Source organism: Salmo trutta, chromosome 16, assembly GCF_901001165.1.
Source record: "Salmo trutta chromosome 16, fSalTru1.1, whole genome shotgun sequence".
In the NCBI taxonomy this organism is placed as follows: Eukaryota; Metazoa; Chordata; class Actinopteri; order Salmoniformes; family Salmonidae; genus Salmo; species Salmo trutta.
In genome coordinates, this window is record NC_042972.1 from 15,434,621 (window position 1) to 15,506,709 (window position 72,089).

General features: G+C 42.0%; 2 protein-coding genes across 3 annotated transcripts; both read left to right on the forward strand.

Annotated features, from left to right (window-relative positions):
- The first annotated feature begins 547 nt into the window (after positions 1–547).
- Positions 548–12,149, forward strand: LOC115150166 (keratin, type II cytoskeletal 8). Of its 2 annotated transcripts, XM_029693157.1 has the most exons (9): positions 548–1,110; positions 2,255–2,463; positions 3,395–3,455; positions 3,683–3,778; positions 3,938–4,102; positions 4,738–4,863; positions 5,024–5,244; positions 11,222–11,268; positions 11,419–12,149. In XM_029693157.1, the coding sequence occupies exons 1-9, from the start codon at positions 610–612 to the stop codon at positions 11,691–11,693; spliced, it is 1,701 nt and encodes a 566-aa protein (XP_029549017.1). In that variant the 5' UTR covers positions 548–609; the 3' UTR covers positions 11,694–12,149. The 2 variants fall into 2 exon arrangements, with proteins under 2 accessions (XP_029549017.1, XP_029549018.1); XM_029693158.1 differs by lacking the exons at positions 11,222–11,268; positions 11,419–12,149 and adding an exon at positions 5,486–5,677.
- Positions 12,150–52,221: 40,072 nt separating this feature from the next.
- On the forward strand, positions 52,222–57,886 carry LOC115150167 (keratin, type II cytoskeletal 8). Its single transcript, XM_029693159.1, has 9 exons — positions 52,222–52,786; positions 54,497–54,705; positions 54,850–54,910; positions 54,993–55,088; positions 55,262–55,426; positions 55,583–55,708; positions 55,893–56,113; positions 56,232–56,287; positions 56,480–57,886. The coding sequence occupies exons 1-9, from the start codon at positions 52,364–52,366 to the stop codon at positions 56,614–56,616; spliced, it is 1,494 nt and encodes a 497-aa protein (XP_029549019.1). The 5' UTR covers positions 52,222–52,363; the 3' UTR covers positions 56,617–57,886.
- Positions 57,887–72,089: the final 14,203 nt, after the last annotated feature.

Below are 72,089 nucleotides of genomic sequence, written 5' to 3' on the forward strand. Positions count from 1 at the left end.
AACTTGCACCTTTTTTCAAGGCTGAATTGAATGTCATTGAGAAAACAGAAAGGTGTCATAATTCGTTTTTTTTTTTTACCAACATAATTTCTCAATTTTAGAGTAATACAAGAAGTACTCTGTTATCGAATTACAATATGTTTGCTGGTAACGTAACTGATTACAGTTGCAGTTGTTTTGTAATCAGATACTCCCCAACCCTGATATAATGCATTCTGCACTGGTCAACTGCATTGACACTTCAACATAAATAAATCATCATAAGAATAGTCAGAATAGCATTATGATAGTACCTTATGCTGCAAACAAGGAAAAGCAGCTACAAATCCATCTAAAGCTTCAATGAGATGGGCAATCCCTGTTATGTAAGTTTTGTACTCTCTCAAATTCAATCTGTGTGCTGTAAATATGTAACATGACTCTATTACTTTCCTCCAGCATTCCTCTATTCTGCGCTCATCCCCAATACATGCTAGCCAATCATAACTCCAATCGGACCCTCCCCTTTCCAGATAAAAAGAGTGCCAGGGAACAGTGAGCTCCATCTACAGTGAGTCTCTCAGTCTCCACAGACCACCTCCTGTAACACTGGCTAAAACGTAAGTCGTCATGTCCACCAGAGCTGTGAAGAGCAGCAGCTACTCTGTGAGGCCCTCTTCTGCAGGCATGGGCTCCTCTCAGAAATTCAGCAGCAGCTCCTACTCCGGTGGGTATGGCGGTGCCAGACAGAGCTACAGTGTCCGCAGCTCCTACGGGGGCGTTGGCAGCAGCGCCGGGGGCGTTGCAGCAGGTGGTTACAGGGTAGTTGTGGCTGGGGGGTCCGTGCAAAGACGGGGTGTGATGGAGTTTGGGTATGCGGGCATGGGTGTTGGCGGTGGTATGGGTGTTGGCGGTGGTATGGGTATGGGGGGTGGTATGGGTATGGGTGGTGGTATGGGGGGTGGGAAGATGACCTGTACGGGACCCCCTCAAATCACAGCTGTTCAGGTCAACCAGAGCCTGCTGGCACCACTGAACCTGGCGATCGACCCCAACATCCAGGTGGTCCGCACCCATGAGAAGGAGCAGATCAAGACCCTCAACAACCGCTTTGCCTCCTTCATTGATAAGGTCAGTTCCTCATGTGTTCCTATCACAACAGGGTCAAATGCATAGTGCATGCCAAATACTTTCATACACTTGAGCTGAGCTTGATTTAGCTCGTCTTGTACAATGGGGCTGATGAGTGTTCCCAAAAGTGCAATGTCCACCCCTGGTTTGTATAGTATTTGGCCTTTGTATAGTATTTGGCCTTTGAAGGGTGAGTTCAGTCATCTGTTTCAGATTATCAATGTTACCTATAACCATTCCCTTTACCTTCATTGAATAAGCTCCCTGCTTTGGTCAATCATAACTGAATGTACATTGTGTACAAAACATTGTGTACAAAACTGAACGTACATTATGTACAAAACTATGGAAATAGATTATACTGTACATTTATGACTTATTGCATACTATTTAGGCAAGTATATAAAAGACAAACTTGGTTATTAACAGAATAAATTGGGATCACCAAACTCCCTCTTACTAAAAAAGGGAGACGGGGTGTAGACAGAAATATGGCCAGAGAGAGACCACAAGACGAGGTTGGTTGTATGAATAAAGGGTTTGTTGTTCAGAAAACCCTTCTAGACATTAGTTACTGACTCTTAAGTCCACAAAACAATCTTTCTTCTCAGTAGAAGTTGTAGGCAAATAGGGATTTGTTGTTGGGCAGAAATCCATCTTGTCACAGGATCCTCTCTTGCTCAATGTACCATTGTCCCATAGGCCTATACACTCAAACAGGAAATGTCAGGTTCACTGTCAGATATCAGCCCATTCATGCACAGGGCTTATCAACAGTCAATTATCTCTACAATGATTACATGCTTCAACCATCCCTTATTGTTTTACCTACCTTAATGGGGCCCATTATTTCTAAAGAACCAAAGAAGTCAAGGATCAATGTACAGGTTAAGCCATAAATCGGTTATGTTTACCACCAGGTTAACCTTATCTATGTGTGGCATTCTACCCCTCTCCACACCTTAGCGATGCCCTTCCTTCCTTCCTTCCTTCCTTCCTTCCTTCCTTCCTTCCTTCCTTCCTTCCTTCCTTCCTTCCTTCCTTCCTTCCTTCCTTCCTTCCTTCCTTCCTTCCTTCCTTCCTTCCTTCCTTAATTTAAAAGTTTCAGTCAATGGCACTGACCATTTCCCTTTTGTCCCTGCAGGTGCGTTTCTTGGAGCAGCAGAACAAGATGCTGGAGACCAAGTGGAGCCTCCTGCAGGACCAGACCACCACCCGCTCCAACATCGACGCCATGTTCAAGGACTACATCTCCAACCTGCGCAGACAGCTGGACAGCCTGGGCAATGAGAAGATGAGGTTGGAGTCGGACCTGCACAACATGAAGGGTCTGGTGGAGAACTTCAAAACCAAGTGAGTACTTTCTTCATATTAGACATTTTTGACTAGGAGGGTTCATTTGCCCTGAAAAGGTCATTAGCATTAATCAAATCAAATCAAATGTATTTGTAAAGCCCTTCTTACATCAGCTGATGTCACAAAGTGCTGTACAGAAACCCAGCCTAAAACCCCAAACAGCAAGCAATGCAGGTGTAGAAGCACGGTGGCTAGGAAAAACTCCCTAGAAAGGCCAGAACCTAGGAAGAAACCTAGAGAGGAACCAGGCTATGAAGGGTGGCCAGTCCTCTTCTGGCTGTGCCGGGTGGAGATTATAACAGAACATGGCCAAGATGTTCAAATGTTCACAGATGACTTTTCATAGCCGATGGGTTCCATAGCCGCAGGCAGAACAGTTGAAACTGGAGCAGCAGCACGGCCAGGTGGACTGGGGACAGCAAGGAGTCATCAAGCCAGGTAATCCTGAGGCATGGTCCTAGGGCTCAGGTCCTCCGAGAGAGAGAAAGAAAGAAAGAGAGAATGAAAGCGAGAAAGAAAGAGAGTAAAAGAGAGAATGAGAGAATTAGAGAGAGCATACTTAAATTCACACAGAACACCGGATAAGACAGGAGAAATACTCCAGATATAACAGACTGACCCTAGCCCCCCGACACATAAACTACTGCAGCATAAATACTGGAGGCTGAGACAGGAGGGGTCGGGAGACACTGTGGCACCATCCAACGATACCCCCGGACAGGGCCAAACAGGTAGGATATTAGCATGCTAATTTGGGAAAGTGGCACTACTTTACAAATCTGGGTCTCAAATACAGTATTATGATTTCAAGAAGCTTTATTTTTGATTGAATACATTAACATCTTTAATCCTAAACATCATTTGATTTTAAGCTTGTCAGAAATGTTTCTTGTTTGATTAAAAGGCTTGCTCTATTCTCCTCTCTCAGGTATGAGGATGAGATCAACAAGCGTAACGAGTCTGAAAACAATTTTGTTCTCCTAAAGAAGGTCAGTAGACTGAATCATTCTAGAAGCCCCCCTACATGCATAACTTGCAGTGCATTGTTGCTTTACCACAACATCAACAAATTGGCTGAAGTAGAAAAGCACATTTACATTTTAGTAGGCTTTCTTATCCAGAGCGACTTGCAGGAGCAGTTAGGATTAAGTGTCTTGCTCGGTTAATGGCCCAACCTGCCGCCCTACATGAAACTAGATATGTCCTGCTTTCTCAGGATACAGATTCTGCATACATGACCAGGATGGAGCTGGAGGCCAAGCTGGACTCTCTCACTGATGAGATTGAGTTCCTCAGGAGTATCTATGATATGGTAATGTACCATGTCCATACTGCAATGGGAGAGACTGACAGAAAACATTTGAAGGATTAGCCTATGCTGTAGATTCCATTGGATTTGGAATCAATTGAGTGAAGAGTAGATGCTGGATGAAATCTAAAGGTTTCTCTTCATCCTCTCTTGGTTCTTCAGGAGCTGCGTGAGCTGCAGGGCCAGATTAAGGACACCTCTGTGGTGGTAGAGATGGACAACAGCCGTAACCTGGACATGGACTCCATTGTCGCTGAAGTGCGTGCCCAGTACGAGGACATCGCCAACCGCAGCAGAGCTGAGGCCGAGACCTGGTTCACACAGAAAGTAAGCCCTTTCCTCCGTGAGGCCCCCAGAACACCTCACGCCTTCGTAACCTTTCCGAGATTCAATATTGGCTGTGCTCCTATATCCATACTTGCATATCACTGAGAATGGATGTCCATTAGAGGATGCTGGTGGGAGGAGTTATAGGGGGATGGGCTCATTGTAATGGCTGGAATGGAATAATTGGAACGGTATCAAACACATCAAACATATGGAAACCACTCTGTTCCATTAATTCCATTCCAGCATTGCAATGAGCCCGTCCTACTATAGCTCCTCCCACCAGCATCCTCTGATGTGGAATGCCTAAGTGGTATCCTAATGTGGATACTAGAACAGAACCAGAACCAGAGCATTTTGCTTTAAGGCAACCACTGTAACCATAAAATCTCAAGTTCTATAGTTTGGGGTGACAGTTACCCCAGGGAGGATCTCTGAGGGAGGATAATGTCACTGTGTGAAGTCATGACTAGCTCACCTTCACTACTTCATTGTAACTATACATTGTGAAACCTCTCTCGATTACCATAGCAATTGTGGTAACAAAGGCTATTTCTACCGTCTCAGGTATCTACTAGCTAAATTACATGGACTTCACTGTTATGTTATGTCTCTATGTGTTGTCTCTGTAACAGTATGAACAGATGCAGGTGTCAGCCAGAAAGTATGGGGACGACCTGAAAAACACCAAGGCAGAGATCGCAGATATGAACCGTAAAATAATGAGGTATCAGTCTGAAATTGACATGATGAAGGTTCAGGTGAGTGTCTCATACTGCATGCCTCTCAGTCAATATATAACAGAAGTTCCATTTTATCTAACACCCCTAGCGTGGATAGACTGTCTCTCCTATTCAGTGGTAGGATCAACAACATTTACAAATAGGAACACAACTAAAAATAGGATTTATCTGACAATAGCGCACCCACCTGGAGAACCAGATTGCAAATGCAGAGGAGCGCGGTGAGCTGGCGGTGAAGGACGCCAGGCTTCGCATCAACGATCTCGAGGTGGCCCTGCACAGAGCCAAACAGGATGTGACCATGCAAGTCCGCCAGTACCAGGAGCTGATGAACGTCAAGCTGGCCCTGGACATTGAGATTGCCACCTACAGGAAGCTGCTGGAGGGAGAGGAGAGCAGGTAGGAGCTGTGAGCCCAGCCCAAATGAAGTGGCTGCCTTCCCTCTTTCCCTCAGATCTGATCTGAGTTAGGCTTTCATGTAACGTTCTTTTAGATTAGTGAGTAGTCACAGGAAGTAAGGAGGATAGCATTCACACATGAGAGCATTAAAACATGGTGTTGAATGACTTGACTATAGGATTAGGAGAATTTGATGATGACCAACGAGTTCATTTGCTCACTGATCATATCCCTTCCACAGAAAGGAATGAATAGAATGGGCATCCCCATTCAAGTCAATGGTGTCAATGATGGCATAATGGGTGGACTGGCAGCCATTTTGAGTGTACCCAGGCCAGGAAGTAAAAGCAAGAAGTTTACCCTTCAATACGTGCTGTGATTTGTTGAGTCAGCTCAACTGACATTACAAAAAATCCACAGTAGCGGTGCATGGGTAAAATCACTGGGGAATCAAAGCCAGGTAAAAAACTATATTAAAACCTATGTGTTGTGATAATTGCTTTGTTTGCTCTATAACCTGTTAGTTCCTATGCCTTGCAACCGTGATATATAGGCCTAAGGCCGAGACAATAAGAAGACAGTGGCAGAATAAATTAAACCACACATTTGTTTCATTACAAAACCGGAGAGCAAGATCTGTCTGGTGAAGTCCACAAAACATATTGCATGAGCTGGACAGGAGGGGGAGCCAACGTGAAGGCTGGTGTGACAGTAACAAACAGTTACATGACCTACAGCATGGTCAAGCAAGGTAATGTTTCCGACATTTTTGGACTACTAAACAACTATTGATTTAGAACCACGGAGAGATACCGCAAGTCATAAAGAAAACATGCGCTGCCTCCACTATTCCAGCACAATTTCAATATTTCAACATCATATACAGCGCCTTGCAAAAGTATTCATCCTCCTTGGTGTTTTTCCCATTTTGTTGCATTACAACCTGTAATTTAAATGGATTTTTATTTGGATTTCATGTAATGGACATACACAAAATAGTCCAAATTGGTGAAGTGAAATGAAAAAAACAAGTTGTTTAAAAAATACAAATCTGAAAAGTGGTGCGTGTGTATGTATTCATTTGTTATGAAGCCCCTAAATAAGACCTGGTGCAACCAATTACCTTCAGAAGTGACAACATTAGTTAAATAAAGTCCACCTGTGTGCAATCTAAGTGTCACATGATCTGTCACATGATCTGTTCTGAAAGGCCCCAGAGTCTGCAACACCACTAAGCAAGGGGCACCAGCAAGCAAGCGGCACCATGAAGACCAAGGAGCTCTCCAAACAGGTCAGGGAAAACGTTGTGGAGAAGTACAGATCACTGTTGGGTTATAAAGAAATATCAGAAACTTTGAACATCCCACAGAGACCCCAAAATCTATTATTAAAACATTGAAAGAATATGGCACCACAACAAACCTGCCAAGAGAGGGCCGCCCACCTAAACTGACAGACCAGGCAAGGAGGGCATTAATCAGAGAGGCAACAAAGAGACCAAATATAACTCTGAAGGAGCTGCAAAGCTCCACAGTGGAGATTGGAGTATCTGTCCATAGGACTACTTTAAGCCGTACACTCCACAGAGCTGGGCTTTACGGAAGAGTGGCCAGAAAAAAGCCATTGCTTAAAGAAAAAAATAAACAAGCACGTTTGGTGTTCACCAAAAGGCATGTGGGAGACTCCCCAAACATATGGAAGAAGGTACTTTGGTCAGATGAGACTAAAATGGAGCTTTTTTGCCATCGAGGAAAATACTGTCTGGCGCAAACCAAACACCTCTCATCACATCGAGAACACCATCCCCACAGTGTAGCATGGTGGTGGCAGCATCATGCTGTGGGGATGTTTTCATCGGCAAGGACTGGGAAACTGGTCAGAATTGAATGAATGATGGATAGCGCTAAATACAGGGAAATTCCTGATGGAAACCTGTTTCAGTCTTCCAGAGATTTGAGACTGGGATGGAATTTCACTTTCCAGTAGGACAATGACCCTAAGCACACTGCCAAAGGAACACTCGAGTGGTTTAAGGGGAAACATTTAAATGCCTTGGAATGGCCTAGTCAAAGCCCAGACCTCAATCCAATTGAGAATCTGTGGTATGACTTTAAGATTGCTGTACATCAGTGGAACCCATCCAACTTGAAGGAGCTGGAGCAGTTTTGCCTTGAAGAATGGGCAAAAATCCCAGTGGCTAGATGTTGCCAAGCTTATAGAGACATACCCCAAGAGACTTGCAGCTTTAATTGCTGCAAAAGGTAGCTCTACAAAGTATTGACTTTGGGTGGGTGGGTGGGTTGGGGGTGAATAGTTATGCACGCTCAAGCAAAACATTTTTTTGTCTTATGTCTTTTTTGTTTCACAAGCAAAAATATTTTGCATCTTCAAAGTGGTAGGCATGTTGTATAAATCAAATGATACAAACCCCCCAAAAATCTATTTTAATTCCAGGTTGCAAGGCTACAAAATAGTAAAAATGCCAAGAGGGGTAAATACTTTCACAAGCCACTGTAATCCCCTATGCTTAGTCTAATACAGTGACACCTAAAAGACACCCAAAATGATTTATTCCAACGTGAGCTAAACATGGTGGCTGTCCATGCTACTGATTTCTCTCTCTCTCTCTCTCTCTCTCTCTCTTTGTGTGTGTGTGTGTGTGTGTGTGTGTGTGTGCAAATAGAAAAAACTTTTGACTCACCAAACTTGTAGAGAAACACCAATGCCATCCTGTTCTTTCATCTTGCCTAAACGATCTCTGACTCTGTCATAAACCTTTAGTTTTTGTTGTCCGAGGCTACCTGGCTAAGATGCTTGCTGGCTAGCATAACTTCCATTCATGGGCAACGATGCGCCAGGCCAACTAGTAAACATTAGCATACTACATCAAGCTACATGTTGAACTTCCATCCTCTCAGGCCAGAGGCACAATGTATTAATTTATGGTTGGATCAGAAACGCCTTTATAATAATTTGCCAGTGCAGAGAATTTAAGTAAAACCACAACTCCAAATCCCTAACTCCATCCATAGCTAATTTAGGAAAGAGACGATTTTAACTAGCCACCGGATGACAAGGACACAACGAGATGATGCAATAATTAAAACAATTTCTGTCAATGATGTTTGGCTTCGAAGCCAAATTCAAACTGGCTTCCCTTGACACTTTTTTTGTGCGTCAGGACCATTGGCTATTATTTAATATACACTGCTCAAAAAAATACAGGGAACAGTAAAATAACACATCCTAGATCTGAATGAGTGAAATAATCTTATTAAATACTTTTTTCTTTACATAGTTGAATGTGCTGACAACAAAATCACACAAAAATAATCAATGGAAATCCAATTTATCAACCCATGGAGGTCTGGATTTGGAGTCACACTCAAAATTAAAGTGGAAAACCACACTACAGGCTGATCCAACTTTGATGTAATGTCCTTAAAACAAGTCAAAATGAGGCTCAGTAGTGTGTGTGGCCTCTATGTGCCTGTATGACCTTCCTACAATGCCTGGGCATGCTCCTGACGAGGCGGCGGATGGTCTCCCGAGGGATCTCCTCCCAGACCTGGACTAAAGCATCCGCCAACTCCTGGACAGTCTGTGGTGCAACGTGGCGTTGGTGGATGGAGCGAGACAGGATGTCCCAGATGTGCTCAATTGGATGTAGGTCTGGGAAACGGGCGGGCCAGTCCATAGCATCAATGCCTTCCTCTTACAGGAACTGCTGACACACTGCAGCCACATGAGGTCTAGCATTGTCTTGCATTAGGAGGAACCCAGGGCCAACCGCACCAGCATATGGTCTCACAAGGGGTCTGAGGATCTCATCTTGGTACCTAATGGCAGTCAGGCTACCTCTGGCGAGCACATGGAGGGCTGTGCGGCGCCCCAAAGAAATGCCACCCCACACCATGACTGACCCACCGCCAAACCGGTCATGCTGGAGGATGTTGCAGGCAGCAGAACGTTCTCCACTGCGTCTCCAGACTCTGTCACGTCTGTCACATGTGCTCAGTGTGAACCTGCTTTCATCTGTGAAGAGCACAGGGCGCCAGTGGCGAATTTGCCAATCTTGGTGTTCTCTGGCAAATGCCAAACGTCCTGCACGGTGTTGGGCTGTAAGCACAACCCCCACTTGTGGACGTCGGGCCCTCATACCACCCTCATGGAGTCTGTTTCTGACCGTTTGAGCAGACACATGCACATTTGTGGCCTGCTGGAGGTAATTTTGCAGGGCTCTGGCAGTGCTCCTCCTGCTCCTCCTTGCACAAAGGCGGAGGTAGCGGTCCCGCTGCTGGGTTGTTGCCCTCCTACGGCCTCCTCCACGTCTCCTGATGTACTGGCCTGTCTCCTGGTAGCGCCTCCGTGCTCTGGACACTACGCTGACAGACACAGCAAACCTTCTTGCCATAGCTCGCATTGATGTGCCATCCTGGATGAGCTGCACTACCTGAGCCACTTGTGTGGGTTGTAGACTCTGTCTCATGCTACCACTAGAGTGAAAGCACCGCCAGCATTCAAAAGTGACCAAAACATCAGCCAGGAAGCATAGGAACTGAGAAGTGGTCTATGGTCACCACCTGCAGAACCACTCCTTTATTGGGGGTGTCTTGCTAATTGCCTATAATTTCCACCTGTTGTCTATTCCATTTGCACAACAGCATGTGAAATTTATTGTCAATCAGTGTTGCTTCCTAAGTGGACAGTTTGATTTCACAGAAGTGTGATTTACTTGGAGTTACATTGTGTTGTTTAAGTGTTCCCTTTATTTTTTTGAGCAGTATATTTTATTTATCAAGGGAGGCCAAACGCTCACTGGCTTCCCTTACATTCAATCAAAGAGTGATTCAATGCTATGGGCGGGAACAATGTCATACTCTTTTTGACCAGACAGCATCATATAGATGGGCTACAAATACTTAGACAGAGGGGCGCTGTTTCATTCGCTCGGATGAAACGAAATATAAATTATTTGGTTTGTTTTTTTGTTTTTTTCTTTGTGCATTTTTGGGGGAAACTTGGCTTCCCTTGGCATCCACGAATACACACCCCTGAAAATAAGTTTAATTGCATGAGCCACATCAGTTAGCATCATTTAAGGAGCAGGTCTTCACTACCCAATTCTATATCTAATTAAGGTGTTTTGTTGATTGAAATTTGAAATTTAAAAATTAGCTAGTGTTAGCTAGCTAGTGTTTGCTTGCAAAATTAATTCATATGAAACAAAAGGCCTTGATGCTAACAACGCTGAAATGCTTACTGTGAAATGCTTGCGTACGAGCCCTCCCAACAATGCAGAGTTTAAAAATAAAATAGTAACACAACTTGCCTAGTTAAATAAAGGTTACATAAAAATAAATAAAATAAAAAGAGGAATAAAATAAATACACAAGAATGGAGCTATATACAGGGAGTGCCAGTACCAGATCAAATGTGCAGAGGGAAGAGGTACTTGAGCTAGATACAGTGAGGGAAAAAAGTATTTGTCCCCTGCTGATTTTGTACGTTTGCCCACTGACAAAGAAATTATTAGTCTATAATTTTAATGGTAGGTTTATTTGAACAGTGAGAGACAGAATAACAACAACAAAAATCCTGAAAAACTCATGTCAAAAATGTTATAAAATGATTTGCATTTTAGAGCTTCTGGGTTAGAGCTTCAGGTTTAGAGCTTCAGGGTTAGAGCTTCAGGTTAGAGCTTCAGGTTAGAGCTTCAGGGTTAGAGCTTCAGGGTTAGAGCTTCAGGGTTAGAGCTTCAGGGTTAGAGCTTCAGGGTTAGAGCTTCAGGGTTAGAGCTTCAGGGTTAGAGCTTCAGGTTAGAGCTTCAGGGTTAGAGCTTCAGGGTTAGAGCTTCAGGGTTAGAGCTTCAGGGTTAGAGCTTCAGGGTTAGAGCTTCAGGGTTAGAGCTTCCAAGCCTGTTCTATTCCTTCTATTTCTTTGATCCCTTCTCTTTACTCTCCACCTCTTTACCCAGGCTGGTGACTGGAATCAAGTCGGTCAGCATCTCCAAACAGTCTTCTTGTAAGTGAATGTCCTCTCACTCCACAGCTATTCTGTTTCACTTAATGCTTAGAACTTATTGTACTTCGTACTGGTCAAATAACTGAGATAAATAAATAACACGAGTCCATGTTCACTTCAATGACCCGAAATGTTCATTTCCACTTCCAGCAATGAACTACAACTCTTACCCCCTGGAGAGCAGTCACACCACTAGCTACGTCCGGAGCTCAATGGGCGGATACAAGAGCAGCAGCACTTACATCAGTGGCCATGAGAACAGCCATGTAGGCCACAGTTTTGACCTGCCTGGCAGTATCATCCTGGGAGCCACCAACGGTATCCAGCTCTCTACCAGCAGAGACGTAGATGCCAGCATCAGCCTGGGAGGTAGCAAAGGCACCAGCAGAGATATGGATTCCACTGTCACCCGAGGAGATGAATGAGGAGACTTCGTCATTACAGGCGACCATGGAATTTGTTTATTCTATCTGTGACAGATTTGTGCTTCCACAACCTACTTTTCAGCCTTTCTCTCACATTCATTTGACCTTTCTAGCCAGGTTAGTACATCATTTACCTGCCAAACAGTGACCTATCAAACAGGCTAATTAGATCCACCTGGAATTACAGGCAGTCTAACTGTAACTTAATTTTCCTAGCCACAAATGGTCTGGTTTAAAGTGGTAAATATGAAGGGTTATGTATTCCTGAAAGGCCCCTGAAAGTCGACCCCTTATGTCTATTTGGCCTACTTGTGTGGTCTCGTTCACTGTCGATGGATGCTATCCATCTCATTTGTCTGTCCACACCTGAGTCACCAGCAGGTGTCATTGTAGCAGATGTTTTTCTCTCTGCTTGCTCAGAGACCCATTAAAGCACTAGGAGAACAAACAACCTCTTAATGTGTATGTGATGTGTGACATATTTCTTCCATTGAGTCATTTGATGAGAGGATGCCTTATGCCAAACCCCACAAAAAGGGAAATGTATGAAATGTGTACATGCAGGGCCGGCTCCAGGCATAACCGACATAAGCGGTGACTTAGGGGGCCCCTGTCCCCCCAAAAAAGGAACTCACTATTGAGAGTAAAAGTAGTACACCAGATGTGATTTTGAAATTTGGTTGTGCATCAACAGCTGTTCTCTTGTCCCTCCCTCAGTTAGCTGACAATTTGCCATGTACATTTTTGGATTGGTAGTTAGTCTAGCCAACTATACTTGTAATCATGGCCAAATACCGAACGGGCACGCAGTATTAGTCATTCTCACTCAGATATCATATTAACATGGCATAAGTAATGGCAAAATGTGTAGAATTGTAGGAAATTTGCTTTAAAACTGAAAAACGTATCTCCCCGCTCCATGGCAAAATGAGTAGAATTGAAATACATTTGTTATATAATTGCTAAATGTTCTCCCCCCTGCCCCATGGCAAAATATGTATAATTGCAGTAAATGAACATTAAAACGTAGATTTTTCTCTCTGCCACCAAGAGGGGGGGCCACTAAAATGTTTTGCCACGAGGTGGGGGGCCCTTGGACACAGGCCCGGCTAGAGCCGTTGTTGCTCCTTTATGTTTCCACGTCACAATAACAGCACTTACAGTTGACATGGGCAGCTCTGCCAGGGCAGAAATTTGACAAACTGACTTGTTGGAAAGTTGGAATCCTATAATGAAGATATATTAGCGTTTTATTTTTCATACATTTTTCATAAATGTTGACCAAAAAATACAATTAAATCCATTTTAATCTCACTTTGTAACACAACAAAATGTAGAAAAAGTAATGGGTTGTGAAGGCACTGCACATAACATGACTAGGCATCAGAATAGATAATAATACAAGTAAGAAGAATGTATCCATGCAGATACTTCGATTGTGCACAATGCTTTGCAGGTTTTTTATAAGACGAATTTATACATGCATCTATGTTACAATGAGAATAGAGCCTACACACACTTGATTGGCAATTGCTTAACAAGCTATGGGTTTCTATCCAAACAAACATTTACTATCCCCTTAAAAGGTGTTTGGATCGTCAGACCATCAGTCATAATACACAGGTGCTGGACTGAAGCATATTCACTCTCTTCTATACTTTGTTCAATCATTCAAAACTCTTCGAAACCACATTCCAACCACACCCTCCACATTCCAAACAGACATGCACACATGCAGACACGCACACATGCACACCAATGAAGACACATACACACACACACACACACACACACACACACACACACACACACACACACACACACACACACACACACACACACACACACACACACACACACACGTATGCACACACAAACTGCAACACACAAATGTACTGTACGTGTGTATGAACCCCACACGATCACACCCTCTTTTTTTCTCTCTCTCATTTGTCAACATGGAACATTTCTCTTTATGTGGTGTCAGGGACAATTACAGCGTTTTTCTATCACTTTGGCACATTTTTCAGATGTAAGTGGTATTTTTTCAAAACTCAGGACAACTGTGATAATAACACTTGTAATGCCTTCTGTCTGTTCAGTCTTATGTTCAGAACCTTTGAACCTACAGGAGCAATTAGGGTTAAGTGCCTTGCTCAAGGGCACATTTTTCACCAAGTCACCTCGGGGATTCAAACCAGCATCCTTCAATTACTGGCCCAATGCTCTGAACCACTAAGCTACCTGCCGCTGCCGGTAACTAGCAACAAGCCATTTCAGGGAGCCAAGGGCTACAGTACCTGCCATTTCTGCCTCATGTAACATTGCACAAGATCAACTTTTCTATGTGACTTGTTACTGTAACTGCTATCGTATCAAGCTAAAATCATCAACTTACAGTCTATCAATGAAATTCAAATTCATGAGTGGAATATACTCTAATTCACAGCCCAAATATTTCAGCAGTGCGTTGTATATTACACCATAATTTCAAACGGTAGCACATGGAGTGACTCTTTTCACTTTGCCCTGGCCTATTGAAGCACACTGGCTGATGGAGGATGATGATGTAGTATTTACATTCACATCCATATTAGATTTGGTTTTACCTTCAAACCTACATTTTTGGGTTCAACACACAGTGCATTCGGAAAGTATTCAGACCTCTTGACTTATTCCACATTGTGTTACGTTAAAGCCTTATTCTAAAATGTTTTAAATGATTTGTTTTCCTCATCAATCTACACACAATACCACATAATGACAAAGTGAAAACAGGTTTTTAGACATTTTTGCAAATTTATTCCAAATAAATTCAGACCCTCGAAATTGAGCTCAGGTGCATCCTGTTTCCATTGATAATCCTTGAGATGTTTCTACAACTTGGAGTCCACCTGTGGTAAATTCAATTGATTGGACATGATTTGGAAAGGCACAAACTGTCTATATAAGATCCCACAGTTGACAGTGCATGTCAAAGCATAAACCAAGCCTTGAGTTGGAAGGAATTGTCTGCAGAGCGCCAAGACAGGATTGTGTCGAGGCACAGATCTGGGGAAGGGTACCAAAACATTTCTGCAGCATTGAAGGTCCCCAAGAACACAGTGGCCTCCATCATTCTTAAATGGAAGAAGTTTGGAACCCCCAAGACTCTTCCTAGAGCTGGCCGCCCGGCCAAACAGCAATCGGGGGATAAGGGTCTTGGTCAGGCAGGTGACCAAGAAATCGATGGTCACTTTGACAGAGCTCCAGAGTTCCTCTGTGGAGATGGGAGAACCTTCCAGAAGGACAACCATCTCTGCAAAACTCCACCAATCAGGCCTTTATGGTAGAGTGGCCAGACGAAAGCCCCTCCACAGTAAAAGGCACATGACAGCCGCTTGCAGTTTGCTAAAAGGCACCTAAAGGACTATCAGACCATGAGAAACAAGATTCTCTGGTCTGATGAAACCAAGATTGAACTCTTTGGCCTGAATGCCAAGCTTCACATCTGGAGAAAACCTGGCACCATCCCTACGGTGAAGCATGGTGGGGACAGCATCATGCTGTGGAGATGTTTTTCAGCGACAGGTATCCTAGTCAGGATCGAGGGAAAGACGAACGGAGCAAAGTACAGAGAGATCCTTGATGAAAACCTGCTCCAGGTTGCTCAGGACCTTAGACTGGGGCAAAGGCTCACCTTCCAACAGGACAACGACCCTAAGCACATAGCCAAGACAATGCAGGAGTGGTCTCTGAATGTCCAAGCCAGAGCCCGGACTTGAACCCGATCGAACATCTCTGGAGAGACCTGAAAATAGCTGCTCAGTGACGTTCCCCATCTAACCCGACAGAGCTTGAGAGGATCTGCAGAGAAGAATGGGAGAAACTCCCCAAGATAAACTCACATTGATAGAAATTCCTACATACAAAACACACCCCTTCATTTACAATAATTCATAACGTACAGTGTCTTTTTTCAGGACTGTTTTTATGGCCAATCAGAGACAACGCTTTCTTAAATTTACCCCGTGGTTCTCAGGTTAACGTGGGGCATCAATAACCATGTGATCTCCCTCAAAGTAGCTTGGTCCTTTTGGCTCCAGCATAACCCATGGATGGCTCTGTTCAGAGTAAGGTGGTCTTGTTGGCACTAACTGTTCCGTGGGAGTGTATCACAAAAGTCAAAAGAGGCTTCAGGTCTCCTTTACTCCACTGCACTAACGTGAAGTATCTGGACAGGTGGAAGCATATCCAGGTAAGTATGCAGGTTCACACATAGAGCCCTGGAGGTTCTGGAACACATGGGCTTTTTACAAATACAAGTTTATTGTACTTTTAGTCTCGTTTCTCTTTTGTAACTTTAAATGTAACAAATTGCCCTTCAAACCAGAACATTTCTCATAAACGGATGACTCCCCTCCCCGCCCTTCTGCCACAGCGTGTGTGGCATTGTGCTGCTGCACTTGTCCTGCATGCTCTAGCTATACCTACCAGTGCCAGGCGATGAGTTTGGGATGAATACCGCCAGTAGGCTAATCAAGGTTACTTTGGAGTTGCTCAAAACACGGTCTCACGGTCAGGGACAGGGAAGGGGGCAACTGTAGTTCGACTGCCAGTAATTACAATCAAGTAAAGACTAGTTTGTTCTGACAGCATAATGTAGCAGCTAGTCTCTAACTAACTAACTTATCATCTACATTTGTGATAATCAGCGGATACTGCCCACCCCAGTATGGTTCTGTTTTTGCAGAAAATCAAGGCCCATGTTAAAAAATTATGGAGAATTTGGCTGCAGGAGCAGGAGGGGGGAGGGGGGCGTTTTAAAAATATATTTTTTTACTTTTAGCACCTGCCCCAGAAAGCGACCCGTCTCTACGTATTTTACTGGTTTGTGACTCACTGACACCGGCCCCGGTTAGATGGGAATAAAGCAGTCCAAGAGTTAACACACAGGAAATGTATTTAAACACACTGAGGAAGATGAACATGGAAATCAAAAGTGGGAGATGTAGTGGAATGCTACTGGTTCTGAAACTAGCAACCTATCAGGGCACAGGTCACACAGGTCAGGGAGAGTTTGAAAGGCAGGTTTATGGTACCCCCTAGACTCTCAGGCTCTGGTCGTGGGGGATGGGGAGTGGAGTGTACAGGTTGTGAGTTGCTGATAACAGTCACCGGCAGGGAATTCGTAACACCCACCAAAGGTCTGTGGCCCTGCAGTTAAGCATCCACTCAGTCACTTTCACCTGTCTTTTGTTTTCAGATCAGCACAGATGAAGGGGAGGAGACAAGAGGAAGCCATTTTATACTATTGGGATGCACCCTGTGAATAGCTTCCAATTTGGGCCTTAAAAGACAAACCAGACTGCAGAAACCAGAAGGCAGCTAAGCTACACAGCTAAGCAGAAAAACTAAGAACACCATGCTCTCATCCAGGACCCTTGCCTTTTGTGGGCCCCCTAAGCGAGATATGGTTAGGGCCCCCCTACCTCGTGGGCAAAACACTTTAGTGGCCCCCCTAAGAGAACACTTACAGTATGTCGCTTATTGCTCTCATACCATTTATTGCACAACAATAATTCTCTTATCTTCCTTTAATCCAAAGTCAAGGGGAGAATGGCCTGAAATGAATAGATGAATGAAGAGATAGCGAGAGCTATTCCGAAAAGAAACAAAGGACAATACAAGCGCAACTCAAGCTAATGAAAAGTCTTGGCTCGCATCATTGTGATTGTTGCTTCATCGTCTAATTCTACATGGCAGATGAAAGACATTTGTTATGTAAATATTTTCGGTAGGCAGAGAGTACACCTCATTGCCAAGTTAAATAAAGAAAATAAAAATGAAAAACTCCAGAACAGCATGAACCCCCAGGGCTCTCTTCTACACAAACAACCTACTTATACTGTAGTTCTCCAGGACCAGTCACCACTAGTCAAAAGGGGGAAAGAGGAAAAGCCCAAGTGCACTGTCGTTCATTTCAGTGTCCCTTAGTGCACTTCAAGTTTGTGATTTAATGTGGCCTTTAGTTCTTACAGAGCATAAAACTGCAGTGAAAGTTGAAAGTATGGTGGTTCTATAGCCTTTGTATTGCGATTCAATAGTGCACATTTTTTGCGATTCGATGTTTCAATCATATTACATGTTGGCTCACCATTTAAAAAGTTTTGGCGCAGGTACAGCCGACTAGCTAACATTAACTACATTTTGAGAATCAATACTTGGAGTCATAGAGCCGGTATAATATCATCAGAAATAATATTGCAATACTCTACTGTATACATTTGTCCTCACATGCCTAGTAGAGATGAGGAGTATCATCAAACATGCCTGCATGTACTAACTCAATTTAAGCCTCCATTCAAACCTCAATTTCCTTGTTTTAGTCTTGTAGCTAACTAACTAATTCATGCATTCCCCTTGACTCGACTTGTGCACCGATTATTTAGTATTATCATTTGACTCATAATGTGTGGCATTCTACATAAATAATTGAGTTATACAACGAATAAGACATATGTACAAGGTCATTAAATGTTTGATCTCATTGAATGATTATTGCACTAAGTCCTGTAAAACATGTCAGATTTAACAGCTTCAATTTAACACATATGATATACCACCGGCAATTCACTGCAAAGTTTACTTGTATCATCTTGAATCTTCCCATGCTGCAGGACTCGACATAAATCATACAGTGACAACTTATTTTTACAGCCTTGTAGGCTGCTTGCTGTCTTTTTTAATGTCATACCTTGTGGCTGGACTAACAGGTTCACATTCTTCCTCTGAACAGCATTTGAGTCTACTGACAGATGAAGGAACACAAACGGCTGGCTGAGCCTTTGGAAACAAAGCTTAATTTGCATGAGCTTGTGGATGCGCAGCAGAGGTGTGTCTCATACCAACAGTGTGGGAAACTAAACCAGCAGGTCTTTCGACTGCTCCTATCTGCTCACCTTGTCAAAACATCTTGCAGGGGTTAGTTAACACAATATTAAGCTGTAACCATCAATGCTGATACTAACGTGTACCTCGCAATGCATTGCCATGGGTCTATTAATAATCTCTGCATGTATCCCATGTGGAGGGCATGACTGAACTATTAGAAACACCTGTCTAAAATCAAGCTCCCTTGATGAGTTGCTTTTACAACATTCAGTTTATGTACAGTAGAGATTTATTTTGAAGGTTCGGCACAGGGCCTTCTCTTAGCCAGGTGAGAGATTCCAAGGTTTTCAGTAGCCCTTTCCTGCAGTCAAATGACCTAGTGGCCTCATGGGTGGAATGTTATTCATATTTTTTTCATAATTAATAAACATATATTTTTTAAACCAGACAAAAATCCGGTGTTTCTATGTCAAACGGATGTTGTTATATTTCAGTCTTCTGTGATGTATATAAAGTGTAATATTGGGATGCAAACTCAAAATATTTCAACTCTATGTCTGACATGGTACAGGTGTCCTCTTCTTTTTAAGCCCATAACCGTGTGTGTGAGGTGTATACTAGTAGATTTGTTTAAGTATTACCAAGAAACACTCTGTGTGACCCTGATTTAGCCCACTGCAGTAAAGTATGGACTCTAAGGGAGTTTGGCTGAATGAACTGAAGAAAGGCTGGTCGTTGTCTTATCTCCTTCCTCACTTTGTTTTGATATTGTTGAACATCTAGTCTACAACATAGTTATTTTGATTGCTGTATATCAGAGGTTTGAAATCAGTGATTTTTGAGTTTTAGAGAGCAGTGCTTTCCATTGTTTTGTCTTACTTTGTCTTACCTCCACTCTCCATTTTTTTTTTTACATTATTGAAATGTTAGTAAACGCAACACTAAACACCAATGTATTGTATACATTTCTGCAGGGGTATTAATGAAATACACACATTTGTTTTGATATCGATTGACAGGCAGGTTTGGCCTTTGCTTAAGGCATGTCTCAAAGGCAAGGTCCAGGATAGGCCTGCGAAAAAAAATGAAAGATATGCTTCATGTCATAAAAGTTAATGAAAAAATGGAAGGTTAGGGTTAGGCATAAGTGTGGTTAAGGTTAGGGTTAAGTTTAAAATACGATTGTATGACTTTGTGGCTGTGCCAGCTAGTGGCCGGCCTGCAGAGCTGCCTCTAGTACGTCATCCCAATAAATGCCAACCTGCTTCCAGCTCAGAGTAGGTAGGTTTTAGGATGATGTTAAGACACTGCTCAGAGACAGGAGTTACATCAATTCTTAAACGTTTATCTCAGTTGGTAATTGTGACAGTTTGAGGTACTACAAAGGAAAGAAAGTGATGACGCTCACTGACATTGTTGCCAATGATGAGGAATAACCAATCGCAATAAGACATCGCTAGATGTGAACTCTATAGCACCCTTCAGACAACCAAGGTTAATATGAATTTAGGCAACATCAGATATTGCAATGGTAAAACATTTGTTAGAATTTTCGCATGACACGATCACTTTGCCTATTCTTACATTATGCCTAATATTTTGGCATGCATACCCTTTTTTTATTCTGATTGTTTTTTTAATAAAATGTGTTTTATTAGGTGGGACTTAATGACTAAAGAGGCTTCATGCATAGCTTTTATTTTTACCTGTAAGAGTAGGAGTGAAATGTCTCTTAAAGACCAAATTTCTACTCCGAGAATCTTTGTGGATATGGGCCCTGTGTTCAAATACATAGGTATTTAAATAACAAATAATCAAATACACATGTTCTGTGTATTTTTGTATTTTCAAATAATGTGGCCCGAATCAACTACTATTGGACGTATTTTCAAATACTTATTTCCAAATACATGATTTCAAATACCAAATAGACCTGGTTCAAATCAATATTTGTATTTGGAAATACACTGGCATGTATTTGAAAATACTCAAATACACAATAATTTCCAGGTGTGTTCCCAAATACATTCCAATAATAAACTACTTGTGTTTTCAAATAAAAAAATATCAAAATACTTACTTCCAAATGTCTTTGAAAGTAATTGAAATACCCTAAATAGTATTTGAATGCAGGTCTGCTACATACAAGGGGAGCTATCCCATAATATGTGGGTTTATTTAGTTGGACTGAGGGAGCTAAACTCTTACTGAAGGCTGGGTTTCTCTCACTAGGGCTGATGGAGCTTGGCACTTACTTCAAGCTAGTCATCTGCACACAGATTGGTGGAAGGTTTCACAGAACATAGATCAACACTGGTCTTCGCTCCAACTCCTTTCTCACTACAAAATATTTCTGAACAGCTCAGTTTCTCTCCATGTAACTATGTACATCAAGAGTACACAAACAAGGCCTTGGTTGAAGGGAAGGCTGACAGGCAGCTGGGGCCTCACTATGCCATACCCTATATCCTGCCAAACATGTTGATAATCAGAGCATGGAAGACAATTCCCATTTCACCCTCTGTCTCCAAACAAACCAAGCACAACTAAAGCCTCTTTGTACAACCAGACAGAAGTTTTGACATTCTTTTCTAATTACAGAGCGGTTGTCATCCGACTTGTCTCTTCAATTATTGTCACGACTTCCACCGAAGTCGTTTCCTCTCCTTGTACGGGCGATCTGCGTCACCGGTCTTCTAGCCATCGTCGATCCACTTTTCCATTTGTTCTCACACACCTGGTTCCCATCATTGATTGTTGTGTATTTAACCCTCTGTCCCCCCCCCCCCCCCCCCCCCATGTCCTTGTACGCTATGTTACTGGTGCACGTCAGGTTTTGTACCCATGTAGGTTTCTTTTTGTATTGCTGTGGGTTTTGGAATTAAAAATGCGCCATCTCTGCTCCCTTGCGTCTGACTTCACTGCCACCAGTTCCGCAACCCTTACAATTATACAACATCTATGCATTTCTCTTATACAGGTATAATACACCATATATACAGATATAGGATCTTAATTTTACCACCCTGTTGCAGGAGAACTTTCCAGGAAATGTTACACTGGTAGTGTATTTGAGTTTTAAAAAGGCTTCTGTAGTTTGCAATTTCCACTTTGAAATTTCAGACTTGATTTTCTTTTTCAAAAGATGTATCAACCCTTATAAAAATGTTCACATTTCCTGTTGCTGCAGGATTATTTTCCTGCTGTAGCAAACTGGTGTGTGCACCATATAGTACCAGCACATACTGTCACGAACCGGCTCAAAGTTCGTAACAAAAGGGAGACAACGTGGAGACAAGGAATACCAAAATATATAATTTAGTAAACTAAGTACAATTAACAATGGTGTGTGTAATCAGTAGTGTAAGTGAATGTTTTGCATGCATAAATGTGATAATGCAGGGTGTTGGTCCCGTGTGGCTCAGTTGGTAGAGCATGGTGTTTGCAACGCCAGGGTTGTGGGTTCGATTCCCACGGGGGACCAGTACGGAGAAAAAATGTGTAAAATGTATGCATTCACTACTGTAAGTCGCTCTGGATAAGAGCGTCTGCTAAATTACTAAAATGTAAAATGTTGAAAGGTGCCAACCAAAAATACCACAACAAAATCTATAAAGGTGTCTGCATGGAGAGAGTCTCCCCAATGAATGTGGAAGAGGTGCCTTTATCCTGGGACAGACCCGGGCCCAGGTGTTTCCCATGTAGCTGACGACCCTCCCAACTCCCCCCACCGGCAGACAGAGTGGGAGGGTCGTCACAATACAATGCAGAGGAATAACATATTTTGAGGCATGCACGGTACTGTAAACATCATTACATATTTATTCACGCTTTATTTAGCCAATGCTACAGTTAGCCCTCGGCAAGTCATGGTCTAAATAAAAACAGAAATTGTGTACTGCCCACCCCTAGTAGGCTGTTGTCAACACATTCTTTGCCCGTTAGCTTAGCCTCTGGCACAGTAAGGGCACTCCGGGCCTGGGTAAGAGCACTCCCAGCATGTACAGTATGGTGTCCCCCCACTGGGGTTAGGCTAATCATTTCCCACTCTCCCTGCTCAGTGCACAGTCATCTACCCACATGGTGCTTTGTGTATACTGGAATGACTGGTTTGTAGTTTGGGAAACAGTATTAGAGTTGTGAGGGGAGGAAAACAACAGTGGTTTCCCTGACAACTCACATTGTGTGTGTGTGTGTGTGTGTGTGTGTGTGTGTGTGTGTGTGTGTGTGTGTATGTGTGTGAGAGAGAGAGAGAGCGAGCGAGGCAAACTGCTAGCTAGATTTATGCCAAGAAAAGGTTATAGACTTCTTAGATTTATAGGCCTAGTCTACAATCCAAAAACACAGCCTGAAACATGCACCATAAACAACACAAACTGAATAGTAAGCCCACTTCTTGCTATCCAAACATTCACATAAATGTTACTTGTGGGAGTAGATTCTAGCTGTGGCCAAAGGTTGCTCCACACAGACTGCAAGGGGGGGGGGGGTCAATGAGTATGTTGCTAGGCACTGAAAAGCTATGCTAACAGCAACAAGCGGAGTCCAGATGCCGGAAGTCATGACACAATGTGGTAGGCAGATTGATGTTTATTGGCATGAGTTTTTTTCCTTGAGGCAGAACTGAGTGGTTTCTGCTAGATGGGCTAGCTGCAAAGTCAAAATGGGCTATATTGTAAAAATTAATTAAATAAAAATGTGCTTTTTTGATTTTGATTATTTTGACCACTCTGCAGAGCTGCCTCCAAAAGAAGATTCATGATGAGAAACGATAACCTGCATGTGGTAACTGTGAACACGGCTAGTCTGAAAACAGGAAACACATTCAGCCTCTGATTAGAAAGGCTGGCAGAAGTGGCGCATTCTCCCAATACCATTGCCCTTATCCAGAGACAACCCCTACCTATCCTCATTCCCATGAAGATCTGAAAGATTTGGATAGGTGTATGAAATATGGTAGTAGCTTCACCACCACCACTATGACCACCACCAGATTTATATTTTGTTGCCATATCCAACCCTTTGTCACACCCTGATCTGTTTCACCTGTCTTTGTGATTGTCTCCACCCCCCTCCAGGTCATCCCCATTATCCCCTGTGTATTTATACCTGTGTTCTCTGTCTGTTGCCAGTTTGTTTTGCTTCGTCAAGCCTACCAGCGGTTTTCCCTCTGCTCCTGAGTCTCGATTGTTCCTGTTTCCTAGTTTTCCCGGTGTTGAACATTCTGTCTGCCCTGAGCCTGCCTGCCGTCCTGTTCCTTTGCCCCACCTTTCTGGATTACTGACCTTTGCCTGCCCTGAGCCTGCCTGCTGTCCTGTACCTTTGCCCCACCTATCTGGATTACTGACCTTTGCCTGCCCTGAGCCTGCCTGCTGTCCTGTACCTTTGCCCCACCTATCTGGATTACCGACCTCTGCCTGCCCTTGACCTGCTTTTTGCCTGCCCCTGTTCTATCAATAAACTGTTGTTACTTCGAAGTTGGCTGCATCTGGGTCTTACCTGAAACGTGATACCTTTGATATAAGCGCTTAGGGAGTAAGGCCTAGCGGTTTCTGGGCAAGGCCTTAACATCCCTTAATCTGACTCTAAATCATCAGGTTAGCTAGATTTTACCCCCTGTCTCTTTAGCTCATCAGGGATATAGCTGTGCCTAGTCATGCGTAGCACCACAAATTGGTACGGCTCTGGTTTGAGTAGAGAGACAAATGTATAGTAAAGGAAGGGTGGCTCTCCTTTGACCAGTTTTAGAGTAACAATGGTTTCTGTGAAAACGACACACTGTGGGATCTAACGATGTTACTAAGATAACAAGATGTAACAATGTTACGAAGGTAACAAGATGTAACGATTACAAGATGGCCCGATCCCGCAGCTGAATCAAATTTAGGAGATGGTCCTTGCGCTTGCTGGACTTTCTTGGGCGCCCTCAAACCTTCTTCACAACAATTGAACCGCTCTCCTTGAAGTTCTTGATGATCCGATAAATGGTTGATTTAGGTGCAATCTTACAATATCCTTGCCTGTGAAGCCCTTTTTGACCAAAAAGCAATGATGACGCCACGTGTTTCCTTGCAGGTAACCATGGTTGACAGAGGAAGAACAATGATTCTAAGCACCACCCTCATTTTGAAGCTTCCAGTCTGTTATTCAAACTCCATCAGCATGACAGATCTCCAGCCTTGTCCTCATCAACACTCACACCTGTGTTAATGAGAGAATCACTGACATGATGTCAGCTGGTCCTTTTGTGGCAGGGCTGAAATGCAGTGGAAATATTTGGGGGGGATTCAGTTCATTTGCATGGCAAAGAGGGACTTTGCAATTAATTGCAATTCATCTGATCACTCTTCAAAACATTCTGGAGTATATGCAAATTGCCATCATACAAACTGAGGCAGAAGACTTTGTGAAAATTAATATTTGTGTCATTCTCAAAACCATTGGCCACGACTTTAGATATTCCATAAAAAATCTGCTGTTTCCTGCTACAATAGTCATTTACAACATTAACAATGTCAACATTGTATTTCTAATCAATTTGACATTATTTTAAAGGACCAAAAAATTTGCTGTCCTTTCAAAAACAAGGACATTTCTCGGTGACCCCAAACTTTGAATGGTAGTGTACATACATACATACATACATACATACATACATACATACATACATACATACATACATACATACATACATACATACACACCTTTTTTTTAATAGACCTTTATTATTCCTCGCAAACCCTACCACCCCTCCCCCAATTGGAGTAAACTAATAAACAATAACACTTAGGCTTCTACCTTCAATTTATACATAATATACACATTTTACAGACACAATCTTTTTTACAACAGTTACATTTTGTTTGATTTTGTCCTAGCCTTCCTCTATTTCTGATGTCTATCCAGTTTGATTTCTATTTGTAACTGTGCTATTTCACAAAGGTTCTGAACCTATATACATTTTACAGACCCCATATGTCTTACATTTGTTATCTTATTGTTATTAGTCCCACCCTTCAGCTCCATTCAAACACTCCCATCTATCTCATTACAACATCCATATTGGATTTCTATTTGCCATATATTTTTCAACTGTGCTGTGATGCTTCACAAAAGTACTGAACCTTTCTCTTCTCATAGTTTCAACAGATTGTAAATTAAAGATAAACATTTTGGTGAAATAATTATTATATTATTGATCGATTGACTATGACTTTTTTAAATCACCCAGTATTGCTATCTGCAGTGTTAGGTCTAGGTAAATGTTGCAATTTTTCAGCCATTCCTGGACCTGTGGCCAAAAATGAGCTACATATGGACAGTACCAGAATAATCTAATGACTCTACCTCCTTGCAACAAACATTCTATTGGTTGCAATAGTTTTGTATAATAATTTTAATTGAAAATGTGAAGTTTTGAAACCGGCGTCGTTTTGCGTGCCAATTCATGAACCATGTGACATTGAATCGGTACATCAAAAATCTCTTCCCAACTATTTTGCAATTTATATGGCACAGCTGTCAATTCTTTGGTCTTTAAACGAAACTGGTATATATTTTTATTTATCCCAATTTTCTTTAAACATTTTTGTTCTTTAATGCAGGTCCGACAGACAAGTTCCTTACTTCCCCCTTCCACTTGCCTCTTCCATTTTCGAGGTAATGCTGCAATTAGTTGGTTGTAATTTGGGGTAGAGCAGACATTTCCATATGCCTGTGTTAGCTGCATGTGTGACATTATTCCACCAGTCCTATTTATGATATAATTTACAAAGATTATATCTTTTAAAATAAAAAATATTTAATTGAAAAAAACATTTTTTTTAATATTTGAGTTTAACCACAATATTTGTTGTATTATTTGTTCTGTATTTTCAAATGGATTAACCTGAAATTTCATACCAACTTTCTAAGGATTGTTTAAAAAAATAACGATATTTTGGAGATGATTTCGTTTTCAAATAACCGAAATGGAGCAGTTGTAATCTGAATAAAGGGAAAAAGGCCATTCTTGTACATAGGGTGAGACATTCTTACTAATTTACTAGAGAACCATTTCGGATTTAAGTATAACTTTTGTATGACTGATGCCTTTATCAAATCAAATTTTATTGGTCACATACACATGGTTAGCAGATGTTAATGCTCGTAGCGAAATGCTTGTGCTTCTAGTTCCGACCGTCATATAAAGTGGCATTGTTTAAAGTGACTAGTGATACGTTTTTACATCCAATTTTTAATTATTAAAGTGGCTAGAGATTTGAGTCAGTATGTTGGCAGCAGCAACTCAATGTTAGTGATGGCTGTGTAATAGTCTGATGGCCTTGAGATAGAAGCTGTTGTTCAGTCTCTCGGTCCCAGCTTTGATGCAACTGTACTGACCTCACCTTCTGGATTGTAGCGGGGTGAACAGGCAGTGGCTCGGGTGGTTGTTGTCCTTGATGATCTTTTTGGCCTTCCTGTAACATCGGGTGGTGTAGGTGTCCTGGAGGGCAGGTAGTTTGCCCCCGGTGATTCATTATGCAGACCTCACTACCCTCTGGAGAGCATTATGTTTGAGGGTGGAGCAGTTGGCGTACCAGGCGGTGATACAGCCAGACAGGATGCTCTCGATTGTGCATCTGTAAACGTTTGTGAGTGTTTTCCGTGACAAGCCAAATTTCTTCAGCCTCCTGAGGTTTGTGTGGGTGGACCATTTCAGTTTGTCCGTGATGTGTACGCCGAGGAACTTAAAACTTTCCACCTTCTCCACTACTGTCCTGTCAATGTGGATAGGGGGATGCTCCCTCTGCTGTTTCCTGAAGTCCACGATCATCTCCTTTGTTTTGTTGATGTTGAGTGTGAAGTTATTTTCCTGACACCACACTATGAGGGCCCTCACCTCCTCCATGTAAGCCGTCTCGTTGTTGTTGGTCATCAAGCCTACCACTGTAGTGTTGTCTGCAAACTTGATGATTGAGTTGGAGGCGTGCATGCCCACACAGTCATGGGTGAACAGGGAGTACATGAGAGGGCTGATAACGCACCCTTGTGGGGCCCCAGTGTTGAGGATAAGCGGGGTGGAGATGTTGTTTCCTACCCTCACCACCTGGGGGCGGCCCGTCAGAAAGTCCAGGACCCAGTTGCACAGGGTGGGGTTGAGAGCCAGGGTCGAGAGCTTAATGACGAGTTTGGAGGGTACTATGGTGTTAAATGCTGAGCTGTAATCGATGAATAGCATTCTTACATAGGTATTCCTCTTGTCCAGATGGGTTAGGGCAGTGTGCAGTGTGATTGCGATTGCGTCGTCTGTGGACCTATTGGGGCGGTAAGCAAATTGGAGGGGGTCTAGGTTGTCAGATAGGGTGGAGGTGATATGATCCTTGACTAGTCTCTCAAAGCACTTCATGATGACGGAAGTGAGTGCTAGTCGTTTAGCTCCGTTACCTTAGCTTTCTTGGGAACAGGAACAATGGTGGCCTTCTTGAAGCATGCGGGACCAGCAGACTGGGATAGGGAGCAATTGAATATGTCCGTAAACACACCAGCCAGCTGGTCTGCGCATGTTCTGAGGACGCGGCAAGGAATTCCATCTGGGCCGGCAGCCTTGCGAGGGTTAACACATTTAAATGTTTTACCCACGTTGGCCGCGGTGAAGGAGAGCCCGCAGATTTTGGTAGTGGGCTGTGTCAGTGGCACTGTATTGTCCTCAAAGCGAGCAAAGCAGTTGTTTAATTCTTCTGGGATCAAGACGTCGTTGTCCGCGACGGGGCTGGTTTTCTTTTTGTAATCCATGATTGACTGTAGACCCTGCCACATACGTCTCGTGTCTGAGCCGTTGAATTGTGACTCTACTTTGTCTTTGTAATGACGCTTAGCTTGTTTTATTGCCTTGCAAAGGGAATAGCTACACTGTTTGTATATGGTCATGTTTCCTGTGGCCTTGCCATGATTAAAAGCAGTGGTTCGCGCTTTCAGTTTTGCGCGAATGCTGCCATTAATCCACAGTTTCTGGTTGAGGAAGGTTTTAATAGTCACCATGGGTACAACATCGCCGATGCACTAGCTAATAAACTCGCTCAACGAATCAGCATATACGTCAATGTTAATGTCTGAGGCTGTCCGAAACATATCCCAGTCCACGTGATCGAAGCAATCTTGAAGCGTGGAATCCGATTGGTCGGACCGGCTTTTAACAGACCTGAGCATGGACGTTTCCTGTTTTCGTTTCTGTCTATAGGCTGGGAGCAACAAAATGGAGTCATGGTCAGATTTGCCGAAAAGTAGGGCGAGGGAGGGCTTTGTATGCATCACGGAAGTTAGAGTAGCAATAATCCAGAATGTTGCCAGCCCATTTCGCGCTTTCGATATGCTGATAAAATTTAGGGAGCCTTGTTTTCAGATTAGCTTTGTTAAAATCCCCAACTACAATAAATGTAGCCTCAGGATATATGGTTTCCAGTTTACATAGAGTACAATGAAGTTCTTTCAGGGTGGTCGAGGTGTCTGCTTGGGGGGGATATACGCAGCTGTGATTATAATCGAAGAGAATTCTCTTGGTAGATAATGCGGTCGGCATTTGATTGTAAGGAATTCTAGGTCAGGTGAACAAAAGGACTTGTTCCTGTATGTTGTTATGATCATACCATGACTCGTTAATCATAGGCATACACCCCCGCCCTTCTTCTTACCAGAGAGATATTTGTTTCTGTCGGCGCGATGCGTGAAGAAAACGGGTGGCTGTACCAACTCTGATAACATTTCCAGAGCCATGTTTCCGTGAAACAGAGAATGTTACAATCTCTGATGTCTCTCTGGAAGGCAAACCTTGCTCGAATTTTGTCTATCTTGTTGTCAAGAGACTGGACATTGGCAAGTAGTATACTCGTTAGCGGTGAGCGATGAGCCCGTCTACGGAGCCTGACCAGAAGACCGCTCCATCTACCCCTTCTGTGGCTTCATTGTTTTGGGTCGCCTACTGGGATCTGATCCATTGTCCTGGGTGGTGGTCCAAACAGAGGATCCGCTTCGGGAAAGTCATATTCCTGGTTGTTATGTTGGTAAGTTGACGTTGCTCTTATATCCAATAGTTCTTCCCGGCTGTATGTAATAAGACTTAAGATTTCCTGGGGTAGCAATGTAAGAAATAATACATAAAAAAACAAAATACTGCATAGTTTCCTAGAACGTACGTAAAGCCATCTCTGTTGGCGCCATTCTAGTGAGAGGTCTAATGCTTTAATATTTAATCATTTCTGCCCTCTGAATTCATATTCATTATTTAAATAGGCCCTTTTAATTTTGTCTGGCTTGCCATTCCAAATAAAATATAATGTTTTTTGATCATATAGTTTTTTGTTTTTTGGCACGTTAGGACTAAGATCCCCCTTGAAGTGAACCCGGTTTGGGCTGGCCTTGCTGGGTTAGCTCGAGTTGCATTTCCACTATCTCCCGAAATTAGAAATTATGCCATGTTGCTAGGTAGCCAATATGTGACTGTGCAGCTGGCTTCCCTAATGTTGCTAGCTAGCTAGCAAGATGTTGAAGAATTTAATTCACCCTCATCGTGCTGTAACTAACGTTACCTCATACTCCTGCCAGTGCCAGCCAGATTCAGAGCCATGAAGGTTAGTGTTGTCGCTAGCATAACAGGCTAGCTAGCTAGCTTAATTCCTACATTTCTTGCCATGGTATTGGCTATTAGCTAGCTAGCTAACCAAGCAAACCAGACTCCAGGTTTGATCCGATGTAGCTAACTAGCTTTCAATACTAACTGGCCAGCTAAAATTCCTGCTAGCTTGCTAGCTTGTTCAACTCTGATTTGCTAGCTAATGTTAGGTGGATAGCATTCGAGGGCTAACTGTTCTCATAAAAGTTGATTGTGTAGTGCAAAATTTTATGAAGGATCCGGCTATGGTGGTAATTTGTGTCATGTCTGACTACTGCAGTACTGCTTGTCCTAAATGTTGTGTCATCATCCAGCAGTGATCATCCAGCATCCTCCAGTGGTGGTTGCATAGTAACGGCATCACCAGGGCGAATTCTAATTGAGTTTCCCTTGACCCAACTCAAATTTGAGAATTTCATTAGAGCGAGCTCAAATTTGGCCCTAATTTTAAGTGCCAGTTTAAGTGCTTTAGTTGACACTCACCCATCATTGCCCTGCCATTCCCAACCAATCAGAGTGCTTGGAAATGTGGATCTGGACACTTCACCCGCCCACTTAGGTCAGAGTGTTATCACTTTCCGAAAAGAGAAGACGCATGTTTTTCTGAGGATTTATTATAGTGGACATTATTAGGATCTCTGGAATGTTGTGCGTGCATTGGAATAACCACAGCGCGTAAGATTCCAAGTCATTCCTATCAAGATCCATTGTAAAGAACCGAAGTGTGTGTGCCTAATTTGTGATGGTGAAAAGGGAATAAAAACCCTGAAAGAAGAAGCATCTGCCTTGCAGAGGGTCAGAACCCAAGTCAGAATCATCATTATTAAGTACATAGCAGGTGAGGGCTCAGAAGCCAATTTCTCAGACGAGCTCCAGCTAGACATTTTTTCAGTCCCCTCCACGGTTTCACTAATGGATTATTTATTAACCCTAAGGTGATATAATAACTGTGAACTAATTATTGATTTAAGCTAAGGTGATAAAATTACAACAAACTGATTATTGATGAAACATAAGGTGATAGAATTACAACAAACTGATTATTGATGATAATCAATAATCAGTATAAATTGATAGAATATACTGTAGATGATCATTGCTGCACATAACCATCTGCTTTGACTCAAGAGTCAAAGACAATGAAGATTTCCTGAAATGCTTTAAAGAAGATTATGGAGAACAAAAGTTAGCCATGTATTTTTTATCACACACACACTCATCATAATGATTCATGCACCATCCACACATGTATACATCAAGGACCACACACATGCTCGCACACGCACGCATGCACACAGACACAGACTATTACTCCTGCAGATTATTTTAATACAGTATAAAAAACTGGTCCTATGCACAACACTTGAATTCCATTATTTGATTCCTTGGAAGGCCAAGCCCATCTCTGCCCATCCCCTTGCAAGAATGTTTTACCACTCCTGTCCATACTTATGATTGATATCAGCTCTAAGGAAAACAAAGTTTCCATTGTAGATATCATTTGATACATAAATGAATGATATTACCAGTCCTTTGGCTAAAACATCTTACTAGGTTGCTGTCTGCAGGAATGGGGGCCAGCCTTGTTGACAGTAGATGGCCCCCATTTCAGCCACAGTCATTCATACTGCAACACAGTAGCAAAATGCTCCACAGTAGTCCTGATGGCCTATTCTTACATTAAAATCTCAGTAAATATCTGACAACATATTTCACAACAAAATAACAGCCATTGTGCAATTACCAATTGATTAACGTGCATTGACAAGAACAACCTCTCCCTCAACGTGAGCAAGACAAAGGAGATTATCGTGCACTACAGGAAAAGGAGGACCGAACACGCCCCATTCACATCGAGGGGGCTGTAGTGGAGCAGGTCGAGAGTTTCAAGTTCCTTAGTGTCCACATCACCAACAAACTATAATGGTCCAAACACACCAAAAAAGTTGTGAAGAGGGCATGACAATTCCTTTTCCCCCTCAGGAGACTGAAAAGATTTGACATGGGTCCTCAGATTCTCAAAAAGCTGCACCATTGAGAGCATCCTGACTGGTTGCATCATCGCCTGGTATGGCAACTGCTCGGCATCTGACCGTAAGGCGCTGCAGAGGGTAGTGCGTACAGCCCAGTACATCACTGGGGCCAAGCTTGCTGCCATCCAGGACCTATATACTAGGCAGTCTCAGAAGAAGGCCCAAAAAATTGTCAAAGACTCCAGTCATCCAAGTCATAGACTATTCTCTCTGCTATCGCACGGCAAGCAGTACCAGAGCGCCAAGTCTAGGTCCAAAAGGCTCCTTAACAGCTTCTTCCACCCAAGCCATAAGACTGATGAACAATTAATCAAATGGCCACCCAGACAATTTGCATTGACACCCCCTCCCTTTGTTTTTACACTGCTGCTACTCGCTGTTTATTATCCATGTATAGTCACTTTACCCCTACCTACAAATTACCTCGACTAACCTGTAACCCCACACATTGACTCAGTCCCGGTACCACCTGTATATAGCTTCATTATTGTTATTTTATTGTGTTACTTTTTTCTTTATTTTTTACTTTAGTTGATTTAGTAAATATTTTCTTAACTCTATTTTCTTAAAACCGCATTGTTAGTTAAGGGCTTGTAAGTAAGCATTTCATGGTAAGGGGTGTTGTATTCAGGCGCATGTGAAAAATACAAATTGATTTGATTTCCGCTATTATATAGTAGGTTTTAATAAGGAAGATATATAGTTACTGATCAAATGTGGTTTCACTTAGAATAATAACTTGACTGAAACTAAATCAAGAGAAAAAATGTTGACCTGTCATATTTTCTTTGTTGCTCTCTTGGTGTCCTCACATCTCCCAACCAGGTCCTGGATGATGTCCTGTGGACATATTTAAAAAACACATATCTTAATTAAAAAAACATATTTTTAGCTTTGCTGTTCCTTAGGGTGCTTTTTAATTGTTTGGTTTGTGCCATTCTTTTGTTTTGTCTCTTATGTTTGTGTGTAGTAAATATTTCAACTTTTATTGTTTTTTATTTTTGTTTCCCCCCCAGTACATCACATTGTGTTGCATTCCATGTCTGAAATGTGCTGTGTAAATAAAGATTGATTTGATTTTGGGAATATTTTAATCCCACTGGTGAGGCAACCCAATCTCCAAATAAAACCCCAACCGTCGCGTAACTGCAGCAACAGAATTACGCCATGTCTTGACGGTTTTATTACACCATGTGGTGCCGTATTTTAGCTGTCACATAGTTACGCTATGTCTTGACGTTTTAATTACACCATGTGGCGCAGTATCTTAGCTGTCAGTCAAACTAAAAAAGTTTAGGCATTAATTCAGAATGTTTACAGTTAAGGTTAGGGAGAGGGTTAAACTTAAAGTTTAGGCATTAATTCTGAGTGGTTCAGGTTAGGGTTCAGGCTAGGGATAGGGTTAGCGTTAAACTTAAGTTTAGGCACCTCTTAAGGATCGTACCCTTTTTTTCAATTTTCGCCTAAAATTACACCCAATCTAACTGCCTGTAGCTCAGGACCTGAAGCAAGGATATTCATATTCTTGCTACCATTTGAAAAGAAATACTTTGAAGATTGTGGAAATGTGAAATTAACATAGGAGAATATAACACATTAGATCTGGTAAAAGATCATACAAAGAAAAAAACGTGTTTTCTAATTTTTGTTTTGTTCTATCATCTTTGAAATGCAAGAGAAAGGTCATTATATGACTTAGGACTGGGCGCAATTTCTATTTTGGCAGTGTCTGTGCAAAGTTTTAGACTGATCCAATGAACCATTACATTGCTGTTGAAAATGTTGTATCAAGTCTGCCCAAATGTACCTACTTACATTATTGATACATTTTCAAGTACATAACTGTGCACTCTCCTCAAACAATAGCATGGTATTCTTTCACTGTAATAGCTACTGTAAATTGGACAGTGCAGTTAGATTAACAAGAATTTAAGCTTTCTGGACATATAAGACATGTCTATGTCCTGCCGAAATGTTCTTGTTACTTACAACGTCATGCTAATCACATTAGCGCACGTTAGCACAACCGTCCCGTGGGGGGACACCAATCTTTTAGAGATCTATGTCCTTCATAAATATTCTACCCTTCTTGTAAATCTTACCCTTGTTTTTTTCCCTCTGTCAATATATTGGAGTTTAGTCATATTTTCTGTAATATTAGTGTACTATATTTACCTGAGGGTTGATTTCAGGCTGGCACTCAGTGGGCTCTGGTGGTAAAAGGTGTATACAGTGCCTTAAGAAATTATTCACACCCCTTGACTTTTTCAACATTTTGTTGTGTTAAAACCTGAATTGAAAATGTAGATTTTTTTGTCACTGTCTTACACACACTGTCTTACACACAATACCCCATAATGTCAAAACATTTATTAAAAATGAAAAGCTGAAATGTCTTGAGTAAATAAGTATTCAACCCCTTTGTAATGGCAAGTCTAGATAAGTGCAGGCATTAAAATGTGCTTAACAAGTCACAGAATACAATAAGCTGCACACTCTGTGTGCAATAAAAGTGTTTTGCATGATTTTTGAATGCCTGCTTCATCTCTGTACCCCAGATATACAATTATCTGTTAGGTCCCTCAGTCAAGCAGTGAATTTTAGACACAAATTCAACCACGAAGACCAGGGAGGTTTTCCAATGCCTCACAAAGAAGGGCACCAATTGGTAGATGGGTAACAAAAAAAAACAGACATTGGATATTCGTTTGAGCATGTTGAAGTTATTAATTACACTTTGGATGATGTATCAATACATTCAGTCACTACAAAGATCAACAGCATTGGAGTTACTCTACAATACTAACCTAACTGACATAGTGAAAAGAAGGAAACCTGTACAGAATAAAAATATTTCAAAACAAGCATCCTGTTTGCAACAAGGCACTAAAGTAATACTGCAAACATTTTAGCAAAGCAATTAACATTTTGTCCTGAATACAAAGTGTTATGTTTGGGGAAATCCAATACAACACATTACTGAGTATCACTCTCCATATTTTCAAGAATTGTGGTGTCTGAATCATGTTACGGGTATGCTTGTAATCATTAAGGACTGGGGAGTTTTTCAAGATAAAAAATAAATGGAATGGAGTTAAGTACAGGCAAAATCCTAGAGGAAAACCTGGTTCAGTCTGCTTTCCACCAGACACTGTGTCACGTCTACTCTCGCTCCCCCGCTCGCCGTCGCCGTTTACTAACCATCGGTCCTGGCAACCCATCATGACACACACCTGGCAACCCTCATTACGCACACCTACACCTCATCATGAGGCACACCTGGACTTCAACACTACCCTGATTACTTCCCCTTTATCTAGCACTCCCTTGCATCACTCTTCAGGCAGTATTGGTTCAATTTTCATGTCCAGATGCTTCGCTTGTTGTGTAACACGCCATGTTTATTATTAAACTCACCATCTGCACCTGCTTCTTGACTCCCTGCGTGTACGTTACACACTGGGAGATTAATTCACCTTTTAGTAGGACACTAACCTAAAATGCAAGGCTAAATCTGCACTGCAGTTGCTTACCAAGAAGACAATGAATGTTCCTGAGTGGCCGAGTCACAGTTTCGACTTAAATCTACTTGAAAATCTATGGCGAGACCTGAAAATGTTTGGCAAGCAGTGATCAACAACCAATTTGGCAGAGCTTGAAGAATTTTGAAAAGGATAATGGGCAAATGTTGCACAATCCAGGTGTGGAAAGCTCTTTGAGACTTATCCAGAAAGACTCCAAGCTGTAATCACTGCCAAAGGTGTGTCTACAAAGTATTGACTCAGGGGTGTGAATATTTATGTATTTTAGATATTTCTGTATATCAATAAATTAGCAAATATTTCCAAAAATATTTTTCAATTTGTCATTATGGGGTATTGTGTGTAGATGGGTGGAAAAAAACTATGTAATTAATTTTGAATTCAGGCTGTTACACAACAAAATGAGCAATATGGTTATGAATACTTTCTGAAGGTACTGTAGCCCACTGAGTAGAGTGTCCAGGCTTTGATGGAGTCTGTTGCCTTTTTACTGTGTCTGAAGGCCAGCTCCAGATGATGGGCCATACAGTGGATTGTGATGATGTAAGGTGTCTTTACTCTTAGCTTGGCCCCAACACTAACAAACGCCACATGCTTGGTGTGGCAGTCAGCTAGCACATATAGAAAATATATTTATGGATCATATTGATCTGAAAATGATTAAAATCACAACATTATTCAGAGTGTGTTAAATAATGGAGCATTTGCAGAAATAAAATCCCTTTGACGCCCCACTTTTGATGGTACTGAGGATGTGGCTAGCATCTGCCTTCTCCACGGGTACTCCAGTAATGCACAATGACTTTTTTTGCATATTGGGCATACAAGATCTCCTCTATGACAGCGCTGTCAGTGGACCCATCAGACAGCAGACTAACGAAATTGTGTGATCTGAAGTTGTCCCTCATCTTCTGTCTTTCAACCTTCACTACGTAGCCAACACCTCGACTGCTTCCTGAAGGTGTGTGGTTTCCCAATCTTAATGCCAATCATCCTATCCAGGCTCAGAAATAAATACCATTAGTTGGCAAAGCATGTGATATAATGAAAGACTTACTTTAGATGGAATAATATTTCAAGAATCATTAATCATCTATATTTGATATTACTTTTAGATGGAATAATATTATTTCAATAATCAATCATAATTTAGTAGAGATACTACTTGCGTGCACATCCATTCAAAGACCTGGAAGGGTCTTGCTGCCTTTGCGAGGACATGAACATTCCCGAACAAAATGCAAACGTTTGCTGCCTGGTAAGGCATCATCTTTGTCAGCAGCTGTTCAGTTACTGACATGGCTGGGGTGGCTTTGGCCTTCTGGATGACAAGTTGACTTTGGTGGTAAATTTACTTTTCCTGAAACTGCTTTCAATCTAATAATTATTCCTACCTAGTGTAATGGAAGTTATATGATTAAAGGTTTGACTAAATAGTTTAAGTCTAATACATTTCACAAAGTTATAAGTATTATTAATGTGTTAAAAACTATAATCCAATACTGTGGGTGAGTAGACTTTTTAAGACTAAGACACTGTTACTATTTCAAAATGAACAGGGCATAGTTGATAAGATGACCTTGTGAAAGGAACAGGAAAATGGGCCTCCCTAAGTTAGGGAGGGGAACAACTGCCCGAAAACAGCTAGGCTGGCAAAAGATAAGGAGACAGGTGGTCTGTGTACTGTGGAAAAATACAGCCGCCTAAAGCGGGGTGGAGTTCTCTACTGATGTAAGTTTATTTGTGTGTGTGGTAATATAAAAGGCTGTGTGCATTGTATGAATTTTAGAGCTCTCGTAAAAAAACGTTCTGATCATTGTAGGCTGGGTCTCAGTCTGTTTCTTTCAACCAGAACCTTACACCTTCTGGTATACAAACTGAGTAGTTAAATTGAAGTTTGGTTTAAGAACATTGATAACTTAATTCCCGTAACACCTAGGTCAAACAGAACCTTTTTTTTCTAGCATTTGATTGACAGGCAGATCAACAAATAGTTTCCCAATCAATGCAGAGCCAGTCTTTCCTTTCCTCCATACCCCCAAGAACAACCTCTCCCTTTTCTTCCTGAGTGGTATGACGGCTGTGTGGTCCCATGGTGTTTACACTTGCGTACTATTGTTTGTACAGATGAACGTGGTACCTTCAGGCAATTGGAAATTGCTCCCAAGGATGAACCAGACTTGTGTAGGTCTCCTCCAATTGACTCAAATTATGTCAATTAGCCTATCAGAAGCTTCTGAAGCCATGACACCATTTTCTGGATTTTTTCAAGCTGTTTTGAGGCACAGTCAACTTAGTGTATGTAAACTTCTGACCCACTGGAATTGTGATACAGTGAATTATAAGTGAAATAATCTGTCTGTAAACAATTGTTGGAAAAATTACTTGTGTCATGCACAAAGTAGATTTCCTAACCGACTTGCCACAACTATAGTTTGTTAAAAAGACATTTGTGGAGTGGTTGAAAACAAGTTTTAATGACTCCAACCTAAGTGTATGTGAACTTCCGACTTCAACTGTATCTACATAAATCACATGCTGTACATCTTATGGGAACACCAGCCTGATACACCTGCAAGGACAATCAGACATTGACAGACACACACAGTCATACCTATGCAGGTGTAAAAACGCACATCCAGAAGGCACACTAACATGTGTACATTGCAACTACATACCTTGCCTGACTTCACAGGTAAATTCAAATCAAATCAAAGTTTATTGGTCATGCACACAAGTTTGCAGATGTTATCACAGATGCAGAGAAATGCTTGTGTTTCTAGCTCCAACAGTGCAGTAATACCTAGCAATACAAAACAATAGACACAAAACTGAAAAAGAACGAGCAATGTCAGAGTCCAGAATATAAATGTATAAATGCTGTTTATGGACAGTATTTTAATAGAAAAGGTGTGTCCGGCAGTAGTTATAGTTTTGAAACCAAGATGGCGCAGCAGTCGGAAGTGTGTCTTGTCCCGTGTAAATATCGTTTTTCCTTGTTTTTTTTTCCATATATATTTTAATATCACTTTCCATCTATGGACTGAATATACTCTCCTGCAACCCGCCTCACCCAATGTGGTATGGATCTGCTATTTTTTTATACTTAAGAACCGGAACCCCTATCAAAAGCTATCCAGCTAACTGGCTACAAGCTAGTAGTCAGTTAGCCATTGCTAGGCCTATCTGCTAGGCCCATCTCCCGGCTAGCTGTAGAAGCCCATCAGCCACTCCTTGGGCTACAATACCTGGATCCCAGCCGACTCATCACGACTGGACCACTGACGTAATTCCGCCCGAGGGGTTTTTTCAACTGACTCCTTCGTCGCGACGTCCCCTGTATGCCCACCCGCTAGCCTGCTAGCTGTCTAGTGCACATCGGACTGTTAGCTTAAGAGGCCCATCGGACACATTCTTTGGCCACTATACCTATTTTGCCAATTGGCCTGGTTTACCACAAAGAGCCCAGCTGATCCATTCCACTGAACCGGAACCCCCCAAAAGAAGCTAGCCAGCTAACTAGCAGCTAGCTAGTAGTTAGCTATCCACTGCTAGTGGTCATAAGCTACCTTTAGCCCGGACAACTCTCGCCAGTCTGCACAGCGCAACTCAAACCAGAGCCATTCAGACTTATTTTTCGCCATATCTCCGGATTCCTACCGCAAGTTCTGAACCTTTTTTTTCTCTCCTGGATCATCGCAGCTAGCTAGCTGCTATCCGAGTGGCCACTCCTGGCTAACGTCTCTGTCCTGAAGCAAGAACCAATTAGCCTGGAGCTAGCCTTGCTAGGCCCATCTGCTAGCCTGGTTTACCACACAGAGCCCTACTGATCCATCTGCTGACGTCACAGCACAAGGGGGCCACAACAGACTTTCTTCTGTCGCGACGTCCCTGAAAGGCCCTTCTGCTAGCTTGCTAGCCCCGGCCCGCTAGCTGCCTGAAGCCACTCACTGGACTCAATGATCACTCAGCTACGCATGCCTCTCCCTAACGTCAATATGCCTTGTCCATTGCTGTTTTGGTTAGTAATTATTGCCTTATTTCACTGTACAGACTCTAGCCCTGCTCAAGACACCTTAGTTAACCCTTTAGTTCCACCTCCCACACATGCGGTGACATCACCTGGTTTAAATGATATTTCTAGAGACAATATCTCTTTCATCATCACTCTATTCACAGGTTTACCCCCACTGTATTCACATCCTACCATACCTTTGTCTGTACATTATGCCTTGAATCGATTCAACCGTAACCAGAAATCTGCTCCTTTTACTCTCTGTTCAGAACGAACCAGACAGCCAGTTATTTTAGCCTTTAGCCATACCCTTATCCTACTCCTCTGTTCCTCTGGTGATGTGGATGTTAATCCAGGCCCTGCAGTGGCTAGCTCCACTCCCATTCCCCAGGCTCTCTTATTTGTTGACTTCTGTGATCGTAAAAGCCTTGGTTTCATGCATGTTAACATTAGAAGCCTCCTCCCTTAGTTTGTTTTATTCACTGCCCTAGCACACTCTGCCAACCCGTATGTCCTAGCCGTGTCTGAATCCTGGATTAGGAAGACCACCAAAAACCCTGACAATTCCATCCCTAACTATAACATTTTTCGACAAGATAGAACTGCCAAAGGGGGCGGAGTTGCAATCTACTGCAGAGTTCTGTCTTACTATCCAGGTCTGTGCCCAAACAGTTTGAACATCTACTTTTAAAAATCCACCTCTCCAGAAACAAGTCTCTAACCGTTGCCGCTTGCTATAGACCACCTTCTGCCCCCAGCTGTGCCCTGGACACCATATGCAAATTGATTGCCCCCCATCTATCTTCAGAGCTCGTGCTGTTAGGTGACCTAAACTGGGACATGCTTAACACCCCGACCATCCTACAATCTAAGCTTGATGCTCTCAATCTCACACAAATTATCAATGAACCCACCAGGTACAACCCCAAATCAGTAAACACGGGCACCCTCATAGATATCATCCTAACCATCCTGCCATCCAAATACACCTCTGCTGTTCTCAACCAGGATATCAGTGATCACTGCCTCATTGCCTGCGTCCGTAATGGGTCTGCTGTCAAGCAACCACCCCTCATCACTGTCAAACGCTCCCCAAAACACTTCAGCGAGCAGGCCTTTCTAATCGACCTGGCCCTGGTATCCTGGAAGGATATTGACCTCATTCCGTGAGTAGAGGATGCCTTTCCTCACCATCTTAAATAAGCATGCCCCATTAAAAAAAATTGAACCAGGAACAGATATGGCCCTTGGTTCATTCCAGACCTGACTGCCCTTGACCAGCACAAAAACATCCTGGCGTACTGCATTAACATCGAATAGCTCCCGAGATATGCAACTTTTCAGGGAAGTTAGGAACCAATATACACAGGCAGATAGGAATGCAAAGGCTAGGTTTTTCAAACAGAAATTTGCATCCTGTAGCACTAACTCCATGGAGAATAAGAGCACCTCCTCCCAGCTGCCCACTGCACTGAGCCTAGGAAACACTGTCACCACTGATAAATCCACGATAATTGAGCATTTCAATAAGCATGCTTTCCACCTGGCTACCCCTACCCCGGTCAACAGCCCTGAAACCTTCACTACAACTTGCCCAAGCCTACCCCATTTCTCCATCCCCCAAATCCAGATAGCTGATGTTCTGAAAGAGCTGCAAAATCTGGACCCCTACAAATCAGCTGGGCTAGACAATCTGGACCCTCTCTTTCTAAAATGAACCGCCAAAATTGTTGCAACCCCTATTACTAGCTTGTTCAACCTCTCTTTCGTATCGTCTGAGATCCCCAAAGATTGGAAAGCTGCTGCGGTCATCCTCCTCTTCAAAGGGGAAGACACTCTAGACCCAAACTGCTACAGACTTATATCTATCCTACTTTACCTTTCTAAGGTTTTCGAAAGCCAAGTTAACAAACAGATCACCGACCATTTCGAATCCCACCATACCTTCTCCGCTATGCAATCTGGTTTCCGAGCTGATCATGGGTGCACCTCAGGTCCTGGACACTGTGTTAACTAACCTCCAGACGAGCTTCAATGCCATACAACTCTCCTTCCGTGGCCTCCAACTGTTCTTAAATGCAAGCAAAATGAAATGCATGCTCTTCAACCGATCGCTGCACACACCTACCCACCTGTCCAGCATCACTACTCTGGATGGTTCTGACTACAAATACCTAGGTGTCTGGCTAGACTGTAAACTCTCCTTCCAGACTCACATTAAGCATCTCCAATCCAAAATTAAATCTAGAATCGGCTTCCTATTTCGCAACAAAGCATCCTTCACTCATGCTGCCAAACATACCCTCGTAAACTGACCATCCTACCGAACCTCGACTTCGGTGATGTCATCTATAAAATAGCCTCCAACACTCTACTCAGCAAATTGGATGCAGTCTATCACAGTGCCATCCGTTTTGTCACCAAAGCCCCAAATACTACCCACCACTGCGACCTGTATGCTCTCGTTGGCTGGCCCTCGCTTCATATCCGTCGCCAAACCCACTGGCTCCAGGTCATCTATAAGTCATTGCTAGGTAAAGCCCCGCCTTATCTCAGCTCACTGGTCACCATAGCAGCACCCACCCGCTCCAGCAGGTATATTTCACTGGTCACCCCCAACCCAATTCCTACTTTGGCCGCCTTTCCTTCCAGTTCTCTGCTGCCAATGACTGAAACGAACTGCAAAAATCACTGAAGCTGGAGACTCATATCTCCCTCACTAGCTTTAAGCACCAGCTATCAGAGCAGATCACAGATCACTGCACCTGTACATAGCCAATCTGAAAATAGCCCATCCAACTACCTCATCACCATATTGTTATTTATTTTGCTCCTTTGCACCCCAGTACTGCTACTTGCACACTCATTTTCTGCACATCTATCACCCCAGTGTTTAATTTGCCATACTGTATTAATTTCGCCTCTATGGCCTATTTATTGCCTCACCCCCCTTATCCTACCTCATTTGCACACACTGTATAGAACTTGTTCTCAACTTGCCTACCTGGTTCAATAAAGGTGAAAAAAAATAGACTTTCTCTATTGTGTTATTGACTGTACGTTTGTTTATTCCATGTGTAACTCTGTGTTGTTTGTGTCGCACTGCTTTGTTTTATCTTGGCCAGGTCGCAGTTGTAAATGAGAACCTGTTCTCAACTAGCCTACCTGGATAATTAAAGGTGAAATAAAAAAAATATATGATGAACCATGACTAGAATGTATAAATTAGGTAAAACAGTACGTACAGTTGGCATCGTTCTCAGTGTCGCATTAGGGATGAGACACAATAATACCATTGTGATAAGATGTATAAGCACACAAAGCCATTTGTCATTTATTCCCATCACAAAGGTGCTATGGCATTAGAGTTCACGCATATGCATGCATCTACACACAAACACGCACACGCATGCATCCACACACAAACACACACGCATACATCCACACACAAACACACACGCATACATCCACACACAAACACACACGCATGCATCCACACACAAACACACACACACATGCATCCACACACAATTACACACGCATGTATCCACACACAAATAAAAACGCATACATCCACACACAAACACACACACGCATGTATCCACACGCATGCACGCAATTGCCAGAAGCTTTTTCAAGTTTCCACCTTCTTACATATTGCACGCTTCTACTCTAGATAGCCATGTATTGGAATGTAGTTCAACAGCATTCCCTCGGTCTGTTATAGCTTGTGCTATCAAGGTGCTGAGTGAAACAGTCAACACTGTGAAGTGCGAGACTGTGTACCTCTACATGTGGTGCCAGTATGACTTCCACAGTGAAACCAGTTCACACCCCCCCCCCCGCAGAAAACACACCCACAAACACAGGGGGAAAGCCAAAGTAAGCACAAAGGGGTGTGTTTGAACATACAAGTGCTGCACCTGTACATAACCCATCTGTAAATAGCCCATACAACTACCTCATCCCCTACTGTATTTAATTATCTTGCTCCTTTGCACCCCAATATTTCTACTTTGCACATTCATCTACTGCACATCTACCATTCCAGTGTTTAATTGCTATATTGTATTTACTTCCCCACCATGGCCTATTTATTGCCTTACCTCCCTTATCTCACCTCATTTGCACACATTGTATATAGACTTGATTTTCTACTGTATTATTGACTGTATGTTTGTTTACTCCATGTGTAACTCTGTGTTGTTGTATGTGTCGAACTGCTTTGCTTTATCTTGGCCAGGTCACAGTTGTAAATGAGAACTTGTTCTCAACCTGCCTACCTGGTTAAATAAAGGGGAAATAAAAAATAAATAAAATCTGTCTTTGTTGGCTTTTAATGCCCATTCTCAATGAATTGTGTGATTTATTTTCATTCAGATCAAGTGCGTTGGGTGGCAGTTGACTTTATTGTACTATATTGTTGGTTAGGTTGAGGTTTGCAGGCTGAGGGCTCCACTGTACTCCTTACTCACACTACACCAACACGCAGCCATTGTAAATTGTGACATTTGTGAAATGTCCTGATATGATAAGAAATCAGTTTTGCTTAACAGTGAAGGAGTGCTATTTGGAAAAAGGCAGTTGTTGTGGCCTTTTTTCTGTAAACCAGAGGACTCAAAATGTATCAACCTTGTCTTCTGAGTATGCTGCTGATTTTCACCATCTTTCCAAGTGCCATTGGGTTAGGGACTTGGACTTGTTTCTGCACGGGGCAAGAGTAATTGAAAAGTTTTGGGCTTCTAACTAATCGTTGGTTAAACTTGTCACTGAGTAAATTTCACGTCTGCTGAGTGCAAACTTGAATGTTGTGAAAATACTGTGCAACTTCAAGCGCACGTTTACTGTGAACATTGAGGCTGTACACGCTTTAAGTTACAGTTTTAACAGTGGCCAAGTAGGCTACTGTGGATATTTGATCATAATGTAGGCCTATGAGAGTAGCCTACCATCAAAAACAATGGAAAAAATGCATCGCATAACATTTTAAAATGGAATTAGCTGTTCTATCAGCAGCCAATGTGTGGTGTTCAATGTAGGCTTACATTCCATGAGACAAAAAAAACATGCAGGGCTTAACATTAACCTGTTAATCCACTTGTCCTTCAGACAAGGAGGTGACTGGAAATATTCTTGTGTTGTTTGATGCAAGAAACCACTTTACAAAATAAAATGCATTATTATTCCCCATACCATTATTACAGAATAACAGACAAATGATGCTACCCTCTGCCTATTGGCAACTTAACTTATTCGAGCAGCTCTCAAAATACAACTCTGCCCCTTTAAGACATAAAAAAAGCTCTTTACCTGACTAGCATTTCAAAGATGTATAGAAATGAACACATTTTGTTCTCTCGTAGGAAGCAATCAATTCCCTATTGCTGACTACAAATTATCTACATGGCAATGGTCTATTTGCATATAGGCCTACTGCAGCTCTGATTGGTTATGACGCACTAGTCTGTGTAGTGTATGGGCTGAGTGTCAAAGCTCACTAGAGTGATGGGGTGAAGTCAGATGCAGGAGACCAAAGATGCGTCGTAGGATGTTTTATTTCCTAAGTCCAACAATACCATAACCAGGCTATGAACAAGGAAAAACGAACCATACAAAAAATAATGTCCACCTCAACAGGGTCGGAACACAGTCCAGAAACAAAATAACGTTCTTCCACAAAAATAAATCAGGAAAACAAAACAACTCCAAAACCCCACGACAGGTAACAACAAACAATCCCGCACAAAACCTAAACCTAGAAAGCAAGACTAAATACCCCACTAATTACCTAAACTCAAAACAGGTATGACACAAAACAGACAAAACGAAAAGGAAAAGGGGATCGGTGGCAGCTAGTAGGCCGGTGACGACGACCGCCGAGCGCCACCCGAACAGGGAAAAGAGCCACCTTTGGAATACTTCGTGACACTGAGTCATGCTTGTCAGTGCAACAACAAAATCTCTTGCATAGTTCCTTTTGTTTCGGTATGTTGCATTGAACGTGGCTAATATTGTATTGATTAGATTACAAATGCCATAGTAAAAGGAAACGCTGATAGTGTAAAGAAGGAAAACTGGAAAACAGTGGTCACCACTTTCACTCAAAATGCAATCCGAGATCTACCACTGAGATTTTTTTTACATTACTTAATAAACTTAAGGAAATTCTATTTCAAAATTGGAGGTAGGCTATATGATCACACTGATAAGAGATCCGTTGTTGTATTACTTTTGAGGCACAGCCGAGTGAGCATACATTTAAATAATTTGCATTTTATTTTACTGGGCTGATGGTGCCTGCATCTGATGGTCAGTCTCTGTGGAGTGAGAGAGCAGCAGACTTCGGGTCCGCCTCTCAACATCCCTCTGCTCTCCCTTTCCTCCACTGACCAAAAAGGGACACCATCTTCCAGCTGAAGGCGAAACTCGAGTCGCACCACATTATATCTGTCTCATGTACAAATCCATGTTGTTACAGCTATGAACAGAGAAAGTTAAATATTCCTCGATATTAAAAAAGACCTAGAAAATGTAGGGACTGAACATTCAAATCCTGTTGCTGCAGGATTATTTTGCTGTGACAGTAGAGGTCAAATGAACATCCTACATCTGTACTAACACATCTGATTAAACTTATCACCTACTTATAAAACCCTTAATTAGTTGAGTCAGGTGTGCAAGTATTGGGTTGGAGAAAACTCTCCATGACTAGGATTCAAGACCACAGCCTGTGATAGATTATCATTGTTGGATGTAGACAATGGTAATTGTAATTATTAAGCATAAATTACAGTGAGAATAAAAAACTGCTAGCTACAGCATACTGGGTAACTTTCCCTGGCTCTTGGAATGAATGAGTGGTTTGACTAGTTGTGCACACTCAAGTGGAATTGGCTTGGAGACAAAACCTAAGTGAAACACTTAAAATACATTTATTGCTTCATGCTTAAAGCAACCTATTTACACCTCCCAAGTAGAATGTATTAAGTGTTCTACTCTAGGCAATACAGTCGAAATCCTAAATACTATGATACTTTCAAAAGTACTTATATGTCAGACTTTTAAACAAGACTGTCAACTTCTAATATTCAGTACCAGTCAAAAGTTTGGACACACCAACTCACTCCAGGGTTTTTCTTAATTTTTTAAGTTGTAGAATAATAGTGAAGACATCAAAACTATGAAATAACAAATTTGGAATCATGTAGTAACCAAAAAAGTGTTAAACAAATCAAAATGTATTTTAGATTTTAGATTCTTCAAAGTAGCCACCTTGACAGCTTTGCACACTCTTGGCATTCTCTCAACCAGCTTCACCTGGAATGCTTTCCCAACAGTCTTGAAGGAGTTCCCACATATGCTGAGCACTTTTTGGCTACTTTTACTTCATTTTGCGATCCAACTCATCCCAAACCATCTCAATTGGGTTGAGGTCGAGTGATTGTGGTGGCCAGGTCAACAGATGCAGCACTCCATCACTCCTTCTTTGTTAACCTCTCTTGGGCAGGTGGGACGCTAGCATCCCACCCATGGTTCACACTATTCAACAGCCAGTGAAAGATCAGAGCGCCAAATTCAAAACCACAAAATGTCATAATTCAAAGTTCTCAAACATACAACTATTTTACACCATTTTAAAGATACACGTCTCCTTAATGTAACCACGTTGTCCGATTTCAAAAAGGCTTTACGGCGAAAGCATAAAGTTAGATTATGTAAGCACAGTTCCAACACAAGAAAAACCACACAGCCATTTTCCTAGCAAGGACAGGCGTCACAAATACCAGAAATTCAGCTAAAATTATGCACTAACTTTTGACGATCTTTATCAGATGACACTCCTAGGACATCATGTTACACAATACATGCATTTTTTATTCGATCAAGTTGATATTTATATCCAAAAAACAGCCTTTTACATTGGTGCGTGACTTTCAGAAAATATTTTGCCTCCAACACTGCCAGTGAATCAGCACAACAATATACAAAAATACTGATCATAAACGTTGATAAAATATTAAACTGTTATTCAAAGAATTATAGATGAACATCTCCTTTATGCAACCGCTGTGACAGATTTCTAAAAAGCTTCACGGGGAAAGCACACTTTGCAATAATCTGAGTACTGCGCTCAGAAAAATACACTAGGCAATACAGACACCCGCCATTTTGGAGTCATCTAAAATCCTAAATAGCATTAGAAATATTCACTTACCTTTGATGATCTTCATCAGAAGGCACTTCCAGGGATCCCAGGTCCACAATAAATGTTGTTTTGTTCGATAAAGTCCATAATTTATGTCCAAATAACTGTTTCCGCGTTCAGTAAGCTACTCCAAGTGTAAGAAGCGCGCCCAAAATGGCACAACGAAAAAGTCAAAAAAAGTTATATTTACGTTCGTTCAAACATGTCAAATGTTGTATAGCATCAATCTTTAGGGCCTTTTTAACTTAGAACTTCAATAATATTCCAACCGGACGATTCCAGTGTCTTGAAAAACGTTTTGGAACACAGCTAACTCTCACGTGAAAGCGCACCAATTAACTCATTTGCTTTCCTGAGTCAACAACTTCCAACTTCCTCTGTTCGTTCTCTGTTCATCATAGACGCCTCAAACAACTTTCTAAAGACTGTTGACATCTAGTGGAAGCCTTAGGAAGTGCAAAATGAACCCTACGTCACTGTGTGTTCGATAGGCAATGACTTGAAAGGACTACAAGCACCAGATTTCCCACTTCCTGGTTAGATTTTTCTCAGGTTTTTGCCTGCCATATGAGTTCTGTTATACTCACAGACATCATTCAAACAGTTTTAGAAACTTCAGAGTGTTTTCTATCCAAATCTACTAATAATATGCATATTCTAGTTCCTGGGCCCGAGTAGTAGGCCGGTTAATTTGGGTACGTTTTTCATCCGGCCGTGAAAATACTGCCCCCTACCCTAGAGAAGTGAAATAACCCTTACACAGCCTGGAGGTGTGTTGGGTCATTGTCCTGTTGAAAAACAAATTATAGTACCACTAAGCGCAAACCTGATGGGATGGCGTATTGCTGAAGAATTCTGTGGTAGCCATGCTAGTTTAGTGTCCCTTGAATTCTAAATAAATCACACAGTGTCACAAGCGAAGCACCCTCACACCATCACAACACCTCCTCCATGCTTCACAGTGGAAACCACACATATGGAGATCATCCGTTCACCTACTCTGCATCTCACAAAGACACGGCTGTTGGAACCAAAAATCTCAAATTTGGACTCTTCAGACCAAAGGGCAGATTTCCACCGGTCTAATGTCCATTGCTCGTGTGTCTTGGCCCAAGCAAGTCTCTTCTTCTTATTGAAGTCCTGTAGTAGTGGTTTCTTTGCAGCAATTCGAACAGTTGATGTTGAGATGTGTCTGTTACTTGAACTCTATGAAACCATTTATTTGGGCTGCAATCTGAAGTGCAGTTAACGCTAATGAACTTATCCTTTGCAGTAGAGGTAACTCTGGGTCTTCCTTTCCTGTGGCAGTCCTCATGAGAGCCAGTTTCATCGTAGCACTTGATGTTTTTTGTTCTTGACATTTTCCGTATTGACTGATCTTCATGTCTTAAAGTAATGATGGACTGTAGTAATGATGGACTGTTTCTCTTTGCTTATTTGAGCTGATCTTGCCATATTGGACTTGGTATTTTACCAAATAGGGCTATCTTCTGTATACCACCACTACCTTGTCACAACACAACTGATTGGCTCAAACGCATTCATTCCACAAATTCACTTTAAACAAGGCACACCTGTTAATTGAAATGCATTCCAGGTGACTCCCTAATGAAGTTGGTTGAGAGAATGCCAAGAGTGTGCAAAGCTGTCATCAAGGGAAAGGGTGGCTTCTTTCAAGAATCTCAAATATAAAATAGATTTTCATTTCTTTAACACTTTTTGGGTTACTACATGATTCTATATGTGTTCACAGTTTTGATATTTTCACTATTATTCTACAATGTAGAAAATAGTAAAAATAAAGAAAAACACTGGAATGAGTAGGTGTGTCCAAACTTTTGACTGGTACATGGTTTTGATGTGACGAGAAACCAATAATGAGGTTGTTTTCAGGGTGGTGATTTATTTGCATGTAAGATAGCCTATTTTGTCTTAAAGGACTAAATCAAAAGGGATTGAATTAGGGGTAGTTTTACAATGTACTAATCTTGTTATGGGAAGCAGCATACACATAGAACAGCTTTCTATTCCAAATAATTATGAAAGAGCAACCAATTATTCAGAAAGTAAAATATGCCCAACCAATGTGATAGGATGGCAGCATTTGGTCCTTATAGATGCTCCCGATTTCATTGCAGGCAGATAGATACCTTTTTGTTTCAATCATTGAAGCCAAGGGTCTTGATTGTCAATTATTCTTGTTGATTATTTATTAGTGTGGTATCTCTTGTTCTGTTTTTGTATTAAATTGCAAAAGTTGCCACGATTACCTGATGTGGAAATATACAGAAATCCAATATTCCAATAACTCGAGACAGCTATGACACAGAAGTCAATATACGTCTAACCGTTATTACTAAAACATGCTGGCTTCGTCATTGTACCAGCAGGCCAAACCCACTTCATTTTTGTAATGTAATGCTACAACATCCCATTGATACACCTGTTACTATCACATTACTAACCCCTCTGATGGGATAATGGACTGCACAACCATTTTTAACCTAGAGTATTAACATTTTAATCTGCTCAGGATGGTATTAAGGCACCATAACTGTTATGCACTGAAGCTAAACACCAACATTCAGAAAAGGTCAGGAAATGCTTGGGGTGACTGACTGTCAGAGAAACAGACAGGCAGAGACTTATGTATCACTCCGTGCATGGTCTGTGTGTCAACAGCTAGGCCATAAAGTTTGTCCATACCAGGGAGGGGTAAGGGCAGCGAGTGACACATTTTGCTTGTTAGATACACCAACATGCATGCCTAGAGTACTGTATATGAACACCAGCTCACATAATCAACTCATTTTAATATGAAACAAACACTGACTACATGTCCCAGACTAGATTAAGCCTACTTTTCTGTTTGCGTGTGTGCTAGGCTTACTGTTATTGTTTGGATTATTAGAATTAGATATTAGCACAGCTGGAGCCAGGTTGTTTACATGTCACCCTTATGACAAAAAAGGTGCACATTCTATTACAGATTTAATTTGATTGTATGATATACCTAATATGTGTTTTGCCTTGGATGTCCCATTATTTAGGTATTTTCAATTGAGGTATAAAAGATAAAATGAAAGAGAACGTAGATTTGGAAGGCCAAGCCCATCTCTGCCTTGGCCTGCCCAAACTCACCCTTGCACCCTCTCCCCTGTGTGTGTCACTGAGCTAGAAAATCCCAGTCACCAAAGCACAGCTCTGACTGGCTGTAATCACAGGATCGCCACACAGAAACAGCAAACCACACCCAGTCAGATGATTTTGCGTGACTTGATCTTTTTTTCTTTCTTTCTTTCTTTCTTTCTTTCTTTCTTTCTTTCTTTCTTTCTTTCTTTCTTTCTTTCTTTCTTTCTTTCTTTTGAAATGTCAATACTGTAGGTTAAAAAGGCATCAACTCAAATGTCTATGAAATTCTAAACAAGGTGTGGTGAATTGAAGTTGGCAAAATCAGTCAGAGTAAATGAGTATACTACTGCAAAAAGTAGTAACATACATTGTTCATTCATGTGTAAGACTGTACTCTAGGATTGGGAACTTGACCACCCTGTAGACATGTATACACTTTATTATTTGCATATGCCCTAAGAAAATCATTTTGTGCCACCCTCTGCAAGCCTCTCTAGCTCCCCTTGGTGTGTGTGTGTGTGTGTGTGTGTGTGTGTGTGTGTGTGTGTGTGTGTGTGTGTGTGTGTGTGTGTGTGTGTGTGTGTGTGTGTGTATTTGAGTGCATTGTGTCTATACAATAGGCTTGCCTTTTCTGATAGGCTGTTTATTTAAGTTCTGTAAACACAAAGATGTCTACCATACATAGTAACACTACAATAAAGTAACTCCAAGTTTGTACTGCATTGTACTTCATTCACTTTCTCGTAGCTCTGTGACAGAAAGCTAGAGTACACTCCTTCTCGAAGAGACCTCTTGTAAAAGGCAATTGACCCCAACTCCTCGTCTACTCTCATTCTCATCTCTCCAATCCCCTGCACAACTCTCTATCTCCCCTTTGACCAGAAGCAGGGTGTGTCAGGGCTTACATCCACTCAACCCTTCCCTACCAGTCTGACAGGATGGGCCACTCCTGCTAGCCACAGCCTCAGGGAATCAAGGGAGGAGGAGTGGGCAGCGAGACGGAAAGACAGTGAGAGTGAAGGTAAAAGTGGGTCACCCTGTTTCAGGTGAATGCTCCTCCTCTTGACTCTAGAGCAGGATAAAACCATCGAGGTTTTAGCCAGATTGTCACTTGAGGAACTTGACTCTCCTTTTTGAAGCCTCCTTGTCCTTATTCCGTCGCTCTCTCTTTTGAGAATTCAGGCTTGTAAAGCAGAGTCAACACTACCCTAAAGTTGCAACCATGAGCTTCAGCAGGACAAGCTACAGAAGTGGCGGCAGCAGCATGGGCGGCGGCATGGGGGGCAGCACCACCATTCGCAAGAGTTTCACCAGCCAGTCCTTGGCTGCTCCCGGATCCACCCGGATGAGCAGCGGGTCTGTCCACCGTTCTGGCGCCGGGTTCGGTGGTGGCATGGGTATGGGCGGAGGCAGCGGATTCAGCAGCAGCAGCAGCGCAGGTGGCTACGGTGGTGGTCTCGGCGCTGGCTATGGTGGTGGTATGGGTGGCGGATTCCATGGCGCCACCATCACAGCTGTCACAAGCAACCAGAGCCTGCTGGCACCACTGAACCTGGCGATCGACCCCAACATCCAGGTGGTCCGCACCCATGAGAAGGAGCAGATCAAGACCCTCAACAACCGCTTTGCCTCCTTCATCGATAAGGTCAGTTCCTTCCTGTTAACCTGTGCGTCTTCACCTCTCCTGTACTTCAAATGCTAAGCATTCACATCGATATCAACTGCACACAATTTTACTGTCTATACTGAAGTGTGCAAAATAAGTGCCTGTACACTGTTCTTTTGACTTTATCATGCATTGAAATTAAACATTCTGAACCCTGTGTTCAGAATGCTATCATGGTGCTTCTCTCTTCCAGCTATACTATCTGCAGGCTTCCATGTCAGACTGTTGTCATGTAACCAAATAGATAATTGACATTGACCACCACAATGAAATACATGAAGTTTGTATTACCGTGCAATGATCACAATCAATAGTAAACCAGAAAGATGACAAATACAAGTTAGCGTCGGCTCTCACCTCACATGCTAATATAACAGCATAGCATTTCTTGGCTGTATAGAGCTGAGTAAAGATGCTCTCTAAATGCAGGCATGTTTATTTTTCTGCTGACAGCCCTTATATCACACATGTCACATCTCCCACAATTTACACTCTGACATAAGAAATAAAGAGATAGTAAGACAAGGGAGCTGTAAATCTTATCTCTACTGCTGAATCCGTCAATTAATTACGACCTTTGGGATTAGAAAAGGGTATAAACTGTGCACAGGCTGTTTCTGATTATGCCCAATTGTGTTGAGCTTTCACAAAAGTTGTAAAAGGACCCCACCCAGGACTAAACAATAATACAATAAAGATAGCCTGAAGCCTTGTCAGGTCCTGTGACTTTAACGGCCTCTTTGGCTGCTATCTAAACAAGGGTGGGGATCCATCTCTCCCTCTGACTCACCCTATCGCATGCCTGCAGGGTGTGGTTGTGTGAACAGAGTGCCCACATAGTCCAAACTCTTTTTTTTAAAGTCTGGAATGAATGCGTGGCCTTCAGAGTGAAACAGAGCGAAAGAGGTGACTCATAGCTATGAGAGATAGGTAAAACACCCACAGTGAGTTAGGGTTAAACCCACATACACACACAGTGAGCCACTCCTTGTCAGGGAAAGTTTGGATATGCTTTGGTATGCCAATAAACACTCTCACTGGCCTTGTTTTGTTTTGAGGGTGAACAATGAGAGCTACACATCTCAGGGCAGATTATCAATGGGATTAAGATTAATTTTACCTCCCAGGATGTAGGCTTCTCAGACGCTGTGTTTTCCCCTAGATTACCATATGTCATCATCACTTATATCAACAAAGTCTTGGACAGGGTGTGGCTGTTCAAACACAAACCTGTGATGCTATCTACACAGCTATGCAGGTACAGATGTGGCTTTTACTGCAAGTCTGCTACAAGGTTGACCTAGGAGAAGTTATGTTTTTGCCACACCCTTGGAGCCCCATTCTTTCCACTTCCTTTTAAAACATCTACAGAAGTCTACCCAGGAGAAAGACTGACAATTAAATCGTAATGGAGTCTATGAAGCCTTATTCATGGATCCATCCATCACACATCATCATTCATTAATGAGCACATTCATCCATTTATTCACTCACTCACTGACCATTTCCATTTTGTCCATGCAGGTTCATGCGCATTCATTCATTCATCCACCCACCCACCCATTCATTCATTTGTTCCTTCCTTCCTTCCTTCCTTCCTTCCTTCCTTCCTTCCTTCCTTCCTTCCTTCCTTCCTTCCTTCACAAGTTTCTGTCAATGGCACTGACCATTTCCCTTTTGTCCCTGCAGGTGCGTTTCTTGGAGCAACAGAACAAGATGCTGGAGACCAAGTGGAGCCTCCTGCAGGACCAGACCACCACCCGCTCCAACATCGACGCCATGTTTGAGGCCTACATCTCCAACCTGCGCAGACAGCTGGACGGCCTGGGCAACGAGAAGATGAAGCTGGAGGGGGAGCTGAAGAACATGCAGGGTCTGGTCGAGGACTTCAAGAACAAGTAAGTTGTCTATATGTCGGATGTGCATGAAAAGTAGACAACTAGACATATTAGTATAAGCAATAGTTTATGTTTAACCTCAGTGTAACTAGCAACCCAGACCGATGACTTTGCATGATAGATTGCTCTTCGTTTTTTCACCAGGTATGAAGATGAAATCAACAAGCGCGCCTTAGTAGAGAACGAGTTTGTCCTGCTGAAGAAGGTGTGTGAGATAAAACATATCTCGCCATAACTCATGTCACAGTTATTTCATCATCCATTAACTCCTCTCTCTCCCTCTCCAGGATGTTGACGGTGCTTACATGAACAAGGTGGAGCTGGAGGCTAAGGTTGACGCTCTACAGGATGAGATCAACTTCCTCAGGGCCGTCTACGAGGCGGTACGAACCATTCATGAACTTTTCACATTTACCATACAACACATACTGTAGATCTTCAATATCAGAATCTTGGAGAGCTTCAACACTACATCATGATAGCATGAATGTTAGTCAGTGAATTAGATGCCGGATGAAATCTAAAGGTTTCTCTTCATCCTCTCTTGGTTCTTTAGGAGCTGCGTGAGCTGCAGGGCCAGATCAAGGACACCTCTGTGGTGGTAGAGATGGACAACAGCCGTAACCTGGACATGGACTCCATTGTCGCTGAAGTGCGCGCCCAGTACGAGGACATCGCCAACCGCAGCAGAGCTGAGGCCGAGAGCTGGTACAAGCAGAAGGTAAGCCAAGACCAGGTTTCAATTGCAAGATCAAAATATATTAACATAGTTTACCAGAAAACATTCATGCAAAATTAGCAACATTGCTGTGAGCACTTCATCAATCTTCACCGCCCTCCTTTTCATTCTCTTATATTTCCTCCCATCTTTTCTCAGTATGAAGAGATGCAGAGCTCTGCTGGACAGTATGGTGAGGACCTCCGCTCAACCAAGACTGAGATCGCCGAGCTGAACCGCATGATCGCTCGTCTCCAGAACGAGATCGAGGCCGTCAAGGGTCAGGTGAGGGTGCAATCTCATATCAGAACCTCCTTTGAGAGGATTGACTATAAATGCCTGATGTCCAAGCAAGATGGTTCATAGCACTAGAGTATTACTATTAGCCACAATTATATACATATATTTTGAATGAGAGGTTTGCTAACAGCAAAGGCTAATGCTAATGCGAAATGTTCTCTTACCACAGCGGGCCAACCTTGAGGCTCAGATCGCTGAGGCAGAGGAACGCGGTGAGCTGGCAGTGAAGGATGCCAAGCTCCGAATCAGGGACTTGGAGGATGCTCTCCAGAGAGCCAAGCAGGACATGGCCCGCCAGGTGCGCGAGTACCAGGAGCTGATGAATGTCAAGCTGGCCCTGGACATTGAGATTGCCACTTACAGGAAGCTGCTGGAGGGAGAGGAGAGCAGGTGAGTGAAAGTAGAAGCTGGATAGTTGAGATGTTAGCCTCTTAGCTTAGCATGTTAGCAATGCTACTTAGCAACTTTCTATCCAAAGTTTGCTAACATTGCTCTTATCTGTTCACAGAATATCCTTGGGTGGTGCATCTGCAACAATCCATGTGCAGCAGAGCTCTGGCGGCAGTAAATACCATTTTGATATAATTTCTCATTGTGTCACCATATAAGACATAGGCCTGCTCTTCACACTTCAGCTTTAGAACCTTTTCTGATATTCTGACTAATACACACCAAGTTTAACATGCATTATTGACACCAGAATATCCTCTAGCTTTACAGCAGAATAAACTGATCCCACTGTCTCTCTGTACCCAGACTACTCCAGCGCAGGCTCAGGTGGATTCGGCTATGGTGGCAGCAGCAGCAGCTACGGCGGCGGCAGCTACGGCAGCGGTGGTGGTGCCACAATCACTAAGTCTGTGACATCCACCAGCTCCAGCAGGCGTTTCTAGAGACTGTCAACTCTCCACCCAAGCCAGACCCATACCAATCCACGGTGCTACGCAGTACTCTTAGACCTACACAGCAGATTTACAGTCGGATTGATGACCTGTATTTACGTTTATTTTTCAATCCCTCCCAAGACAAAAAAAGAAGAATAGACAAGTTGAATAACATTGCCTTGGTAGATTCACTGAAAAACAATGAAAGTATCACTGTGTTATTTCAGGAGCAATACCTGTTCTCCCCTGTATTATTCACCATAATTCACAGGTAACCAATAATGTACAATTGCCGGTTCCTCACAAGGCCAACATTTCTGTCTTTCTGCACTGATGTTTAAGGAATATAAATGGAAAAAGAAAAATAGAATGTGTGAAAACATAAAGCAACCATAAAGAAAGCTTGCTAAGGATCCACTCTGTACCTTTGTCAGCTTGTAGCTTGCATCTACATGTATCAGTAGTTGTTGGGCATATTACTCTAGCTTCATACTCACAGATGGCAGTGTCATGGTCATAATCAATTAACTTTGGGCACTTGCTGATTTGGCAGCTGAATGGAGAAAACCATTGACCCTATGTGGTGCTATGAACAAGTGATGCCTTCATATTCCTTTTAGGTGATTTATGTATGCTATGAAAGTGATGATGTGCCACAGGATGCTGCTGAGGGGAGAACAGCTCATAATAATTGCTGGAATGGAGTCAATTTAATGCTATCAAACACATGGAAACCATGTGTTTGATGAGTTCTATACCATTACATTACTATGAGCCCGTCCTCCCCAGTTAAGGTGCCACCAACCTCCTGTGGTGTTGTCAAAACAAAAATAGGCCTTTTTTGCTAACACATAACATGTCTCTTTCATAGTGTACTGAAGTAGAAGGAACAGTAGTCAATCTTCAGTCACATAACTCAAAAGGACATACTTCTTTGTCAGAGGTTTACATTTTAGAGAAGTTTCCTGTTAATAGTTTTCTTCTATGCTTGGTTTTTCTTTCGTTACCATTAGAAGGAAATAACATTGTGACCAGATTTATTTCTAAAAGTATTCTCAACAATCTACATAATTTGTGACAATTGACTTAACACCAAAAATAACGAATTAAATTCATTTGAGATCTTAAATCACTGTCTCTAGTGTGTGAAATGTTTGCCATTTTTCTGAATTTTGTGTACTTCACATGCCTCTCTGGCACCATCTAGCTGTGCCTTCTTTGATCAAACTTCAATGTTGAGCATTCTGGAATTTCAGATAATTAAACTGCATTAAACTGATATTACTTTTTATTTATATTATTAATAAGAGTCGATTGACACACCCATGCGTCAATCTTAGTAACATAATATTTGTTTTATTTTCCCCAATTTCTATCTTCTCTCAACACTGCAACACTGATTTGGATAGAAAACACTCTGAAGTTTCTAAAACTGTTTGAATGATGTCTGTGAGTATAACAGAACTCAGAACTCATATGGCAGGCAAAAACCTGAGAAAAATCCAACCAGGAAGTGGGAAATCTGATGCTTGTACTCTTTTCAAGTTATTGCCTATCTAACACAGTGACTTAGGGTTCATTTTGCACTTCCTAAGGCTTCCACTTGATGTCAACAGTCTTTAGAACCTTGTTTCAGGCTTTTGCAGTGAATGACATGAGTTCATTGGCGCGCATTCAAGTGATGAGGTAGCTGTGTTCTATAACGTTTTTCAAGACATTGGAATCGTCCGGTTGGAATATTATCTAAGTTTTATGTTAAAAAGGCCCTAAAGATTGATGCTATACAACGTTTGACATGTTTCTACGAATGTAAATATAACTTTTTGTTGACTTTTCGTCGTGAAAACAAGAAGGAGGTATTTGGACATAAATTATGGACTTTATCGAACAAAACAACAGTTATTGTGGACCTGGGATTCCTGGAAGTGCCTTCTGATGAAGATCATCAAAGGTAAGTGAATATTTATTATGCTATTTATGATTTTAGATGACTCCAAAATGGCGGGTATCTGTATTGCCTGGTGTATTTTTCTGAGTGCCGTACTCAGATTATTGCAAAGTGTGCTTTCCCCGTGAAGCTTTTTTGAAATCTCTCATAGCGGTTGCATTAACCTGTAACTTAATTCACGTAACAATTGGTCCTTTGAGCCGGGATCCAAAATCTGTCCCTGTCTTCCTAAGGTAACACGCTGAAAACCATGCACGGGCGGGTCATTGACTCGTAAATTAAAGACCTGTCCTCTGAAATTGGGGTTCCATAACAGGTTGGTAAATATCTAAGGTCGACATGGATGGTGACGGAATCCAACCTACATTGCTTTTCCCAGCCTACAAGACAAAGGTCAGTAAATCTTTATTTATGCGGATTTGGGGAATAATACCTGTATGATTGCATGGAGTGGAGAAGGAAGTTAGTGTAGTCTAGGTGTTAAACGCCAAAATATCCGTTCCCGGTTGGGGCATACTAACCTGGTGACCTGTCTTTAGAATATTGTGTAGAGAAAAGTTTTAATAGCAATGAAGTATTCTATGCAATTGGAAGATAGGAATTGGGGGTAGAGCCATCCTAGGCAAGGTGGGGGAGGGGGGGGGGGGGGTCCGTAATGACCCTAAGTATCTGTGGCCACTACCAATGTAAACTATCTAATGTTGAGACCTAAAGGGTAAACTGGTCGATATACATTAGGCAAGCTAATGCGCTTAGATCTAAAGGATAACTGATCTAGAGTATATTAGTGGGGAGGTTAGTTGAGTCCTAACAGGGCGCAAAACTTGGTCTGACTATTCCATGGAAGAAGGGAAACCTAATATAGCGGAGTGAGATACGAGATATTATTGTCAACAGTTACATGGAGCAACAGATAAATAGGCCATTAACTAGGGCTTTACGACCCCTGGAAAGTAGCTTATAATTGCATACGTATGAGACCTAATGTTCGATCAACAGACACCTCTATAGATAAAGTTTCAAGAGAGATAGAATGATTATTCTGGGTTGATTGTTCCCGTGGGAGGTGAAAATATTGTTCAGTCAACAGTCGTGAGAAAAGACAGGTATTGGTTCGTCTACGCGTGAGATAAACAATTTGTCAGGGTCCATACGAATGATCATTCTAAGGAAAAATGCTATATTGTGACAAGGAAATACATCGGGTTGTGAGACACATAGAATTGGAAGATAATTACTTGCCTGAGAGATAGATATATTGTTCAGTCAACAGTAGCGAGAAACGACCGGGAAACAAGTATAACTTATGGTCGTATACGTGTGAGATATAAATATGTCAGGATCCATACGAATAATTATTCTAAGATTCTAGGTTACGGTAAATAGCACACACATAGAGATTAATAGTAAGTACACACAGATTGTGAGAAAAAGCATAATAACAACGATAGTTATTGGATAACCATGGGTGGCAAATCCTCAAAGGAGGTGCAGGAATTAATGGGAGATGAGCGATACATGGAGTTAAATGTTATAAAATAAATATTTATTTCCGTCCAATGTGGAGAAGGAAGTATGAATTTGATGGAAGTTTGGATGTGGAAAAGTTGGGACTAATGGTAAGAAAGATGCATAAGGTATGTGGGGACAAGACAGGGAAACAGCATGACATAGCCAGGGTGTGGCTGTCTGAAGCCCGCAGAAGAAGGCAACTGTAGAAAGAGAGAGAGGCAGAGTCAACGGTCACAGGAGAAAGGCTTAGACATTTACATTAGGGCTATGTCCTGGAAATTGTATCGATAGTACGTGCCTAATTTTACGACTACAGATATTGATAAATAGGGTTATTTGTGAGGAGTGTCTATCAGTTCAATAGCGCATTGGTGGTTCTGTGGTAGGTTCTGTGGTAGAAGTCTCGCCTGCCATGCGGGAGGCTCGGGTTCGATTCTCAGCCTATGCATCAGTGGATTAAAATTTGAATTGCTGATTGCCGTTCAACTGCTGGTATGTTTTGCCTGGAAAGATATGGTTGTTAGTGTTTGTTTAAGATAGAAACCAAATGTTTTGGTAGCTTATTTAGTTTAAATTGAAAGAAAGATTCTTTCAAAATAATAGCGAGGCGAATTCGATAAAGTACGTTGTTTGTGGTCTAAATGGCCTGCTTAAAGGAATTATAGAGAATGGAAGTTGTATTTGAATGACGGAATCAAGGAATAGGTAGTTACCTAAATCTAATGAATTATAAGGACATTTCATAAGAGTGAAGCCGAAAGAGAGATAAAGTTGTAACATTGGTTTTAATCTTACGATAGAGGTAACGCAGAATGCTGTTTGAAAAGAGATAATATTTTTTTCCTACGGGTAAAACGAGGAGCGTTGGTTGTGAGCACTGGACTATATGTGGCTGGAAGCGATTCTGGTCTGAATAATGGAATCGTAAAAGTTTTGTGATAAATTCTGGTTATTGACTCGTGGTGTGATTGTTTAGTAACACCAGTGAATTGAACGGGAAGTGAATGTATGCTAACATTATAATGTTTCCATTGCATGGAACAATGTCAGGTCAGAAAGGTGGATTGCAGGGTGAGTTTATTTTATTTCGCAGAAACAGTGCAAATGAATCATAGTTGTGCGTGTGCCTGGCCGGCGTGCGCGTTCCTGTAGGACGTAGAGTCGCAAGCTAACGCGAGGACGCACTATTTGTAAGGGGGGTGAGTGTAACCGCGGTGGTGCGCGCTAATAGCGTTTCAATCGGTGAGGTCACTCGCTCTGAGCCCTTGAAGTATAGTTTTGGTACCTCTGTAATAAAACAATTTCATATGCTTTGGAAATTAGCTAGATTCCATTTGGTTATTTGAATTACCTTTTTCATTTGCTTTTTAAATGTTGAAAGATTGGAATCAATGGTTAAACAAATAAATTGGGTACCAGGACATGGTGATTTGATAGTAGTGCCCTGGGCAATAGATGGACAATATGTAGACAAAATCACACAGCTGTGTAATAATCTGAGGGACCACTATCAATGACATGCAGATTTCTCTAAGGTTCACGAGTGTAAACAAGAAGACAGTGAGACTATAAGCCAATACCTAGAGAGATTAAAGGACGTGTCCAACGCAAATAGTGGGTTACTAGAATCCCCGGTAGTGGATGGATTTGATGCCCCGTATTATCAGCAATTAAAATTTGCTTTCCTCAGTGGACTGAGTCCCTAGATAAGTCGTGCCATCAAACAGAACCTCGTAGGGTGGGGGCTAGCAGATCTGAGGGAAGTAAGAGAGGCAAGAGAGGGGGTCGAGAAAAATACAGAGAGAAGGTCAGGCGCCCACAGCCAGACTCAGAGGAGGAGGAAGGAAAGGCATGTTCAATCACATAAACCATTGAGGAAGTTTAAAACTAATGATTGGGGGAAGTACAATGGAATTATAAGTATTATTAGGTTTTGTTTGTAGTTAACGTTTGGGTTTCTGAATCGGTGTAGTATAAGGAATGATAACCAAATGTTTGTGGTTATTTTATGGAAAAAGGAGCGCTTAGCTCTCTTTGGGAAAAATCCCTAGGGACAGGATATCTTAAAGGGGTATACACACATGGCATTTTGGAAGTTTTGTTTTCTGAGTTTTAATTAAGCACGCGAAATTCTTTTGATAGGGAATGTTCTGGGAACCTGGGATACAAAATGTAGATACAGTTCTTAGCCTTCATTTGCCTAATGTAGTAAGAAACACAGTTCTGAAAGGGTGGTATGACTTTTGACCCCTATGGTGACTTTTCCTTTTGTGGTCTGATCAACCGCAATGAAAAGCCATTTGGATGGTGAATTTAAGGTCATTGGTGATATTGATTTTAAGGAAATTTGTAGAACTGATAATTATGATGGAGTTAAAGTTCTTAGACACAATTGATAATTTGAAAATTTGAACCAATGAGAAGACAGAATGACGATAAGGGTATAATGATTTTTCTTTGTGGAGTAGTTCAGATTAGTCATTTTGATCTGATTATGTTATTTGAATATCTTATTTGAATAATTCTTAAAATAATTGTTATGTTTTTTGTGAAAGTTTATCGTGAGTAATTTAGTAAATTCACCGGAAGTGTTCGGTGGGAATGCTAGTCACATGCTAGTCACATGCTAATGTAAAAAGCTGGTTTTTGATATAAATATGAACTTGATTGAACAAAACATGCATGTATTGTATAACATAATGTCCTAAGATTGTCATCTGATGAAGATCATCAAAGGTTAGTGCTGCATTTAGCTGTGGTTTGGGTTTATGTGACATTATATGCTAGCTTGAAAAATGGGTGTCTGATTATTTCTGGCTGGGTACTCTGCTGACATAATCTAATGTTTTGCTTTCGTTGTCAAGCCTTTTTGAAATCGCGCGAGCGTTACCCTTCTAAGTACGGTAATATTCCATTACCGTACTTAGAAGCATGTCAAATGCTGTTTAAAATAATGCTAATTTTCTCGTAAAATAGCGATAATATTCCAACCGGGCAACGTTGTATTCATTCAAAGAGAGAAAGAAAAACATGGCGAGTTCTCGTGACCGCACATCTCCAGTCTCACTGTCCCCAGGCTGACCACTTACAAACTCTGCTCCTATACTTTGCCCAGAGACAGCAGACACCCCATTCCACATTCTGGCGGCTTTAGAGAGCCAATGGAAGCCTTAGAAAGTGTCACATTACAGCACAGATGCTGTAATTTCGATAGAGATGTAACAGAAGGACAACAAATTGTCAGACAGGGCACTTCCTGGATGGAATCTTCTTAGGTTTTGGAATCTTCCTGCATGGAATCTTCTCAGGACTATGAGTTCTGTTATACTCACAGACACCATTCAAACAGTTTTAGAAACTTTAGAGTGTTTTCTATCCAAATCTACTCATTTGCATATTCTAGTTTCTGGGCAGGAGTAGTAACCAGATTAAATCAGGTACGTTTTTTATCCGGCCGTGAAAATACTGCCCCCTATCCCAAAGAAGTTTTTAAGGTCACGCCACAGCATCTCAATCGGATTCAAGTCCGGACTTTGACTAGGTCACTCCAAAACCTTCATTTTGTTTTTTTAAGCCATTCAGAGGTGGACTTGCTGGTGTGTTTTGGATCATTGTCCTGCTGCAATACCCAAGTGCGCTTCAGCTTGAGGTCATGAACTTATGCCCGGACATTCTCCTTCAGGATTTTTTGGTAGAGAGCAGAATTCATGGTTCCATCAATCACAGCAAGTCATCCAGGTCCCGAAGCAGCAAAGCAGCCCCAGACCATCACACTACCACCACCATATTTGACTGTTGGTATGATGTTCTTTTTCTGAAATGCTGTGTTACTTTTACGCCAGATGTAACGGGACGCACACCTTCCAAAAAGTTCAACTTTTGTCTCGTCAGTCCACAGAATATTTTCCCAAAAGTCTTTGGGATCATCAAGATGTTTTTTGCCAAAAGTGAGACGAGCCTTTATGTTCTTTTTGGTCAGCAGTGGTTTTCGCCTTGGAACTCTGCCATGGATGCCATTTTTGCCCAGTCTCTTTCTTATGGTTGAGTCGTGAACACTGACCTTAACTGAGGCAAGTGAGACCTGCAGTTCTTTACATGTTGTTGTGGGTTCTTTTGTGACCTCTTGGATGAGTCGTCGCTGCGCTCTTGGGGTAATTTTGTGTAGGCCAGCCACTCCTGGGAAGGTTCACCACTGTTCCAAATTTTCTCCATTTGTGGATAATGGCTCTCACCGTGGTTTGCTGGAGTCCCAAAGCTTTAGAAATGGCTTTGTAACTCTTTCCAGACTGATAGATGTCAATTACTTTGTTTCTCATCTGTTCCTGAATTTCTTTGGATCGCGGCATGATGTCTTGCTTTTTGAGATCTTTTGGCCTACTTCACTTTGTCAGACAGGTTCTATTTAAGTGATTTCTTGATTCAACAGGTCTGGCAGTAATCAGGCCTGGGTGTGGGTAGTGAAATTGAACTCAGCTTTCCAAAAATGTGATTAACCACAGTAAATTCATGATTTAACAAGGGAGGGGCGGGGCAATTACTTTGTCACATAGGGCCATGAAGGTTCGGATAGCTTTTTTCCCTTAATAAATAAAATGATCACTTAACTGCATTTTGTGTTTATTTGGGTTATCTTTGTGTAATATAAAAAAATTTTGATGATCTGAAACATTTAAGTGTGACAAATATGCAAAAAAATAAGAAATCATGAAGGGGGCAAATACTTTTTCACAGAACTGTATGTTTTTTTCCCCCCTGTGAAGCACATTGCATTGCATTCATGTCTGAAATGTGCTATTTAAAAAACACTTGATTTGATTGAATGTTTTTCCTATTTTGTTTAATTTGATTGAAAACAATGCACAGCCTCCCTTCCATTTTTTTTTGTCCTGCGCAAATGTTACGCCAAGTAGGGGAGAGCGAGGTATGCTGTCAAACTTTTCATGCTGTCTAACATTTACTGGGCACAATACGTCACAATGGTATAAATGTCATACCAAATGAAAGATGTAAGTCTTGGGCACATATTTTGTATTCATTACATGTTCATATCTTATTTCAGTACGGAGTTGTAGACTGTTAAATAGAGAGTGTGCACTTGTGACAATTTGCCCCATCCGCGGGTAAATTGTCACACTACGTCGGGTAAATTGTCACATTGGATTATCAACAAATAAGAACACAACTAATTAATTGTGAATATTGATTTTAATTTTAAATTCAAAACCAAATTCAACTTCATTAAAGAACTCAAAATAAAAACGATCATGCCTAGAGAATCTGGCAAATCATGCCTTTCAGTCAAAAAAATAATGCTGGCAAGGCACACATTAATTAAGTGGCACGACCACTTTACATTGAATAAGGGCACAAGGCGAGACCCAGATGCAGACACAGGAGGCAGATGGTTGCGCTCCGATATTTATTATAACAAAAGGGTTAGGCAAAAGGCAGGTTGGGGACAGCCAAGAGTTCATAAACCAGGTCAGACTCCAAACAGTACCAGGCGATAGGTCAGGACAGGCAGGGATTCAGTGATCAGGTCCGAGTCAAAACAGTACGAGGGGATAGGCAGGCTCGAGGTCAGAACAGGAAGAGAGGTCAGGCAGGCGGGTTCGGCGTCAGGACAGGCAAGGGTTAAAACCAGGAGGGTTAGGAAAAAACAGAGACTGGGAAAAATAGGAGCTAGGAAAAATGCTGGTTCACTTGGCAAAACAAGACGAACTGGCACAGAGAGACAGGAAACAGGGATAAATATCCCAGGGATAATAAGCGACACCTGGAGGGGGTGGAGACAAGCACAAGGACAGGTGAAACATTTCGCTACACTCGCATTAACATCTGCTAACCATGTGTACAGTCGTGGCCAAACGTTTTGAGAAAGACACAAATATTAATTTTGACAAAGTCTGCTGCCTCAGTTTGTATGATGGTAATTTGCATATACTCCAGAATGTTATGAAGAGTGATCAGATGAATTGCAATTAATTGCAAAGTCCCTCTTTGCCATGCAAATGAACTGAATCCCCCCAAAACATTTCCACTGCATTTCAGCTCTGCCACAAAAGTACCAGCTGACATCATGTCAGTGATTCTCTCATTAACACAGGTGTGAGTGTTGACGAGGACAAGGCTGGAGATCACTCTGTCATGCTGATTGAGTTCGAATAACAGACTGGAAGCTTCAAAATGAGGGTGGTGCTTGGAATCATTGTTCTTCCTCTGTCAACCATGCTTACCTGCAAGGAAACACGTGGTGTCATCATTGCTTTGCACAAAAAGGGCTTCACAGGCAAGGATATTGCTGCCAGTAAGATTGCACCTAAATCAACCATTTATCGGATCATCAAGAACTTCAAGGAGAGCGGTTCAATTATTGTGAAGAAGGCTTCAGAGAACCCAAGAAAGTCCAGCAAGCGCCAGGACCGTCTCCTAAAGTTGATTCAGCTGCGGGATCGGGGCATCACCAGTACAGAGCTTGCTCAGGAATGGCAGCAAGCAGGTGTGAGTGCATCTACACGCACAGTGAGGCGAAGACTTTTGGAGGAAGGCCTGGTGTCAAGAAGGGCAGCAAAGAAGCCGCTTCTCTCCAGGAAAAACATCAGGGACAGACTGATATTCTGCAAAAGGTACAGGGATTGGACTGCTGAGGACTGATGAATCCCCTTTCCGATTGTTTGGGGCATCCGGAAAAAAGCGTGTCCGGAGAAGACAATGTGAGCGCTACCATCAGTCCTGTGTCATGCCAACAGTAAAGCATCCTGAGACCATTCATGTGTGGGGTTGCTTCTCAGCCAAGGGAGTGGGCTCACTCACAATTTTGCCTAAGAACACAGCCATTAATAAAGAATGGTACCAACACATCCTCCGAGAGCAACTTCTCCCAACCATCCAGGAACAGTTTGGTGACAAACAATGCCTTTTCCAGCATGATGGAGCACCTTTCCATAAGGCAAAAGTGATAACTAAGTGGCTCGGGGAACAAAACATCGATATTTTGGGTCCGTGGCCAGGAAACTCCCCGACCTTAATCCCATTGAGAACTTGTGGTCAATTCTCAAGAGGCGGGTGGACAAACAAAAACCCACAAATTCTGACAAACTCCAAGCATTGATTATGCAAGAATGGGCTGCCATCAGTCAGGATGTGGTCCAGAAGTTAATTGACAGCATGCCAGGGCGGATTGCAGAGGTCTTGAAAAAGAAGGGTCAACACTGCAAATATTGACTCTTTGCATCAACTTCATGTAATTGTCAATAAAAGCCTTTGACACTTATGAAATGCTTGTAATTATACTTCAGTATTCCATAGTAACAACTTACAAAAATATCTAAAGACACTGAAGCAGCAAACTTTGTGGAAATTAATATTTGTCTCATTCTCAAAACTTTTGGCCACGACTGTATGTGACAAATAACATTGATTTGAACAGATCAGGGCATGACACTTTGAACTTTGAAATTGAACGTTCTCTGGCATGCACATAGATCCATGGTAATTGTTGGAATCCGAATGGAATGGAATGCTGCAGATAACTTGCTTAAATGTTAGAAGTCTTAACAAAACAGATGTGGTGTTTAAACATACTAATGCACCATTTTGAAACAGCCTATACGACGTACATCCGTATCTGACTAATCAGACTCATCTTCAGAGTCACAGTTCTGGCACACATAAATTGCCTGGCCTGAGGTGCAAGTATCATGGGCCCATTTGCTGCATCTCACACACTTCACCCAAGTCTCCGTTGGAAGGCTGTTTGAAAATGGCTCCACACAGACGAGGCAGAAGCACTCCACTTCATCTGATGATGACCCTTTTATGAATTTTCTTTTTTTAGCTGCCTTCTTGTTCTTTGCAGATCCAGATATTGACTCCCCCCTTGCTTCCCTTTCTTCGGAAACAGCCCTTTGCTAGATTGTGGCTTTTCGATTTCTAGTGCCTTCTTCACTGGTGTGTCAGTTAGAATTGCGGTTTTGCGCCGTTTTCTTCCTTTGCAAGCTGCTTTTTGGGGGTCAGCTATTGGATATGGTCAGATGTCCTCTGGAGTTGGTAGTCCACTGTCAGCAATGGCATTGCTGGGCAAGGGTGAGCTGGTGCTAGCATAAGAACTGGGCAGGTCTGTCTGAGCTCATTCTAGGCAGGGCTGGAATGGTGCTGGGGCCTGGCAGGTTGGTGCTGGGGCCTGGCAGGGCTGAAATGGTGCTGGGGCCTGGCAGGGCTGGAATAGTTCTGGGGCCTGGCAGGTTGGTGCTGGGGCCTGGCTGGGCTGGAATGTTGCTGGGGCCTGGCAGGGCAGGGTTGGTGCTGGGGCCTGGTAGGGTTGGGTTCTGAATGGGGCGATGGCTCAAACTTTCCAGAAATACATCCCTGTTTTAAGGTTGTACCCCAGCCTCCCTAAAGCCAGCCTGAATGTTCAAGGGGGTTGCAGCCAGAGGATGGGCGATTGACACAATCCCAGGAATGTCATAAATTTACATTGTCTTCCCGGGATTGTTCCTCATCCAGGCATCACACGCGGTGTTGATGTGCCTCTTTAGCGGCCCGTAGACAGAGGTTGAAGCCAATGAGAGCAATGGGGTGGGAATGACAGCATAATTATGCCATTTTCTTTGGCATAATTGAGTCCATCAATGGACAGAGGAGACTCGTGGTTTTGTCCAAAAGGAGTAAACAGGGCTTCTCCTTTGAGCACTTTGTATGCTCGACGAAATGTTTCAGGAAGTCAACAAAGTGCACATCTTTCATCCACCCAGAAGGATTTGCCCCTCCTTTGCTGCCAGGTGTCCCGTTGATCAGGACATGATCGCGGAAGTTGACATAGGGGAATATAAAATATTGAAGTATACTATTCCCTGTGGCTGAGACAGCATAGGCCAGTGTGACGAGGGTTCCCCTTATAGCGGCGGTCAGTGACCCTACTTGTTTGAATCCACGTCTGCCCACCACTTTGTCAGGTTTATGTACAGTGGTCACCCCAGTTTCATTGACATTCCATATGTCTCCTGGTCCAAATTGATATCTCTGTAGCACTTCTGCTACATTGTCGAAGACAGCATTAACATTTTCTCTGTTGAAGTTACTTGCCTTGGCAAGGCTAGTTGTCTCTGGCTTTCTCAGCAACTGCTTTAAGAAGCTTGTTAACCACACCAAGCTGGCCTTTTCTCTTTCTGCCCACATTGGCACGAATTTCAGCTGGTGTGCCACAGCAAACAGGTAGGCAGGTCTTCTGACCTCACTTGGCTACAGACCAAAATATATGTCAGCTGACCTAGTAATACACTGAACAAGCTGCATCTCCAAATCAGGTGCAAAAACCTGCCGTGGCTTTGTATAGCCAACCACTGTTGTTGGCATGGCTGTATGACTTTTAGCTTCTTCTCTGGTAACCTTTTGACAATACAGAGTCAGAGTACGGTAATTTATGTAAAAATCCTTTGCTGTACTCCTGATTGATTTGTTCTGCAACTTCACCTGCCTCACTGCCTTTAACATTATGACAGGTGGTGTGTTGCCATTCTCTGTCTTTATTTTATAATTTCTAACCACCTTCCTTCCTTCCTTCCTTCCTTCCTTCCTTCCTTCCTTCCTTCCTTCCTTCCTTCCTTCAAAAACACATTTCCTCATTGCAATTACATATTCATTACAGGCTTATTACGCCCACCTCCCCGTCTACTATCCTTGTTGCCACAATGCAATTCATAACATCACACTAAATTCATGACATGAAGTAGTCTGTGAATATACTGTCTCATACATTAGGCATGTAGTGTGTTAGTAGACACACACACACACACACACACACACACACACACACACACACACACACACACACACGCACACACGCCAGAGCCTGTCTTGTGTAGTCCAGGGATATGTCTGCTGCTCTAAACAATATGTATATATCATAATCCATTTACAGTAACATTTAATCCTATTATCAGAGCTGATTACATAATATCACAATGGTTTTTTGAGCATGTTCTATATGTCTATGTATACTGGGGCAAGTTGTCACGTGAAGACTTGCCCCAAGGTCATTGAGACAACTTATGTGCCATGTGTGCTAATGTTGGCTAAAACTCAAGGTTAGCTCAACATAGGACTGCAGTTATCAAGTATCAAAAGACACGGTATTGTCTCCTCTACTCAGCGTAAAATTATAATTTTGAAGATTCATACCTAACAAAGTTTTATTGCATAAAATGTAAAGTGCCAATTTTTTACTTTTGAAGAAAAATAAGAAACTTGTGCTCACCTGCGATTAGAGTGACCTTGACCACATGTGAACATGAAGTTGACCATAGAACATAAAGTCCAACAAAGTAGCTATATGATTTTTGAGATAGCACCTCTAGTGTTGGTGGTATGAACTGTTTGACAATTTACCCGTGTGACAACTTACCTTGCTCTCCCCAAACCAAGACTATTGTCATGTCCTGACCATTAAAAGAAGTTATTTGTTATTGTAGTTTGGTCAGGACGTGGAAGGGGGTATTTGTTTTATGTAATTCGGGCTGGTTGTGTTAGGGTGTTCAATTTATTATTCCGGGTTTTGGGCACTGTCCTATGTTAATGTATTTCTATGTTTAGTCTAGTTATTTTGTATCTCTATGTTTAGTTAATTGGGGGTTGGACTCTCAATTGGAGGCAGGTGTTTTCTAGTTGCCTCTGATTGAGGGTCCTATAAATAGGTATGTGTTTGTGTTAGTATTTTGTGGGAGATTGTTCTTGTTTAGCTATATTTGCCTGACAAGACTGTCAGGTTCGTGTTGTGTTTTGTATACGTTTTTGGTCCTTCTTCACTTTAATAAAAGAAGATGAGTGTACATTTTCCCGCTGCGTCTTGGTCTCAACCCTACGACAACCGTGACAACTATCAGTAAAGGGTTTGGCTCGTGAGACCGCTTTGAAATAAATCATCATCACCAAAGCTTTATTAAAAGCGGACAACCCCTTTTTATCTATGTACATTGTTTTATCCAGCTGTTATTATTTTGTATGTGCGTAAACCCCACCTCCATGTAGGCTAAAATGTCCATAGGCCCATCGTGGAAAGAAAGATGAGATGACGCCAGTGACCGTCGTATTCAGAAACATATACGCTTTTGCTTGTTTTCCATTTCATTAGATAAAAAACGAAGCCCTCAGTAGGCCACCCTTTCCCTACTATAACGAAAGCTAGTTCAACAGCAATGCGTTGGGTGTCTCTTATCCTAGCCATGCATTAGCCAAGTACACCATCCATAAAAGGTTTATAAATGGTCTTCTCGTGAGGCTTTCGCCGTCATTCTTTCGCATTATTCACATAGGCTTATCTGTATACTCCATTTCGCTTGTATCCACCCCAATTTCCAAAGAGCGCCTACTGTCCGGTTACCAAAATAGGTGCTCCTCCAAACTCGTTCATATGAACATTCTTTTAATCATATACTTACTGTAACACATTATACTGACTAAATTAGCAAAAATATATATAACTGATCATTATTTGAAGATATATTTGAACTAAGTGTAAAATTCTTTGCAAATGAAGTTCCAACATAGAATAATGAGTTGCCAACAAAGTTGTAAATGCTATAAGACTGTACAGTATACAGTACATATACTTAAAGTGCATTTGGAGAGTATTCAGACCCCTTGACCTTTTCCACATTTTGTTACGTTACAGCTTTAGGGGAAATACGTATCTGAATATAATAATGCATTGACAACTGACATTGTGATAGGCCTATTAAATTAAACTATTTACAAATGAATAAAAGTGAACAAAATTATAAATGTTATAATTTGAAATTCGTAAGTCCTCATCATTGTGCTTAATTGGTTAACCCTTCTGCTGTGTTCCGGTCGAATTGGACCGATTTACAAGTTTTCTCTCTGAAAAATGTAGTTCATTTAATCTGATTGTCATAAGGTTCCATGACTTTGTCCAAACAGGGCATCTGAACACACAAAATACATTTTGATGATTTTCCTTACATTTTGGGTGTACACCTGTGGTGTTATCGGTCAAAAATGACCG

Coding starts and splice junctions, on each gene's coding strand:
- LOC115150166 (XM_029693157.1), top strand. CDS start 610: ATGTCCACCAGAGCTGTGAAGAGCAGCAGCTACTCTGTGAGGCCCTCT. Junction 4,864..5,023: donor TTGACATGATGAAGGTTCAG/GTGAGTGTCTCA, acceptor ATCTGACAATAG/CGCACCCACCTGGAGAACCA. Junction 11,269..11,418: donor CATCTCCAAACAGTCTTCTT/GTAAGTGAATGT, acceptor TTCCACTTCCAG/CAATGAACTACAACTCTTAC.
- LOC115150167 (XM_029693159.1), top strand. CDS start 52,364: ATGAGCTTCAGCAGGACAAGCTACAGAAGTGGCGGCAGCAGCATGGGC. Junction 55,709..55,892: donor TCGAGGCCGTCAAGGGTCAG/GTGAGGGTGCAA, acceptor CTCTTACCACAG/CGGGCCAACCTTGAGGCTCA. Junction 56,114..56,231: donor CTGGAGGGAGAGGAGAGCAG/GTGAGTGAAAGT, acceptor ATCTGTTCACAG/AATATCCTTGGGTGGTGCAT.